The sequence below is a fragment of the Anolis carolinensis genome, chromosome 4 (assembly GCF_035594765.1).
Source record: "Anolis carolinensis isolate JA03-04 chromosome 4, rAnoCar3.1.pri, whole genome shotgun sequence".
Classification (NCBI taxonomy): Eukaryota; Metazoa; Chordata; class Lepidosauria; order Squamata; family Dactyloidae; genus Anolis; species Anolis carolinensis.
In genome coordinates this window covers 36,886,024-36,946,971 of record NC_085844.1, presented here as the reverse complement: position 1 = coordinate 36,946,971, position 60,948 = coordinate 36,886,024, and the positions used below count along the sequence as shown (strand labels likewise).

The following is a 60,948-nucleotide window of genomic DNA, read 5'->3' as shown; positions in this document are numbered from 1 at the left end:
TGAAAATATAAACATGATGGTGACACTGATGACGTCAGAGCATACGCCTGCAGGCACACCCTAATGGTACTTGGGCCAGTCCCATCCTCAAGCTGCGGCCTTTCAGCGCCTTCGGCCTCCAACTCCCAGAATTCCTGGCCATTGAACAAGCTGGCAAGGGCTTCTGGGAGTTGGAGGCCCCAAAACAGACGGAGGGCTGCAGTTTGAGGATGCCTGCCTGGAGGTCAATGGGCGTCGAGGCCCCGCCCACCCGCAGTGCGTGCCTCCCCGCCCCTTTGCGAAGGCAAAACCAATCAGCGCGGGGAATGTTAGCGGCGGGGAGGTGGCCGGGTTGCTGGAGCAGCGGCCACAGTAGCTTTGGAGGAGGCTGAGGGGGCGGCGGCGGCAGCGGCAGCAGGAGCAGCAGCGCGACATGGAGGAGGTGGACGGTAAGCAGGACTGGCAGGCCCATCCCAAGGAGAGAGTGAGAGGAGCCTTCTGTGAGGGACCAAAGAGGCAGGCATCCTTCCCAGACTGGCTTTGTGTGGGTCCTGATTTGGGGAAGGAGGGAGGGGCCCAGTCTGCACCGTAGAAATGACGCCTCTTCCCAGTAATGAGGGGGAGGGGGCTGCCATTTTGCATCTTTAAATCCCACCCACTGCCCTATTAACAAAGTGTGCATCTACACCAGGCATGGGCAAACTTGGGCCCTCCCTCCAGGTGTTTTGGACTTCAACTTCCACAATTCCTAACAGCCTACCGAATGTTAGAAATTGTGGGAGTTGAAGTCCAAAACACCTGGAGGGCCCAAGTTTGCCCATGCCTGGTCTACACTGTCAATTTAATGCAGTTTAATACCACTTTTAATTGTCCATGGCGCTCAGTGCTATGGAATTCTGGTGTGTTGCTCCAGCACTCTCTTGAGTTGTAAAACTACAACTCCCAAGGTTCCATAGTATTGAGTCCCATAGGCAGTTGAAGTGGCATCAAACATTATACCAGGCATGGGCAAACTTCGGCCCTCCAGGTGTTTTGGACTTCAACTCCCACAATTCCTAACAGCTGGTAGTTGAAGTCCAAAAACACCTGGAGGGCCCAAGTTTGCCCATGCCTGTTCTACAGAGTAGATGCGCTCTTCATGCAGTTTGACACAATGGTCCTAGCAGGAAAGGCGGTAATAGCCTGGGGGTGGAGAGATGAAAAGAAATGGAATTTGGGAAATTTGGAATAACTACTTACTTGAGCAAGTCCAATTGGGTGTTATAGCATGTGTAGTTCGGGGAGATGGTAAAGATTTCCCCCTGACATTAAGTCTACTCGTATCTGACTCAGGGGGTTGGTGCTCATCTCCGTTTCTAAGCTGAAGAGCCGGCGTTGTCCATAGACACCTCCAAGGTCCTGTAGCCAACATGACTGCATGGAGTGCCGTTACCTTCCTGCCAGATGCAAAACCTATTGATGTATTCACATGTGCATGTTTTCGAACTGCTAGGTTGGCACAAGCATGTGCTGACAGTGGGAGCTCACCCTGCTCCCCGGATTTGAACCACCAACCTTTCAGTCAGCAAGTTTAGCAACTCAGTGGTTTAATCCGCTGCACCACCAGGGGCTCCTTTGGGGAGGTACATAGGAGGATGAAACAGAAGAAATTAAAGAGAAATGGCTAATGCATATGAAATGGATAGAAGATGGTGAAGCCAGTATACGAGATAATAGTAATAATAATAATAATAATAATAACAACAACAACAACAATAAAACTTTATTTATATCCTGCCGTATCTCCCTGAGGAGACTCAGGGCAGTTTACAACAGATATTGACAAACATTCAATACTGTGAAAAGCTGAACAGAGACAAATAACCAATCTTCCCAAAAACAAATCCACATCTGTATCAAAAATAATAACACATTATACCACAATATTACTAGTAATATTACATGTAATATATAATATACAATTATATTGTTATATATTATTATATTGTGCTATATTATGAAATTGATAGAAAATGGTGAAGCAAGTATAGATATTGCACAAAGATTATGAAAAGTGTGTTCATGGTTAAAGATAAAGATATAGAGGAAAATGTGGTATGAGATGGGGAAGGGTGGGTGGAGGAGTGGGGAAAAATAACTGCCCGGGTTTAGTGTTATGGAATTGGTGAGTGCTCATGTCAGAGAAGGCTAAAGACCTTGTGAAAATGCAGAGGCCTTGGTTCCATGGCACTGAGGCATGGCAGTTAAAGTAGTGTCAAACTGCTTTAATTCAACAGTGTAAAATTAAAGACTCTACGTCAGTCGTCTCTATAATTTAAGAATAGTTTTGTGATAGAGGAAACATCTACATCAGGCATGGGCAAACTTTGGTCCTCCAGGTGTTTTGGACTTCAACTTCCACAATTCCTAACAGCCGGTTAGTCCAAAACATCTGCCAAAGTGTGCTCCTCACCAAAATACAATGCCCAGACTTCCATAGCATTGTGGCAGTTGAAGTGGTGTCACACTGCATTAATTGTACAGTATAGATCCACCCTAAGCTTTTGTTTCTTAAATATAAGTGCATGTGTGCTTCCTGAGCTGCTTCAAGAAACAGCTTGACATGAGTAGAAAGCTGCTTGTACATAGTTTTAAATAACTACAGTGATAGCAGTCTGGTGGAATTTTGTGTTTGTTTTGATCTGGAATGCATTACGTAGGGAGTACTGGCAAAGAACTCCTGAGAAGTCCATTTTTGATGGAACCATATATCGGTCCTGTGAAGGTTTTGTATTTCAATTACCAATGCGGAAAATGTAATGGCGGAAATGATTTCAGTGTTATTTGTGGGAAAAGTTCTGAACTTGGATTGAGTTATTTGCTGGTTTAGGCATTCTCCCCTTTGGTGGAGCAAGGTTTGGCTGACTTCTCTTGGCACTTCAGTGTTATCTCATTCCAGAGCAATGACCTTGTATGGCTAGTTTTGGCTTGTGCTAGTTCAAGTAGCATAGCTTTCTTGTGTCATGTGCAGTTTAAAATATTTCATGTATAGCAGTTCCTTTTGTTCATCTGGTTCAGCAATCTTGTCACATCTAGCCAACAAAATAGTCATTTATTTATTTTTTGCAGTGGACAGCTGACATTCTGAGGATGACAGCATTAGCTAGACTGCCTTGTCATCCCTGTTTTACCCTTTGTTTTGCATTGGTCTGCCTATCCTGTAACAGTCACAGCGAACAAATGATGTTCTCATAGTGGCATCTTACATTCTATAGAAGAGGAAGGATAGTGTTAACTATGATAAATTTTGAAATGTCTAAAGTTGAACAGCTCACCTCAGGAGAAAAATAAAATGTCAGATCTTTGTGGCTTAAGTATTAGACTGGGGGCACATCTGTATGGTGGAACTAATGCAGTTTGATCCCACTTTAACTGCTATGGCTCAATGCTATGGATTCCTGGGAGTTGTAGTTAGTGAATCATCAGCACTCTTTGGCAGAGAAGGCTGAAGATCTTCTCAGATTACAGCTACAATTATTCCATTTCCATGAACCAGGGCAATTAAAATTGTGTTATTCTACAGTGTAGATACACCCTATGACTCTGAAACCAGGGTTCAATTCTACTTGACCATGGAATCAATTCCACCAAACTTGGTCTGATCACATATTCTCAGCTCTAGAAAATCATATGCTAGCTTTGCCTTAGGGTTGTCATAAATAGGAAATAACTATTGGGGCCGGGCTGTGGCGCAGCTGTTGAGCAGCTGCCTTAAATCACTCTGACCATGAGGTCATGAGTTCGAGGCCAGCCCGTGGCGGGGTGAGCACCCGTCAATTAAAAATAAAAAATAGCCCCTGCTCGTTGCTGACCTAGCAACCCGAAAGATAGTTGCATCTATCAAGTAGGAGATAAGGTACCACTTATAAAGTGGGGAGGCAAGATTAACTAATTTACGACCTGGAATGAGGAAGTGCCGTCAGTGTGGATGATGAAGCAGCTGCTCCCCCCTGTGGCCAGAATCGAACATCCCCTTAGAAGAAGGTTAACTTGCCTCTGAGTGTGTCTCTCAGTCTCTGTTTGATGTGTTTATGGGCAGTGAATGTTTGCCTTATGTGTGTTATAATGTGATCCGCCCTGAGTCCCCTTCGGGGTGAGAAGGGCGGAATATAAATACTGTAAATAAATAAATAAATAAATAAATAACTTGAAGGCACACAATAGGAACAGCCATGTTAATACCTGTTGAAATTTACAGCCTGTAGTTCTTGCCTTTAAGAATGCAATCCTATGCATGTCTGTTCAAAAGTAAGTCTTACTGAATTTATTAGTATTGACTCCAGGAAAATGCATAGAGGATTTCTGCCGAAAACATAGAAATGCTCTGCAAGTAGTTTCAGGTCCAGAAATACAGAGGAAAGATTTAATTATAGGTCCAGATATGTAAAAGGAAGGATGTTCTTAAATTCTTGGATTATAATCAGTCTTGGATGTAAACACAGATGATTTTAAAAAATATTTGTAGCAAGTACAGTAGAGTCTCGCTTATCCAACCTTCACTTATCCAACATTCTGTATTATCCAACGCAGTCTGTTTCCTGCCGGGATCCACAACTATTTCTCTAGGCAGCAATGCGCAGCGAGCCAACACATCCAAAAACAACACAAGTGCAGCCACGCACAATGCGCAGCGAGCCAACACATCCAAAAACAAACAAGTGGCAGACTTGTTGTAAAACATTATGTTTTGGTGCTTATTTTGTAAAATCATAATATAATTTGACATTTAATAGGCTTTTCCTTAATCCTTCCTTATTATCCAACATTTTCACTTATCCAACATTCTGCCGGCCCATTTATGTTGGATAAGTGAGTCTCTACTGTAAATGTGACTGGGGATGCAAGAGAAATGCTTCAGTTTTAACACTGGTGCATAGTTGATAGCTCTCTATGGATAGAGTACCTGGGAATCACATGAAGGTTGAGTATGAAACACTTACGGGCTTCTTGTACACCCATCATCAGCAGTAACCTTTGGTAGTGTTTTAGATTATTATATGTTAAAAGGAAGCCATCCCATTTCTAAGTAGACCACAGTTTGGAAGACTTCTGTGAGCTCCACTTTGTTATTATTATTATTTTATTATTATTATTATTAGGCGATCCCTCGTAGTTCGAGGATGATTGTCTTCCATCTTGGGGGTGTGTCTGTAGATGGCTGAAGAGACCTATTCTTGATCTGCATGTTCTCCCGCAGTGAGGACATCGGTTTCCAGATGGAAGGCGGTCCCGGTCAGGGTTGGCTTGACGCTCCTTCCTCTTGGCACGTTTCTCCCTTAAGCCCTCCATTCGTGCCTCTTCGAACTCCGCAGCACTGTTGGTCACAGCTGACCTCCAATTAGAGCGCTCAAGGGCCAGGGTTTCCCAGTTCTCAGTGTCTATGCCACAGTTTTTAAGGTTGGTTTTAAGCCCATCTTTAAATCTCTTTTCCTGCCCACCAACATTACATTTCCCGTTCTTGAGTTCGGAGTAGAGCAACTGCTTTGGGAGACAGTGATCGGGCATTCGGACAACGTGGCCAGTCCAGCGGAGTTGATGGAGCATCGCTTCAATGCTGGTGGTCTTTGCTTCCTCAAGCACACTGACATTTGTCCGCCGGTCTTCCCAAGAGATTTGCAGGAGTTTTCTGAGGCAACGCTGATGGAAACGCTCCAGGAGATGACTGTGACGTCTGTAGACCGTCCACGTTTCACAGGCGTAGAGCAAGGTTGGGAGGACAATGGCTTTATAAACAAGCACCTTGGTATCTCTATGGATGTCCTGATCATCAAACACTCTCAGCTTCATTCTGAAAAATCCTGCACTCGCAGAGCTCAGGCGGTGTTGTATTTCAGTGTCGATGTTGACTTTTGTGGAGAGGTGGCTGCCAAGGTAGCGGAAACGGTCAACGTTTTCTACCGGTAATGTTACACCATTAATCTGTATTCCTGGCATTGCAGAGGGATTAGCTGGTGCCTGTTGGAAGAGCACTTTGGTTTTCTCGATGTTCAATGAGAGGCTGAGCTTCTCGTATGCTTCTGGGAAGGTGTTTAGAGTGGCTTGTAGGTCTTCTGAGTGCGCACAGACTACGTTGTCATTGGCATATTGGAGTTCTATAACAGATGTTGTGGTGACCTTGGTTTTGGCTCTTAGTCTGCTGAGGTTAAATAGCTTGCCATCTGTCCGATACATGATTTCCACACCGGTGGGAAGCTTCCCATCAACAAGGTGAAGTATCATAGCAATGAAGATGAAAAAGAAGGTAGGGGCAATAACACATCTCTGCTTGACACCTGATTCCACCTTAAATGGGTCACTTTGGGAGCCATTGCTGTCCAAGACTGTTGCCATCATGTCATCATGGAGGAGCCACAGGATGTTCACAAATTTGTCAGGGCACCTGATTTTTTGGAGGATGGTCCAGAGCAGGGGTCCCCAAACTTTTTAAACAGGGGGCCAATTCACGATCCTTCGGACTGTTGGAGGGCCGGACTATAGTTGGCCACCAAGCAATAAATAATAATAATAACAACAACAACAACAATAAAAAAGAAGGTTGGAAGAGACCCTTTGGGCCATTGAGTCCAATCCCCTTCTGCCTTTGCGCACCAAAAGCACAAGCAAAGCACCCCTGACAGATGGCCACCCAGCCTCAGTGTTAATAATAATAGTAACAACAACAACAACAATAAAAATAAAAAAGAGGGTTGGAAGAGACCCTTTGGGCCATTTAGTCCAACCCCCTTCTGCCTCTGCGCACCAAAAGCACAAGCAAAGTATCCCTGACAGATGGCCACCCAGCCTCAATGTTAATAATAATAATAATAATAATAATAATAATAATAATAATAATAATAAAAGATCTCAGTCGGCATTTGAAAACAATAGACATTGACAAAATTACGATCTGCCAACTGCAAAAGGCCACCCTACTGGGATCTGCATGCATCATCCGAAAATACATCACACAGTCCTAGACACTTGGGAAGTGTTCGAGTTGTGGTTTTGTGATACGAAATACAGCATATCTATCTTGTTTGCTGTGTCATAATAAAATAATAATAATAATAAAGGGTTGTAAGAGAAGAAAAGACCCCTTGGGTCATTTAGCCCAACCCCCTTCTGCCCTTGTGCCATGGGGGCCGGATAAATGGCTTTGATGGGCCGCATTCGGCCCCCGGGCCTTAGTTTGGGGACCCCTGGTCCAGAGAGTGCTGCGATTCACTCTGTCGAATGCCTTTGCAAGGTCAGTGAAAGCCATGTACAGAGGTTGGTTTTGTTCCCTGCATTTTTCTTGGAGTTGTCAAGCAGTGAAGATCATGTCCACTGTTTCTCTGGAGGGACGGAAGCCATTTTGGGATTCTGGGAGGGTGTCTTCTGAGACGGGGAGAAGGCGGTTTGCAAGGATTCTTGCGAGAATTTTCCCAGCAGAGGTTAGAAGGGAGATACTGCAATAGTTCCCGCAGTCTGTTCTATCCCCTTTCTTGAAAAGGGTGATGATGGTGGCATCCTTGAAATCTGCTGGGATTTTCTCGGTCACCCACACCTTTTCAGTGAGCTGGTGGAGTTGTTGTATCAGCTCAGGTCCACCCTCTTTGAAGATTTCAGCAGGGATCCCATCAGGTCCGCTGGCTTTGTTGTTTTTTTGTTGGCTGGAAGAGAGTTTGTTAAACGGGAAGAGATGTAATTCCTCGTAGCCTGAACTAGAAAACTTGTTATTTTTCTCTCTTCAGATCTATATAATCTATTGATTTTATGCATGGGCAGATGTCTGCAACTTTAATTGATGCAATACTGCAGTGCTGTGTTTCTGTACTCAGATGTTTTGTCAGCTCATATGAGCTTAATGGGGCATGCCCCAAGCTTGATTAAAGTTTGTATGTTAATATTTCTTTAGTGGACAACCTTGAACGTTTTTACTTTCTTCATTTTAGGTCCTACTACTAATGTTTAAGCTGTCATAAAATCTGTACTAAGGCAGGAACAATGACCTCTCTACTGCTTGCTTGCAGTATACAATGCTTGAATAATTCCCCAAATTTGTGAAAAGACATAAAGGTCTCTGGTAACATCTTTTAAACTAATTGGGAAAAAGACATTTCTCACATTATTTGCTAAATGCTAGAAATCTTCTCTTAATTAGCATTTATTGTTATATCCTAACTCTCATGATTCTATTGCATTGAGCCATGGCAGCTAAAGTGGTGTTAATTCAACAGTGTGGATGCACTCCGAGTCTTTGGCTTGCAAATACAGTGCTAAAGAAAAATTACACACAGTTCTTTAAAATTCCTGCTGTAGTAATTGATTGTCTTGTTAATAAGAGAGAAGGGTGAGGAACCCTGACCCTCCAAGTATTTTAAACTTTTGACTCCTAGAAGTTGCAGGCAACATATCCATCACTAAAAGATTGTGACAGTTTAGTTACAGATATCTGGAGGGCAAAAGATTCACCATGGTTGCCACACTGAGACTAGGCTCCATGGTCAAAGCCTATGCAATAGGTTAGAGTAGTACAAACCGTTAGCTTGTCGTCTTGACATTCCTATTTTGTCTGAACACTCTTTTGCCTTCATCTTACATATTTCTTTGCCATGAGTTTTTCATTTTAAGTATACACACACACACACACACACACACACACATACATTGTTTGCCTTATTTTGTTGTTTGTAAGGGTTTCTTGTTTCTGATTTAAATAATGGATTTTAAAAGACATTGATTCATTCAGGGTAGCCATGAAACAGGCTGCTATAGCTGTACAGCTATACAGAAAGAGAACTATCAACAGTTAGGCTTCAAAGCAATAACATTTCACTATGTGAAAGAGTGAACAAAAAGTATCTCCCCTAGGTCTCCTATATCCCCCAAATATTTCTGTTTTGCATACCCAGTGCACCCCAGAATTACCAGTACTGTTTTTCAATGACACAGTAGTGGCCCCTGAACATTTGTAATAAACTTGCCAACTGTGCTATAACTGATGTGGAAAACTATTTGATGCATTCTAGTCAATTTATTCTTGTTATTTGCTATCAAAGCATCTTTGATTTATAGTGATCTTAAGAATGGGAAACCTCCAAGTATCCCCATTATCAACAGTCCTGCTCAGGCCTTGCAAAGCCAAGGTTCAATCACATGTAAATGTAATCATAATTAAGTATGAGTGGAAGTTTTTATTTGGAAGAAATTGGTGTGGAAATATTAATTAATGTCATAATATGTATGAAAGAGTAGAAATTAATTTCTACATGTGTAGTTGGTATTTTTAACTTAGAAAAAAAAAACATAAGCCAAAAAAGTCTACCCCTCAATCATGTATGCCACCTAAAAGCTCTGCTCCTTGACTTATATCCTGTAGTTTCCCTCTGCTCATGAAAGGCTCTTTGATCTTGGAGAAGATTCCATTAGCACTTCCTTCTGTTCTACCTCTCTCTCTCTCACACACACACACACATACACACTTTGTATATGTCTTTGGGGGATCTTTAGAACAGAGTGGTACAGAGCTGGGGAGGGGAAAGTGGTAGACAATGTCTCGCTTTCTACTGGATCAAAGAGCTTTCCATTAGCTGACATAAATATCCAAATTCATTTTAAGTTATTTCATTTACTAAAATACAGTTAAATCAAAAGTCCACGAAACAGTGATACTTTTATTGGACCATGCAAGCTTTCAAAACTTCACTTGCTCCTTCATCAGACAAAGATGTTAAAAATCATAAAGGAGAAGAAAGCTGTTAGAATCACAGACCTACATGTTGTGTCAGGTATTACTTCTGTTGTCAGGACAGTCTGGAGAAATATTGCAGCAAAAAGAGCATATTCCCCTTCCTGGCCAGGTGGGGACAAGGGGCTAATGGTAGTAAAACACAGGCTATAAATTTAAATTCTTTATTAGTACTAAAGTAATTTCCATTGACATACAGGTAAATTCTCTTCATTGTGAGGCTAACTTCCCCTTCCTTCTTAGGCAGAGAACATTGAATTTCTCAAAAGTCTGTACTGTTATGTTTTGGGGGGGGGGGGACTTTTAGTTTTATATGGGTTAAACCTGCCAGTTGTAATAATACTGAAAAAGTATTACCTTTGTTGGAGATAGGAACCTCAAAAAATTAAGTTGCTGTTCATGGGCTCCCTCTTGTCAAAGTTTTCCTTGTTCCAACAACATTTGGTATATTCACTGAAAACAGAATTAACATCCGAGGCAAAATGTAAGTCTGATTTAACATTGTTACATTTCTTCTCCTGTGTGATTTTTAGTGTAGAAGTTTCAAGGTTGGACTGTGGCTCTACCAAGTTTGAATCCACACCTGGCTGTGAACATTCATGGATGACTTTGAACAAGTCACACTTTCTTAGCCTCAGAAGAAGGGAAAAACAAACTCCCCTGCATTGTATATTTCATAGCAGGAACCACCTTCGTAAAAAAAAAAGTGCTATTCAAGAAAGATAAGGAAATCTGTCAATGATTTTATTGTGTCTTTGTTTAAGACAACCTTCTTAACTAATCAGAATATTTTAATAATCAAAAGTTGGCCATGTTTACATAACTTATTTTCATGAACAAGCATGTTGGTATACATTTCCCAATAACTTCTGCTTCACTTTTGTTGTCAGTGACACCAGTGTCAATATGCAGCAAGTACCAACAACAAATGTATAGATGTTTGAACACACCTCTTCGCTTGTTGCCCAGGAATCATAAGTTGATTTCAGACCTTGGCTAGTTTCGAGAGTACTAAATCAGAAACTCAGATATGGGTAACATTAAGTATTCCTTTGATAAGTTCCTAACTGTTAAGGCCATTATCACCAGGTTTGAATAACGTGACCTCCATCTGTTCCCCTGCTCTGTTACCTATGAAGCAGCTTGGAAGACAGATGTTTTATCATTTATTTGAAATTTAGAATGCAGTATGATGCTCTTATCTACATGGATACTTTTCCTGACTCTGTGGATGTGCAAAACTAGGTAATAGTGAAAGTTACTAAACTGTCTCAAGAATACCATAGAGCAGTGGTTCTCAACATGTGGGTCCCCAGATACTTTGACCTTCAACTCCCAGAAATCCTAACAGCTGGTAAACTGTCTGGTGGAGGACCTATGAAATACTTACAAAATATGTTTTGTCAGACATAGATAAATGAAATTGTGGATACCAGTCCTGCTTTACTGGGGTGGTTCAAATACAGAACTACCCCAGTAATGCAGGACTAGTATCCACAGTTTCAAATTCTGGCATCCACAATTTCAATTTCAAAATTCTGTTTTTGTCTCTTTTCATAATGAATCCCAGAGCTGAAACTTAGATTTCCCAGGAAGTCTATACAAACATTTATCATAGCTATACCTTACCTTCAGAATGATGACTGTGTTATGTGAACTCTACAGTCATTGTTGATCAATGTGCTGTGTAATATAGTAAATTGCATTGTCACACCAGTGTGCCTATGGCATTCCTCAGCTGTGTTGTTGTAAGCAACTTTAAACTTTTTTCTTTGATGAAGTATTTAATTAAAACTTGTGATTTCAAAACATGTCCCTGGACTGGGTGGGGCAATGCATATAGAATCCATTTTTAATACAATTAGGAATATGCAACACAAAACCCATATAGCATCTACAAAGCATTGTGCTCCTTCATGCTCAGCTGCAAATTTCTGTAACTATTAAACACCTTACCCATGTAAAGGAAGTAGTAATATTACATGGACGCAGCATAATGCTTTAGGAAGACTCCAAATGACATTACAGTCAGGGCCATTTGGGTAGCCAAATGTCGTTTCCAAACACACTGGATGTGCCAATGCATTCAGCTGGCAGGCACAGAGATAAAAATTGTGCCTTAATCTACTCCCTGAGTAATTTCCCATTTCTTCAACAGTTGTCTCCCATTCCCTTTAAAGCAGTGGTTCTTGACCTGTGGGTCCCCAGGTGTTTTGGCCTACAACTCCCAGAAATCCCAGACAGTTTACCAGCTGCTAGGATTTCAGGGAGTTGAAGGCCAAAACATCTGGGGACCCACAGGTTGAGAACCACTGCTTCAAAGGATGTTAGCAATTGAAAATTGAGAAAACAAGGGCATTATAGAGTGTGCGGAAAAGAATAATGGGGCATCACATGACATGCAGAAATAAAGACCCAAATTCTTGTGTGGGGCTAAACACCCATCAAAAACATTAGTCATTACAAATAGGATAACTGTACATTTTACATTTTCAGATTTTGCTATAGATTCCCATTACTTCCAGACATGCCTGTGAAAGTTGTGGTTTTGAAGATGGATATGTGGTGAAATGTTTCATACAGGGAAATCGGACAGTTTGGTGAGGGCAGCCCTTAGCATTCCCTACTGTTGTCCCTCAGCAGTTGCAACTCATCTGTGGTTTAAAGAAGGAACAGAATTAACAATTATACAGGAAGTGAGTGCAGGCAACAAGAACAGTCCCTACATAATCTTTCGTCCCATAGAGATGAAATGGGACATAAAATAACCAATTTAATGGGCACTTAGCATCGATCTGTAATTGCTCATTACCACTGGGATTATTCTTGCTTTCAGGGGAAATAAACCTTGCTTGATTACACAGAAGCTGAATATGTAATCTTGTCACAAAGAGCGGTTATAAGACAACAAGAAGAAAGAGAAGATTTTATTTTGTATGTTTGCATGTTTTCAAGTTGCCTGTTGACTTATGGCAGCCCCCTGAATTTTCCATAAGGTTTTCTGAGGCAAGGAATACTCAGGTGATTTTGGCAGTTCCTTCTTCTGAAATATAGCCTATAGCAGTTAGTGTTTTCCCATCTGAGTACTAACCAATGCTTATCCTTCTTAGCACTCAAGACCAGAAGGGATTTGGTGCCTTTAGAGCAGGCTGCACAACCTGTGGCCTTCCAGGTGTTTGGGCCGCCAACTGGCAGAAGCCCTAACCAGCTTGTCCAGTTGTCATGAATTCTTGGAGCTGAAATCCAAAACACCTGGGGGCACAAATTGTGCAAGCCTGCTTTTGGGTATATGTTGTCCAGGCCTCGAGCCATGAGGAGAGGCACGTAACACATAGAATGTATTAATAATTAAGACCGTGGAGTTTTGTGACGCCTTCCCAAAGCAAGATACTAGCAAGGAGCCAAAGATTATCAGTGTGAGGAGCAAGCCAGTGTGCACTGACATGGTGGAGAGGAGTAGTTTGGGTTAAAGATTGTGTGGGAAGGCAATAAATGTATATAGGTTGAAGCATTCACACACACATCTAGATATCTTTATGCTGTAACTGTTCTAAATGTACTTGCTGTCTCCACAGGCAGGCAGACATTCATCCTGTACCCCTAGAGGTAAACTAATCCACAGAATAACAGTGAATCAGTAAGACATGGAGCATCAGAATATTTCTGGTTCTGGTGGTATCTCTCACTCCCAGTATACAGTAAAGGCTGTAATTAATACTGTTCGCCTGTCACCTAGATGTATGCATTTATGGACTATGTAGTCATTTCAAGGATGTCTACATAAATACATGAATTACCCTATATACTGATGTAAAAGTCTAGACATTTTAGTCAAGAAATCAACTTGAACAACTTTGGTTGGCTTATCCACACATCAATATGAGTACCGTACTTTAGCCCTTATTTTTTTTTTTAAAAAAAGGAATCACTCCCTTCTCTAAGTAGAATAGTGAAAGGCTAGAGTGTAGTTAATCCTGGAAGAATTTAAAAGAAGCACTGAGCCCATTTCCTCTCTTTTTGAATGCCTGGGCAGAAAAACGGCAGCTGGGGTGGCTACCCCCCTACCCCAAACATTATTAGTGCTTTTCCTTCTCTATGGAATAATCTTCAACTTATCCATTATCATATCAAAAGCCATAATTTTGGACCCAAAACCTGTTCTCGACTTCTACATTAGATCAACATATAGATGAGTATATACCAGTGGTTCTCAACCTGTGGGTATCCAGATGGTTTGGCCTACAACTCCCAGAAATCCCAGCCAATTTACCAGCTGTTAGGATTTCTGGGAGTTGAAGGCCATCTGAGGACCCACAAGTTGAGAACCACTGGTATATTACGGTATGTTACTAGTAACACAATTGCAATTCTCTGCCTTCTCTATCCTCCACATTTTTCAGCCAGTTCTTAATGAAAGAAAATGTAGATGTTTTATTTGTGTGTTATAAACTGGATCTTGTTTTTTAACCATTGAACTACAACTCTGGAACCCAGGGTTCAAATCCATGCTCAGCCTTAGAAAACCAATGGATTATTTTGGGCGGGTCATACACTGTGAAAGGGTTGCCTTTATGGGTGCTGAAATTGGAAATGCCTTGAAGATATATTACATAACACAACAAGATATACTAAAATTATATGAGAGATGCTATTCCATGTATGTTCCTTCATTGGACCGTATATTTTCATTATCTAGAACAGCGTTTCTCAGCCTAAGGGTCGGAACCCCTGAGGGGGGGTTGCGAGGGGGTTTCAGAGGGGTCGCCAAAGATCATCAGAAAACACATATTTCTGATGGTCTTAGGAACCCAGTCCCTCCTGTATTTTCTGTTAGTCATGGCAGTTCTGTATGGGAAGTTTGGCCCAATTCTATCGTTGGTTGGTTTCAAAGGGCTCTTTGATTATAGGTGAACTATAAATCCCAGAAACTGCAACTCCCAAATGTGAAGGTCTATTTTGCCCAAACTCCAGCAGTGTTCACCTTTGGGCATATTGAATATTAGTGCCAAGTTTGGTCCAGATCCATCATTGTTTGAATTCACGGTGCTTTCTGGATGAAGGTGAACTCCAACTCCAACACTCAAGGTCAATGCCCACCAAAACCTTCCAGTATTTTCTGTTGGTCATGGGGGTTCTGTGTGCCAAGTTTGGTTCAATTCCATCATTGGTAGAGTTCACAATGCTCTTTGATTGTAGGTGAACTATAAGTCCCAGCAACTACAACCCGCAAATGACACAATCAAACCCCCCCCCCCATCCCACCAGTATTGAAATTTGGATGTATCAGATATTTGTGCCAAATTTGGTCCAGTGGATGAAAATACATCCTGCATATCAGATATTTACATTGTGATTCATAACAGTAATAAAATTACAGTTATGAAGTAGCAACAAATATAATTTTATGGTTGGGGGTCACTATAACATGAGGAACTGTATTAAGGGGTTGCAGCATTAGGAAGGTTGAGAACCTCTGATCTAGAAGATTGGAAGTGGAAAGCAGTTCTAAATATGTATTTTTTTACTTCAGTCAGGACCTACATTCAATATGACTTTTCAGTTGAAATATTACTATTTTTTAAACTTTGTAAGCTAGAATGGTATTGCCAGCTTGGTAAAACTTAGCTTGCAAATGCAAGCAGATGTGCTTGTGAGTCTCATAAAATATGACAGTCTTTATTGGGTTTAAAATAACTCAAAATAGAAATAATCTTTAAAAGATGATAAAGCAACAGGAGGAATTTTAATCCTGTTGAGGAAACACAAGTAATTGGACTAGTCCTTATGGCAGAAATCCCTTAAGTAGTTTTGCCTCCATTCATTATCGTTTTAATGGATTACCTTATTTTAGTTTTCTCTTTAGATACTTTCTGCTCTGTAATGTACCGGTATTCTTTATTTTAAAAAATGTGTAAAGATTAGTTTAACATGAAATTAATTTAGCTTCTCAGTGTTGGTGCTGGAAAAATTGACAAAATGGAACTTTATTTTGATATATAATGCAACTTTTTAATATGTTTATATAGAATGAATTAATTAAAGGCATAAGAAAAATAGCATTTTCCTTGGATAATGATATCTATGTAAGCTTTTGCAGTGTTATTTATGTTCTCTCTTTAATTATATGGCAGTGAGACTCTAAGTAACAATAACATGCAGATCTGTTACACATAATATTAAGAATACTATTCGACAGTGCCTACCTTAGCTTTACATTTATCTCCTAATTAAAAAAAAGTCTGTTTCAAGTTTAGGTAAGGTAAGGTGGGTCTTTCAATTGAGAGGTTGGAAAACGATAGATACATTCATAAAATTTCTGTTCCTGGTTTAAAGATGTTATATCCTGTTTAATTGTGCAATACTTACTTTGAAGTTGGACTGCAGAAACTGTTTTTGTGGTTGCCACTAGCTATGTTGAATTGGTCTAGACTCGAGATATTCATTGAAAAATATAGCAAAATGTGTTGCAGGATATCCCGCAAAAACAAAGTTTTTGCAGATTAATACATTTTCAATGTTTTTATGATAGACTCAATTAGAAAATAACATTTATAACACAGGAACAAAATTGTGTTACATAGTGTAATTTGGTTGTGTTTGGTTAACATAAATTACTTTCTGGTGTTTCAATAACATAGGGATATATAAACAAAGACTAAATTGAAATTACCAGGTAAATACTTTTTTAACAGTGTACTTCTGTATAGTTTCTGTTCTGAGATAAGGATACAGGATTTTCTTAGAAAGTATGGTAAACTGTTGTGGAATTAATATTGAAAGAAATGAGAGTAAGTAGTGGTTGTTGTTTGAACATTTCCACACACTTTCCTTTAGATTTTTTTCTTATTTAATTTGTTCAAAATAAAAGGGACACAATCCATCTCATAGTTCATGTGGATTAAGGAATGCTAGAGGTGATTCGACTTGGCTATACACACTGCAGCATCCCGAGGATTGCTTGCAGTAGGAGAGTACTATATGCATCTAGAAAGTATACATTGTTCTGGTCATTCTGTAATGACCGTGTACGGTGTTCCTTTGTTTTAGTCTACTTTTCCTATTCTTTCTTCCTCCTACCCCATAGAACGAAAGTCTTGTAGGGCAGCAGTCTATCTTCTTGTATTATATAAACAAACTGCCATGCATACTCATCACACTATAAAAACAATACCTGATGCTGGTTCTCTTTAAAGAGATGAGTTGTCAACTGTGCTGTGGCTTCAAGTGTTGACCTCGATTTAAAACTATTTGTCATGTATTCATACTCTGTTTGACAGCAAAAACCCATGTAAGTTCCCGATTTGATTGGATTAAAGTAGACCTAAGACCAAATTTTCTCATTCAGATTTTAAATAAGGGTTTCTGTTGTGGTAGGCAAGCTGAAGCCTTCCAGTTTTGTAGGAACATGCATTAACCCTACCCAACAGTGGTGAGATTTGATGGGAACTGCAGTCCAGCAATTTAGGAGAGATCACAAGTTGCCTACTTGTTTTATAGGATGCTGCAACTGAGTAAGTCTGACTTACAGTGAATCTAAAATAAACGTATCACAGGATTTTCTTGTGGATTAAGATTTTTCCAGAGGGAATTTGCCTTTGCCTTCCTCAGAGGCTTAGCCTGTTGACCTGCCCAAAATGATCCAGTGGATATCAATGGCTAAGTGGGGATTCAAATTTGTTTTCTGGAATCATAGTCCAATATCCAAACTATTACACCATGATAGCTCTTAACAGATTGCTAGGTCTTGGCAATTACCTGCAAATAGTTGACAAACAATAGTTGAGAGACAGAAAGACAAATTGTTGTTGCAACTATAGAACATTAATTATTGGATGTTCTGTAGAGCAGTGGTTTTCAACCTGTGGGTCCCCAGGTGTTTTGGCCTACAACTCCCAGAAATCCCAGCCAGTTTACCAGCTGTTAAGATTTCTGGGAGTTGAAGCCCAAAACATCTGGGGACCCAAAGATTGAGAAACACAGCTGTAAAGTATTCTATTATCAAGTTGCCATGAACCCATAACAAATGTGACAAGAATGAGAGCCATTAGTGACTGTTTAGGTTAGTGAAAAGATTAAGTTTATTTGCAGTATTACTAGATCATGAGTGATTAATTTGTAACCAACTGTTTAATGTGGGGGAGGAGCACCTTCCATTAATAATGTAATTAGGTAGGCAAAATTAAGCAGTAGCATTGATTTCAGAATACAGGATCATTGAGAACATTGATTTCGGTTAAAACTTCTTTCCTCCCTTGCATGAAGGATAGACTGATTTGAGTTTTGCATGGTTTATCATTTTTGCACTACAGATCTGTCTTTACTTTGAAAATGTTGAATAGGAGCACATGCTCACAACCTTTGAATAATTAAGACATAATTATCTTGTTAAGTAATCTAAATTAAGAACAGTATTGCAGATCTGATTGGCATCCACACAATTTAGCATTTCTTCCAGGAATCCAAACATGTTTTAGGTGTTTCACTGGAAATTAGCCAGTGGCCTGCTGCTGCCTTCTGTGATATTGCCTGCAGGTCTTCCACACAAGGGTTGGTATGGCACTTTGTTTAAACCTTTTGTCAATTAGCAAAAAAGCCCTTCTCTTATCCTTTTATATGCTAGAACTACTACTTCAGTCTCCTGTTTTTAAAGTTTTATAGTATAGTTGGCCTTCCCTATTGGTGGTTTTGCTCTTTGTGGATTTGTTTATTCACAGATTTGACTAAAGTGTTTTCTCTCAGAATCCTCCAAAGTGACGCTATAGTCAGTTTCTGCCAGCGCTGAATAGAATCTTGGAGGATCTAGAAATACCTTAAAAAGTTGTTCTCTTAAGGGGGAAAAATGGCTGTTTTTAATTTACAGCTTTTCACTTTCACAAGGATTCTGTGCCCTTAACCCCTGCAAATATGGAGGGCTGACTATATGTGGTTCTGATGACACAATGTAATATTAGTATGTTAGTCCTAATCACTGATTTTTAATCAGGTTCCTCTGTCATGCATGAATGACTTCAGGGTTTGGAGTGTGGGGTATAAGGAAGAGAAATTGAGTTACTTTCCCCCCAAAAGGACAGTGCTATTATTTTGAGACCTCCTTGATGAAATCTATCAGTCTCTAGAGAGTTTGACCTTTTTTTCTGACTGCCTTCTACTTTTCCTTTTTGTTGTTGTTGTCAATGCAGAAAAATAGAGATAGGGAGAATTGAGCTTCTTCATCTTTTGCTTCCAATTATGAAGTCTTACTTTATTTCTGCATTGGCCAGTAGGCGATGGCTATGTATACAATCATCTCTTTGGTTGCTTGAATAATGTGTTTGCTGTGAACAAACTGTGGCAGTTATTCTGCTGCCACGGTTTGGGCAGTTATTCTGCTCCATTTCTTGGTCCTAGCCCAAAGTTTCCTACAATTTTAGATACTGCAGTATTCCCTCCTTTTTAATTCTAACTACCTATGATTAACAACAAGTATTAATCTGACGTCGTTACAAATAAAATTTATGAGACTGCATGAGTGATTATTAGAATTTTTATTCCATTATCCAATTTTTCGATATGCTGAAAATGAACACATAACTGTCATGTGGACTAGGAAATGATAAATAAAAACTGTATTAGCATAACCTATATGTGTGTGTTTCTTTTAAGATTATGAAAGTGTGGAACGGAGTGAAGATTTATTGCCATGCAAAATTTGTGGAAGGACATTTTTTTCGAATGCATTAGTAAGTACAAAATCAAATGACTTAAAAATAAGACTGAGATACAATTATGCTTTTAAAAGTGAAGCTTTCTATACTACTGTGACTAAATCATCAAATTTTCCAATGTCAGCTATTCCATCATGTATGCTCTTGTTCAGAATTGTATTTAGATGGGATTGTATGCTAGAACAAAAATTCTTATTTTTGTTTTCAGAACAGCAACCTTTCCTTTAGTCTTATTTTTGTATGACATTCTTAGGACTTCCTTCTTCTTTTCCATGTTAGGGATAGAAAATAAATAATATTGCCAAAAAGAGAAGTTAACCTTTCTCCATCCTTCCCTCCCTCCATCCCTCTTTTTTCCCAGAGGAAACATCTTCCCATTTGCCAAAAAACAGCTACTAGAAAAAGAAAAGCTTTTGACTCTAGCAGGCAGAGAGCTGAGGGAACTGATATTTCTGTAGTAAAACCTCTGAAGCCACGGGTACGTACATGAATGTTATCACAATTTTTGACAGCTGTCTGTCAGAGTGTATGTAACTTAATTACTGGTTGCAAGTATGCTATGACTTCAGGAATTTGTTCGTAGCACTCATGGATGATAGTAACCCAACAGGAGTAATTGTTTTAAAGAACATGTCTTGCCAATTTTTTTTTATTTGCCTGGAAATTAAATCATCATTTTCAGGAAGATTCTTGTCCCCCACCATGCACACTTGGAGGGGGAGGAGGAAGAAAGCATGGAACCCCTCAGTATGCTTCCTGGAGCCCACTTTAAGAACCGCTGGTCTAAAGCAATGATAGCTAGCTATGAACTATGAATAAAAGCAAGATATGCTGTTGATTCTCAGTATATTGCCCACTTCTTTAGAATGAAATGCATGTTTCATGAATGTCTTATAAAATATTGAATGTATTTCTTCTGTATTTATTTGATAACTACTCACAAATTTCTTAACAATGAGTTAAATATTCTATAGCATTCCTGCTACTTTCAAGAAGCAATATGATTTCATGAAAGAGGAGTGAATTGTACTTAATGGTTGTATCGTTAATATTGCATGCAGAACTGAAGCAGTTATGTATAATTCATTTTATAAAATTGCAAAGAGATGTGTGCTGTTTCTATTGACTTTTTAGCCAGATCCCCCAAAGAAGCCATCCAACTGGAGAAGAAAACATGAAGAACTCATAGCAGCTATACGATCAGCCAAAGGAGTTGATCGGGTTCTTAAAGAAGGTGGAAAACTTCCACCGCCACCACCACCATCATATGATCCTGGTACGCAATGTTTGAAAGTCTGAAGATATCTTTGAATTGCAACATCTGCTTCTGAATATTTCATCTGCGTCAAAAGCTCAGATGTTTGGTCTTATTATGAAAAGACTAACAAGTTGATCCAAGTTATATGAATAGGCATGTGCAATCATGTGTGCTTAGGGAGCATGTCTCTAGACACCCCTGAAAGCTATTTCTGCATTTGTTAGGGAAAAATGAGGAATGATGAATGCTTTAAATATTTTAGACAGTGCTAGCTAAACCACTTCACTCCAGGTATTTTGTTTGTGTCCTGAATTTTGATGCCTTTCAAACAGGGTCTTCACAGAGTTTTATGATGATAATATGAAGATTATGATGATAATAATCTTTTTAAGCAACCCTCTTTCCCCAAAGAGACTCAGTTATTTTGTTATTTCTCCTCTCAGACCTTTGAGTATTTACTGTTTCCAAAACAGTAACACTGCAACCATCCCCAGTCCCGTGGTACACAATACTTTGACTAAGACACCCTATGGATCCTGTAAGACTAGATATTGTAGAAACATGTTCATACCATGTAAATAAAATATAGAAAGAAGCCTCCAGTTCAACAAAATCTGGATCTACTTATTTTATATTTTGTTATGCAGGGCCAGGAACATTTGGCCCACCAGATGTTGTTACGCTGAAATTTCCATCAGCCTTAACTAGAATAGAGAGTGATATCACTCAGTAATGTTCCTCATCACTGAGTGATTTCTTCCTTTAACATTAGCACTGAGACAATGGACATAAAGACGTTGGAAGAAGACTGGCAGTAACACTAAAAAAACCCAGTTCCTGAACTCATTTCTTGCAGTCACACTCCTCCCATATATGCAAACATGTGTTTTTCACATTACCATTGCATTTTGACAGTGTTGTCTAACAGAAATTTTCTAGGTACAGTAGAGTTCCGGTTATCCGAGATAAACGGGCGGGCCGAATGTCAGATAACTGGAACTGTTGGATAATAGGGAGGCCCTATTATCCCTCCCGGCAAGCCAGGCGCTTGCGAAAGGGAAGAGCCTCCTCCCTTCTGCAAGTGCCCGGTTTAGAGAAGCCCAGGCCGCACTGCTGCCTAGCAACACGGCCCGGACTTCTTCAAAGTGCCGGGCACTTACAGAAGGGAAGAGTCTCGTCCCTCCGCCAAGCACGTCGGATAATACGGTAGGTCGGATAACCAGAAGTCATTTAGCCGGAACTCTATTCTACTTTTCTCTTCTAGTTGTTACCTTAGTATGAACAGGACTAATCCTTGACAGTTTCCCTTTGATTTAGTTACTTCAAACTTTTCAAATGAAGTCATTCGGTTTCACATTGACTGCTGGAGGTATCCCATGCCTACACTGCTTGTGTTTGTTTCAATGAGCTGCAGCTTTGTAACCTGTAGTTCTGGATCATGAACTTAGAAAAAGCTAGCTTATGACCATACTCCATTCACCTTTGATCAAGTTGGAGTTTTAGAGTTCTCAGTGGGCTTGCTTAAATGTAAGCTCACTCCAAACAAAATAGAGGGGTGATTGGCAATAGACAGATACTCTGTCCTGGGGCCACATCACAGCCTTTGAAAGAGTAGATTCACAATGGGGAGAAGGGGTTCCTTCATCTAACGTGATATCTGGCTGGCCAAGCACCATCTGTGAAAACTGCTGCATTTTCCAGTTTTCTAAAGCTTGCTAGGAAAGCCTATCCAGTGAGAGTGCTGTTTTATCTACTCATTCAGCATTATTGTATTTATATCTCTTCAAATAAGTACTCTCCTAAAAAAGGTTCACATAAGTAAAACAGAGGTTTATGCGCTGATACATGTATGTCATGACTGGACTACAATTGGAGCTGCTTCTGAGGATTGATCTTAGAATTGATATGGAGAAAAGTTTTTATGCAGTGGAGCTGTTTTGTTTTGTCTTTTCAATTAATTGCATTTTAACTTTTAAAACTTTTATCATCTGGTTTGCAGTTTTAAATGGTTTTATGTGGTTATGAGCTGCTTTGGCCCTATAGTGTGGCAAAGGCAGGATATTAAATAAATACAGAAATATTTATTGCTATTTGAAAGCTGCTCCTGGTTTTTAATAAAATGACATCCAGATTTTGATAGAACTGCTCACTATAATTGTTGCCCTAGTTGCAAATATAGTATGACCCTTGTATTGGTAGTACTTTTGCGCCCAGTTTTATTTATCCATGTCTGACAAAATGTTTTTTCTATGTTCTCTAGCTCAACTCTATGATAGTCTTGTGCCAGAATGCCAGAATTTCAGTAGTGTTCACTATTATTTGTGGTTCACGTGACATCTGGAAAGGTATCCCCAGTGGATACAGGAGTCGTACTGTAATTGATATGGCTTGGAGAAATTTAAGGTCCTATTTCTTACTTTTAAGACCCTGAAAGATCTGTGACTAAGATGTTTTAAAAGAGCATAATCTCAGACAGCTATTTTCTGTGCTTCTATCGCCTTCTGAATCATTTCCTTTACTGCTCTGGAATTGTTGAGCAGGATTTTTCCATGGAGACTGCTCTTATTTACAAGGTTTCCACGTTTCCATTCACTGCTGACATTTAAGTGCACGATGAAGAAACAGTCATAGAATCATCGAGTTGGAAGAGACCTAATGGGCCATCCAGTCCAACCCCCTGCCAAGAAGCAGGAAAATGACAGTCAAAGCACCCTTGACAGCCGGTCATCCAGCCTCTGCTTAATTTGGAAAGATGTTGGGAAGTGCCAGTATTGCTGGTTCTTAATTGATTATACTATTATAGTACTGACTTCAAACATATGAGTACATTATGCTGCTGTTTTATTAATGTATAGTTAGCTGTAGTGGGTAATAATGTGTTTATTTTGCTGCCAGATCTATGAATAAGATGAGTAAAAATGGTTGAGTAGATTGATCAATAAACCTGAATTTATTATTCTTGTCTTATGGACACTGCTGAATACAGATTACATCCAGTGTCCATACTGCCAGAGAAGATTTAATGAAAGTGCAGCTGATCGACACATCAATTTTTGTAAAGAGCAGGCGGCTCGTATTACTAATAAAGGAAAACCAATTACTGAAGTTAAAGGGAAGCTTCCTACTCGAACACAGGTAAATGGGTTGTTATGTATTGTATCCTTTATTAAAATCGTTCCTAAAATTAAACAAGCTTTACAGCTGTAGAATTTTATTCTTTTAGGCATTTAAGAATTTTAAAAAATTAACCAAATCTGTAAGGGACCAGATTGGCACCAATATGCAGACTGCATGCAAATTACTGTTTAAATGCTTTCGGAGCACTTGAGGGACTGGAAATTTTGAGCAAGTGTTGTTTTCATTCCAGCTTTGAAAATAATAACCCCAATAAGTCTACGATTGATAATACTCATTTCATTGATTTGAAATATTTTCCCTGAAGGGCCTTTTATGTGGGAAGAATTGGGTGAAAATGGCTTTTTGCTCCAAAGTTTTGGTTTTTATTTTTTAATCCCTTTTAATGTGCAAAATACTTCAAAATCTACAATTTTAACAAAATTCAGACCACAAGGGTATTAAACAGTTGGAGAACATAAGAACAGCCCCATTACATCAGGGCAAAACTTCCCATTTTTTGAAAGGGCCAACATGATGTCTATGGAAAGTTCATAAGCAAAAGCTGCAGGCAATAGATTTGTCCTTCTCTCACATTTTTCAGCCAATGGTATTGCAAGATTTGCTGTTTTTTTTGTTCCCTGGTGATCACTGATAATTGTTTTCATTTATATTTCTGATATCCTTTCATAGCCTTTTAAAGTTAGTGGTTATTCGGTGATTCAGTAGTTTCATATGACTAGATTTGTAGATTTTATACTCTTGTTTTACCTATGGACACCTAATAAAGCGTGTCCATGTCTTTTCAATTCTGTGGGAAACTGATGCTTAGAGAATGATATCAGGATATTTCTGACTAAACAAGTCTATTACTCCAGGTCTTTCAGATTCACATCCAATGCAGATTGTAGTTAATTGGGGATGATGTGTATCTCCACAATAGAGTATATGTTCTGACTGAGAAAGACACTTGTGAAATCCAAATGAGTCACAGTCATGCTATAGACAGCAGTGAACTACAAGTGCATGGACATATGATCTGCTCAGTTTTCTATCCAATTTCTATTTAAAATGCTGGTAACATATATTATGTAAAGTGGAATGCAATTCTTTAGCTGTGGAAACCAGTATATATAATTTCATTGGTGAAGATACAGTAAATGTATTATAAATAAACACATAGCAAGTATGCTGTCAGAAGTATCCATATCTATTTTTTTTAAAAGGCAGAAGCAGGATGATGTGCTTTCATATTTTTAAAGGTATATTCTATGAGAAAAAGGCAGTGGAATATTTCAAGAGAAACAGTTGAAAGAGCAAAACACTGTAATATCATTGACTAAACTATTAAATTCTTTCATGTCTGTTTCAGATCAAGCCACCTGTAAAGAAAATGCCTTCGACAGGATCAATACCACCAGCTTCTTCACGTTTACCACAGCCAAGTAATGGTTTTTATAATGTTACAAATTTGGGGAATGGGGATGCCTGAATTAATATTGCATTTGGTAACAGGACATTCTACTCAAAAATGCTTGTAACTTGCAGATCTTCAGTAAAACAAATGTGTTACACCCAGGCAGTCCCAAGTTCGAATAGAAGTTGAAGATCTTTGTCTCAGAAATTCAGAATAGCTGTTTGATTGTAAACATAAACAGCACTGTTCTAAGTAGACCAGTGGCTCAGGTTTGAATACACAGAAAATGAATGGGTCCTTGGCTATCAATTTCTTCAGGTTGCAAAGTACAATAAATCTCCTGGTTCCCTTTCCATCATTAATCTTATCAAGAGCTGTACATTTGCATGGACCTGTTCTGTTTTCTAAGACAAGTATCCATTGACCCTGGATCAGGAACAGAATTCGAGAATATTATCACAACAAAAATAGTGTTAACATTTTCTAAATAATGAGTTTGTTGGTACTATGTCCTCCAAAATGACTTTGTCCAATGCTCTGAAGTAACAAGCAAATTATACTTCCAAGGACCCCCTCTCTAAGCAGTCATTCTGTTATTTGCTAAAGTGGGGCATTGCTATCTTCTTCTTTCTAAGCTATTTTCCCAATGAAGGGGTTAGCATTGTGACTGTTGTTTCCACAGGGCATTGCTACCCGTAGTGCATTAATTCCAAGCTCTGATCAGGAATGGGAAATGAGTGTCCCTCAAAACATTGAACTGTAGTTCCCATCATCCCTCAACACTGGGTGTACTGTTGAAGGCTGATAAGAGTCTACCAACATGTGGTTTTCATTGATGGTCTCCCATCCATGTAGTTATCAGGACCAACCCTTCTAAGTTTCCAAGATCAGACAGGATCTGGTGCTTTTAGTTTATGGAGGAAGCCAGTGCATTTGCTTTACTTTATTTGAGACAATTGGGAAGGGAAGACAGATAAGCAAAATGCCTACTTTGTTTTTTTCATTAGCTTATAGCAACTTTGCACATTGCAAATTTAATCTGGAAAATATAAGGAGGATAGACTGTTAAAGCCCCCTCCCCTTGCACTCCTACTTCATTCTGTTTGTTCTCTGTGTTTGCATTTGTTTATTCCTAGAAGAATGGAGTTTTTTCTAAAAAGACAAAGCTACAAAATCTAGAAATTATGTTATGTTTATTTCAAAAGGCTCACCTGCAAATAAAATTATGCCACAAAGTGGACCTATGGGAACCAAAATCCAGAGTTCCTCTCCAGCTCATAAAGGTCTGGCAAGGACAAGCCCACAAACAGGGTGAGTATGCTAAGTTAAGATTTCTCAAGATGACTTCAGCCTCATGTTGCTAGAAACTAGCTTTCTCGGCTCCTTTCCCCAAGAATGCCCATATCTCTTAAACATTGCATGCAACTGTTTCCAAACTGTGTGCCGCACAGTGCGTAGGTGTGTTGTACGAATGCAGTGAAAAATGGCAAAGATCATTTTCTTAGAAATCATATTTTTAAAATATGAATGAAAAGTTTTCATGAGATAAGTTGTGTCCCCATACACTGTTATTAGAATTTATGTACAGTATATGTCTGTATTTCATAAGTTTGCTAGTAGAACTTAATTATTGTGAAATGATGCATGTCTAAAAAGTATGTCACCAACATGAAATGTTTTAAAAGCTGTGACAGAAGTTGGATCACCCTCCTGAAAGGGGTTGACTGTGTTGTGGGACGGTGAGGGGTAAGAAGACATCCCAGGGCTCAATAAAGGCAGCATCTACAAATGGAAGCGCAACCTCCAGAAAATACCCCCATCTAGTTTTGCAAGACACAACACATCTCTGTCAACTATATAACATGGGATGGGGAGAGATGGAGGTGAAAGAGGAGGGAATTTGCTTCAAGGAATTCCTTTTCCAAGGATTGGGAAATTGTCACATCAGAGTGGATGAAAAGCTGAGAGAGTCATAGGGATAGATTTTTTAAGATTATCAGTAGGGCTTCCAATTTGATTGCTGTGAAAAGTTAACCAAAACACACAATAAATGAATGAATAAATCTGCATATTGGCTAAGTTATAGGCATGGTGCTGCTTTTTTATTATTTTGCATGCTTGCTGCTGCTTGCTTCTGCTCATTCCTGTGTAAAAAGTTGCTTTCATTCAGCTGGTGGCATCCATTCCATTGGGGCAGTGCCTTGGATAACTCCTTGAAATTTAGGGCTAAAACCTGGAGCACCTTATTGACATGAACGCTGCCAGCCGCTGTCTAATTCCCACTCCATTGGATGCCATCCAAACTAAGTAATATGTTTCCCTTTAATTTATCAAAAATGCCTAGAATGTCTTTGCTTCTCAACTCTGAGAACCAATCTGTTTTTGTTTCTCAGATTCCCTATTAGAAAAGGGTAGTTTTTACATCTTCTAAATGAATACAGCTATAAAGATGTCATCCAGCTTCTCTGTGTCTCCTTAGCACAAGTCACTTGCTGTTTCATCCCTTCCTACTGTTACTGTCTTCTGGAATCTTTTAAGATTTTCTTTATTATGATTATTAGTGATCTTGCTATTTTCACCAATATGCTTCCCCTTTTTTTCTTATTTTCTGTTGCTTCCCATTTCGAAAAGGCCTGCTTTTTTCTGAAAAAAAAACCCTTAAGTGTTGGTTAATCATAGTGTTATTCTCTTGGTCTTAGTGGTACATTTACTGGTCTGCATTAGCTTCTCTTCTTGTAGCTCCCAGTCTTCAAAAGAGTTTTCAGCCTTTTGCCTTTTTCTCAACCTCCTTTTACAAATGCCTCATGTCTGAGAATTCCTCTTTTGAAGTCAGATTAACTGTTCTGAACCACTAAATGACATGGAATATACTGCAAAATTCATAATCTACAAAACAGTGATACCGTTATTGGGCCAACTGAAATACACAAAATATAAAATACTTGGCCCAGTGAGGTATCTGTTTTATGGATTTTGAATTTTCTTTTACTTTGTTGCATGGTCAATATGGCTACTCTTGGAATCTACCAATGTACTAAAATTTCATACTTTGTTCTCATCCTCTAGATGGCAATATGTGACCATAGCATATGTAGTTTAGTCTGTTCAGGAATACACAGCTAAAGCATTTATAAGAGATGACCATCCAACCTCCATTTAAGACTTCCAAAAAAGACAAATTGAACAGCTACATAAACATACACACACCAGACCCCTTTTATGGAAGAACAACACTGTTTGCATCTGTGAAAGAGATGCTGTGATCTGAAAGTGTCAATGAATGCATAGAGCTGCCATCTTTGATGCAGAGCTGTGCCAAGCTTGGCAGCTCAGGTGCAAATCCAGCGTTTCAGAAAGAATCAACATCTTTATTTTTGTGCGGATTTGTTCACAATAGTGATAGAAATCTTCATGTGTAAAACTAACAGCAAATTCAAGCCACCAAATGATTAAGAAAGACTATGGATGAACAATTTGAAAATATGTTATAACAATTATATGTAATGGATGAAACTAGAATTAGTAGCAGCATAGAACTGTATTGTATATAACACTATAGGGATGATGCAGTAGAGGTGGGGGAGTATAGATTTGGGAACAGATGGTGTAATAAGAGAATGTATTGTGTGAAATGTTTTGAAATTAGTAAACAAAAGTTTAATAAATAAAAATAAAAGGAAAAGGAAACAAAAAATAGTGATAGAAACAATATCTCAGAGGGAGGGAATGCAAGAGACTTCTAGTGAAAGTGATGGTATGTCATACCAAGCAGGCAGTACCAGACTACTACATTGTGCTATATGATAAGTAGTTGAAAAATTTGTATACATGCCAGAGTTGGACTCACTAACACAAGTACCAAGCAGCGAGAGAACAATAAATATCAAGTAAACAATTAAGGGGAACAATAATATCAAGTAAACAATTAAGGTGAATGTCCCATAGGCTTAGATGCCTTTACACTGATGCCCAGAGCATGGGAATTAAACAAGATGAACTTTTAGCACAAGACAGTTATGATGTAATAGGTGTAACTGAAACCTGAATACTCCACTTAGGCAGAAAAAACGAAATGCAAAGATACAAAATGGGGGACACCTGGCTTGACAGCAGTACTTGTGAAAAAGATCTTGGAGTCCTCGTGGACAACAAGTTAAACATGAGCCTACAATGTGATGCAGCGATGAAAAAAGCCAATGGGATTTTGGCATGCATCAATAGGAGTCTAGTGTCTAGATCCAGGGAAGTCATGCTACTCCTCTATTCTGCCTTGGTCAGGCCACACCTGGAATACTGTTTCCAATTCTGGGCACCACAATTTAAGGGAGATGTTGACAAGCTGGAAAGTGTCCAGAGGAGGACGACTAAAATGATTAAGGGTCTGGAGAACAAGCCCTATGAGGAGCGGCTTAAAGAGCTGGGCATGTTTAGCCTGCAGAAGAGAAGGCTGAGAGGAGACACGATATCCATGTTTATGTAAGGGGACGTCATAGGGAGGAGGGAGCAAGCTTGTTTTCTGCTGCCCTATAGACTAAGATGCAGAACAATGGCTTCAAACTACATGAAAGTAGATTCCACTTGAACAATAGGAAGAACTTCCTCACTGTGAGAGCTGTTCGGCAGTGGAACTCTCTGCTCCGGAGTGTGGTGGAGGCTCCTTCTTTGGAGGCTTTTAAGCAAAGGCTGGATGGCCATCTGTCAGGGTTGCTTGAATGTGATTTTCCTGCTTCTTAGCAGGGGGTTGGGCTGGATGGCCCATGAGATCTCTTCCAATTCTATGATTCTATGGTGGGATGACTGTTGCAATTGGAATGTAGCAATGGAGGGGTATAACTCATTTCAGAGAAATAGACCTAACAGGAGATGGGGTGGAATAGCATTATATGTCAAAAATATTTACACCTGTGAAAAGATGCAAGACTTCATTTCTGGAAACCAGGTATATTACAGACATGGAAGAAAAGATAACTGCTTAGTGATGCTAGTCAAAGAATAATATCATTCTGGGATTCACAGTAATGCCAGCCTGATTTGATAAGGAACTGAAGTGAGGAAGGAGAGACCGAAGCTCTCTTTAGACTTGTCCTGAATAGTTGCTGCTTGATATTCTCAGATCATGTCTTAAAGGATAATAGTAGCAGATAAACAACTTTATTCTGATGTTCTAGAAAGGATGTCTATTCAGCACTGCCTTAAAAGTCATTATGTTGTCAACAATTTCTTTGCCCATTTGACTAGTGTAACATGTAGACATGATTTGCTGTCTTGAAAAAAGCTGAGAACAATTTATTACAGAGTAACACAAAATGACAATCCACTCTAATACCCCATCTAATTCTATTATCTGCTTGATCTTAGTTACTAGCTCTCTAATCCCTTGGAAACCCTCCTCTGTATAGAGAGAGTCATGATAAATGGCATGTTATTTAAGATTTTGTTTGATTCCTTGAATTCATATTACCTTGCAGGGGATCCTTGAAATCAAAAACTGTAGCACCTACTAATATGACCAGAAATGCTGGCATGAGCATGATGGCAAACAAAAGAAAATCATACAGCTCTGAGAGCTACTTAAACAGGTAATTTTCACAGTCTTGTAAAGGTAAATAGCTGTTTTAGGAGGCAGGAATAAGATGGCTCATAAATTCTGAATTCTAAAATGCTGGAGGGATCGCCTGGAAATAATGTAGGAAAAAGGGTATCATTTAGCATAGTGGCTTTGTGTGGGAGGACGAACCAATAAAAAACGAGTCATGGATGTGAAAAGCTGGCCTTGGTGTGGGAGTCTAAAAGGAGTGAATAATAGTTGTTTTGACTATTCATAGTCTTCTTTAAGGACATATGCTCCTTAAAATTGAAAAAAAAAGAACAATAATATTATAAAACTGCCTTCATTTTAGTAATCATTGTGATTGTTTTGCATATTGTTTTTAAACTTTTCTTTTTCTGCTATCTGGAAAGAAGCAGATCTGAACTTGATCCATTCCTTTCTGTCTCTGCCATCATCAAAAAATAATACCAGTTTAGGCCAAGAGATGCATATCAAGGAAAAGTGCACAGGAAAAAAGAGTTTAAATATAGTCTGTCAATAATGCTTCATTCATCTCCAGAGCAGCCTGCTGTGGCTGAAAATTAGCATTTTTTATGTCTCCTTTCATTTAATCTAACTTGAGGGTGGTGCCTACTAATTTGACTTCACCCTTGTTGGGCAAACAGATGAAAATTTATAAGGCTGTGGTCCAGCTTATTCTACCAGACTGAAGTTTTACAATGCACTAATTCTTTAATCAATCAATTGCCATTAGGATTGTGAAGCAACTTGTCCATGATCTTGTAAAAAGACTACAAATTTAAAATTGAAAAATTGACAATGCATAGAATGAATGCCTCCTATTTCATACATATGTTATTATTTATTTATCTGACCTTTGTAATGTTTTTCATTTTTTTTAATGCTCGCTGAAATGGCTGATGTGACAGTGGGGATGGCTCATCTTCTGTCAATGGAGGAAGTTCCAAAAGCAGTGAGGGAAATTCACCTGCTGCACAGTTACCAAAATTCTGCTATGAATGTGGCGCCAAATATCCAATTGAAGCTGCAAAATTCTGCTGTGAATGTGGAGTTCGGAGAATGGTTTTGTGAACCCTTATATACAGTAGAGTAAAAGACAGTCAATCCTTCAGTTTGCTTTAACTGCATGGAAATCTGTGATACCTTAGCATCAGAACTCACACTGCAACACCTTAGTAATATTCTGGAAGCAAAGTAATTTATATAGATATATAAATAGTCTGTATATTAAAACATTGGTACCTAAAACTGTGCCATTACAAAGGTTATTCTTTAGAAACTCTGGAAATCCTTTTAATGGATCAAAATGTAGGAGCAGTCTTGTAATCCTTCTTTGTGTTATATCCATAGATTGTTCCCTTGACTTTCCCCTATAATATTCGCCCTGTAGCCTCTGATTAAAGAAAATGTACTGGTTGAAAGAAATGTTACACTATAAAATTCATTTTACATAGACTGTAGTGGCTGATGCTCTTACAAGTAAACAGACAACTTGTTGAGTCCTTACAATTTTAATAACTACAGAAATAGGTTCAATTTAAATTGGTTTATTGAGTCTGCTGTATTATTCTAACTGATCATTTACTCTTGAGCCTGTTTCCAAATGAGTATATCATAACTTGTGTACAGATATATATACACACACATATATATACCTAACATATTATGTAAGATTTGTTGTTGCCATTTTTTTCACATTTCTTTTTTAAATAAAAGCTCTTAGGATTTCAGGTACTTACCTTGCCCTCAAAAATGAAAGGCATTCTTATAGCAATCTCTATAGTAAAATAATAATAGGAATGTCTTTTCATTTTAAAAAATAATAATAATGAAACATATACGTTTAGACACCTAAAACAACTATTTGTCTTCACCGCATCTTCTACTTAGGTTTTTGTAGTTTCTGAGATCAGCATAAAAAGAACTAGCTGAAAAGGGAGAAAAATGGCCCACCAAAGCTCTTCACCAATATTGAGCAGATTCTGTTAGTAATAATCTATATTTTGACATCAACTGTTTTATCACTTGGTGACGAATCCTGCCACTTTTAATGGTGCCTTCCCCCAAATTAGTTTGTTCATTTAGTTTCAAACTGTTCATTGTTAGTAATTGTCAATACAAGTATAGTGAAATTTAACCTTTCAGCCAAGCACTTACTAGCATTTGACCCAGCATTGCACAATTGTTAAATAAGCTTGAAGTTTGTTTTCATCATTATGAAACTGGTTTCAGTGTGTCTAATGGCAACTGGAAGTATATTTATCTGATCACCTTCCCGTTTCCCGCTTTTTCTTTGTGTACACTTGATGGTGTAAAATGGCAGCTCTAGGCTATTAGAACCAAGAAGATCATTGGTATGAATGTTTATCTGTGGATCTTCAGTTTTACTTTGAATGGTATTATAAGTGCAATGCTCTCAAATTTTATGCGATGACCCAATTTTAATTTTAGAGAAATAGTTGATATTCTGCTGTTGTATAATGTTTAGTGAGTGTTTTTATAGTAACTCTGTGTAATGTAGCTGAACCAATACTGGAAGCAAGATGTATAGAATTGGGTGGGTGGGGGGCTTGTACACATATAAATATTTGTATCCTTTTCTCATGTATTCTGTCCAAATATATATAAAATCTTCATTTTGAAGATTTTATCTGGTACCCAGATGACCTGTTTTGTTTTCTGTGATGTTACACATATATTGTTTGAATTTCAGTGGGGGAGTGGGCATTAAAAGTACAGTACTTTAGCAGTTGCACTTTGAAGATATGGATTTGAGGGGTTAATAGGCCCAACTGTTTATATTGATTTTTAATGAAGATTCTGCAATGGGTATAATCAACCTGAACTAGGAAGGTGATGATGTGATTTGATTTGAAGCCATGGTTTTTAAGATCGTATTTTGGGTTATTTGTTTTATGTGGGCTTGTCTGTGATAGAAATTCAAAGAATATGAATTAATGGATTCTAGCTAGTCATTATGAAAATATAACTGATTTTAGCATCCCCTTGTAATAGTGTTGTTCATTGTCTTTGTTTCAATTGTTATTTTATAAAATAATCAGGATCGATTAGGAATACTACAAAATATTTCCGAATGGCTCTCCGCCCCATTTTCTGTTTAAACTTCCTGCAAACCCCCTATCATTTTGTGGTGAAGATTTCACTGCTGAGAGACATTGAAGGTGTAACTGAAGACTTGGTTCTATGCAATGACTGAAGTCTCAGGGTCCCAGGTTTTGGCCACAGCTCTCAATTCGTTTTCAAAGTATAACATTTTGGGAAAGCCTTTGATGTCAATAATGGACTGCAGCCAAAAGGGGATGGAAAAGTCACCCAGACTTTCCTTGCATATGCAGAGCTCTTACAATTTTAGTCAGATGCTAAACCTCAGAGAGATTCTAGCCCTCTCCTGTCATCCTTATGAGAAAAAAAGTTTCCCAAAACATTCCTTTTTGGCTTTTTATTGCCAAAAAAATAAAATGGGCCAACTGTATTGCTACCTGATAACAAGGTAAAGTGTATCATCCAAATAATCGGTGGGAATTTTACCTTTAGCATTTAGGAGAACTGGGTTGTTCTTTAAATCTGTTTACATAGTTTAAAAGTTAATGAGAGAATGTTGCTATTCTTGTCATAACTAACTGGTTTTTCTGTTTATATATATATATATATATATATATATATATATATATATATATATATATATATGGATGGACACTTCATCAGACATGTTATGTATCATGTACATGCTAACCCTCACAAAGAGATGAACTCATTATGTTTAATAATTCGCTCAGGGTTGCTCCATAATATTTTAAATCACAGGGATTAATCTCCATGTTTGAATATATTGCTCTAATGGCAGAGTGGAATAGTTGTACCTGAAAAAAGCAAATGTGTATTCAGACTTTATGGTGGAAATCTAACGAGAGATGCTCTGTTTTGGCCATCAGCTATTTCGTGAGATTTCACAGCATCTTCATTCACCAAAGATCCAGTATATTAGTATTGGTTTTTCCTTCAGTTGTTTTATTACTTATACAATAAAGATTTCTTGTTGAACCTTCAGTATATTGTATCCTTCGTTTTGCTTCCTGGTAGTTAGCAGGAGTAATATCTATTACTTTACTCTTTACTTAAGTTGTCCCCCACCTCCAAAGGATTCATTTAATTACAGTCTGTAAATGCTTGATATATTATAATAATAATAATAATAATTTTATTCTTATATCCCGCCCCATCTCCCCGGAGGGACTCGGGGCGGCTTACATGGGGCCATGCCCAGACACGACAGCACAAGTCAGATAAAACATTAAACCGAGCAGTAAAACTTCATCATGATTAAAAACAGTCATAAAAGTCAATATACACAATAATATTAAAATCCCGATTTGGGTCAAAAGATCCAGGCCAAGGTGCAAAGCAATATCAAGTTATCAGGGAGGGATAATTATACAGCAGGTGTAATACTTAAGGTGCTGCATGAATCCTAAAAACAATCCAGAGGGTCTACTGCTTAATAGGTAAATAACATGATCCCACAAGGATCAGTCAACGAAGGCCTTCTGGAATAGCCAAGTTTTCAGGCTCTTCCTGAAAGAAAGTAGGGTAGGGGCCTGCCTAATCTCCCTGGGGAGCGAGTTCCACAGCCGGGGGGGCCACGGCGGAGAAGGCCCTCTCCCTCGTCCCCACCAACCGCAACTGCGAAGTTGGTGGAAGCGAGAGGAGGGCCTCCCCCGACGAGCGAAGAGGTCGTGCGGGTTCACAGGGGGGAACTTAGAGGTAACTAAGGCGGTCTCGAAGGTAGGTGGGTCCCAAACCGTTTAGGGCTTTGTAGATGATAACCTGCACCTTGAATTGGGCTCGGAAAATAAATGGCAGCCAGTGGAGCTCTTTAAACAGCAGCGTTGAGCGCGCCCTGTAATCTGCCCCAGTTAGAAACCTGGCTGCCGATCGTTGTACTAGTTGTAGTTTCCGAGCCGTCTTCAAAGGCAGTCCCACGTAGAGTGCATTGCAGTAATCCAGTCTAGAGGTAACTAAGGCATGGACCACCATGGTCAGATCTGACTTCTTGAGGTATGGTTGCAGCTGGCGCACAAGTTTTAGTTGTGCAAAGGCCCTCCCAGCCACGGCCGACACCTGGGCCTCAAGTGTCAGCGCAGAGTCCAGGAGGACCCCCAAGCTGCGGACCTGCGCCTTCAGGGGGAGTGCGACCCCGTCAAGCACAGGTTGCCACCCAATACCCCGATCAGACGTACGACTGACCTGGAGGACCTCTGTCTTGTCAGGATTGAGTTTCAGCTTGTTCGCCCTCATCCAGGCCAATACAGCGGCCAGACACTGGTCCAGTATCCGAGGGGCTTCCTTGGAATTAGGTGGAAAGGAGTAGTAGAGTTGGGTGTCATCCGCGTAGAGATGGCACCGCACTCCAAAACTCCGGATGACCTCACCCAGCGGTTTCATGTATATTATCTAGTTATTTGTTTAAAATAAAGTAACTTGTTGCATACAGAAACTTTGTTTCTTCTTCATGTTATATAGTGATTAATTATGCTTGATGTCATATTACAATATGACATTGGCTTTCAAGCCCTGCAGTCTTATTTGCTCTTTGTGGAAGTTAATATAGATAGCCTGAATGCCTCCACAATTACCATAAGCCTAGATAAGAAAAATGTCAACTAACCTTCAAAATGTTGCATATATTTATTCAAAATATGCATTTTATATTAAATAACCAAAATGGGCTAAGCACAAAATCATCAACACAAAATAGCACTGTTAAGAGAAGCAGTCTAAAGAAAGTTATAAGAATAATAAATGAAGTAACTGATTGCCTTTTAAAAACTTATAGAATACTGGCAGTGCCCGGTAACATGTTGCAGTGGCGTAGTCTGGTTTTGAAAAAAGTGGTGGTATTTAATATATGTTATATGCTTATATATATGTATATATGTAAAGTATGCATAAGGTTGTGTGTGAACTGCAACTCACATCATGCCTGGTTAACGTCTACAAACTCCATCAGTACTTAAAGTCTGTTACGTTGAGCAAGTTTGGTCTAGATGCAGCACTGCTGGGGTTCAGTGTGGTCTTTGGTGGTAGGGTAAACTTCAACTCCCACTATGGTGAGTCAGTCGTCTCAAACCTCTCCAGTAGCGTATTCCAGTTTTCAGAGTGGTGTTCTTTATTTACTGTCCTGGTTTTAGAGCTTTTTAATGTTGGGAGCCAGGTTTTGTTCATTTTCAATGGATTTCCCTAGGTAGGACGCAGCCAGGCAAATGTGGTTTATATACCTGTGGAATATTGTCCAGTATAGGAGAAAGAACTCTAGTCTGTTGGAGGCAAGACTGAATGCTGCAAATAGTCACCTTGATTAGAATTTAATGGCCTTGTGGCTTCATAGCCTGGCAGATTCCTCCCTGGGGGAATCCTTTGTTGGGAGGTGTTAACTGGCTCTGAATTTTTCCTGTCTGGAATTCCCGTTTTCAGAGTGTTGTTCTTTAGTCACTGTCCTGATTTTAGAGATTACATTGTTCTGTATTACCCTGTTTCCCCGAAAATAAGACATCCCCCGAAAATAAGACAAAGCAAAGTTTGTGTTTGGAAGCATGCCCGCTGAACAGAACACCAGAGGATGAAGGATGGGTAAATGTATGTACCATAGATTGTTGTACATGGAAATAATGGTAGTAACAAGAAATTCCGGATAGGGTTCATAGTTTGCCTGGTTTTGCTGGTTTGTGATGACAACTACTGCACAGTATATAATGAATGTTCATTTTTTGTTCAACAATAAATGTAAATTCTTCTTCATGGAAAAATAAGTCATCTCCTGAAAATAAGACCTAGCACATCTTTGGGAGCAAAAAATGAATATAAGACACTGTCTTATTTTCAGGGAAACAGGGTATTATACCACAGTAATTATTATATATTTATAATCTTATATTATCTTCTTAGAACTGGATTATATGAGGCCCCTTCTACACAGCCTAAAGGGGACAGGCCTACCCTTCTGACTGGCAGCCAGGGGAAGAATGTCTCATCCTCCTCCCCCCCCCTCCCCCGCTTTTTAATTGGAAGTCCTGTGTGTGCGAGGAGTGAGGGAAGCCCCTCCAAGAACAGCCCTGGAAGCTGGCTCTCTCTCTACCTGCTCTCCTCCATGCGCCGGGCTCCCCTGTCAGCTGTAAATACAGTAACCCCCCCTCAGGGTAAATGCGGAGAGTAAAAGAAGAAAGTGTAACATTACGACTGAAAAGGGAGGGGGGGGGGAAACGTGAAAAATAGATATAGGCCAATCCATTTTGGGGAGTGAGTGAAGGACATACATTGGATGTGTTGGTGTATTGTGGCCAAATTTGGGGGCATTCAGTCTAGTGGTTTTGTTATTAACTCAGTCCTACAAGTGGGCAGAATACACACACACACACACACACACACACACACACACACACACAGTAGAGGCTCACTTATCCAACACTCACTTATCCAACGGTCTGGATTATCCAACGCATTTTTGTAGTCAATATTTTCAATGCATTGTGATATTTTGGTACTCAGTTCGTAAATACAGTAATTACTACATAGCATTAATGTGGAATGAACTACTTTTTCTGTCAAATTTGTTTATAACGTGATGTTTTGGTGCTTAATTTGTAAAATCATAACCTATTTTGATGTTTAATAGGCTTTTTTCTTAATCTCTCCTTATCCAACATATTCGCTTATCCAACGTTCTGCCGGCCCGTTTATGTTGGATAAGTGAGACTCTACTGTATACGAATTCCTTTTTTCTATCACCTAACAATAAGTGATAGTACAGCCTTTCCAAATCTCATGCCATTTTTTTTTGAACTAAACTTTAAAAGACACTGACAGTGATAGCTCAACATCTTTGGAGGTACTGGGGACAATGATATTAACGTTTTCCAAATCTGCCAGAAATTAAAAAGAGTTTTCAGTAAATGGACTGCCATCACTATACATTTTCTTTTCTTGGCCACTACTAAGTCACAGGATCCAAAATCTAAAGCAGATCTTAGATTTTGGGTCGGGTCATACAAGGAAAGGAAATAATTTTAACTCTTCAGTTTTCCAGCCAGTTAGAAATTAAAAGTACAACAATAACCAACCAAGCATTCCAGTTGTGACAGGAGCCAGTGAAATGAGAGCAGATAAGCCTTATCCTTTCCTAAATTTGTTAGGTCCACCCTAAAGGCTCAAGATCCCTTCTGACCTTGGAAGCAATGCCAGGTCAGCCTTGGAAAGTACTTGGATGGGAGACCACCAATAAATACCAGGTGCTGTATGTAGCCTATATTTTGAAAAGAAGGAATTGACAAAACTACCTCTGAGTATTCTTTGACTTAAAAAAAACCCTATGAAATTAATGAGCTCACCATAAGTTGGTAGCTGACTTGAAGGCACATATACACACAACAGAAAACTCTTGCTAACACTTCCCAATTGAGTGTGTTATTTAATTTCCAAATATAAGTCACAATAAAAACCTCTGTATTTTGTTGATTTTTTTTCAAAGTCCATACATAGGACTATTTCTATATTTCAATGTTGGCATGCAAAACTGGACCATTATCTTGAATTAAGGGGTAAACAATAATCATTTGAAGTTTGAAAAACAATATTTTGGGGAACAGAAGGGAAAATCTACGTGTTAATAGAGATACTGAATATATCAGAAATAAGTCCTGCTATGAAACAGGACTAGGATATTCTTACAGTAATGGTTTGTTAGCATTGTATACGTGAATCCCTAAATGTATTTTGCTTGATCTTTGAGGATGAGACATTGGTTATATTTGCCATTGTGTTTTCGAAGATCAATTGGCAATCTTCTCCCTTGACACAGACACTTCTGCTCAGTCACTGTTTTGGCACATAGCTAGGAGTAGAACCCACCAAGACGAATATTTATTTTTAAAAAACTAATCTGTAGAACACAATGTAATGGATGCTTAAGAATAATTAGAACTGTATATCATTGAAGAGTTATGGGAAACTATAAAGCATTTCTTAAATAAACATTTTAGTTGTACAATGGCAATACTATTATATAAAAATAATGCTTTGTTATATTAAGTTACATGGCTTTGTTGCATTAAATGGCATTCACTCAAGAAGACATCTCCACACATGAGAAATTCCTCGGTACTCCAGCAATAATTTTTCTGATTTCCAGCATAAAAAGGAATAGTACTTTCAGATTCATTGTCCTAATTCTAGACGCTATCTGTACTGCCTTTTCACTATTTTTCCTTAAATTGCCATTTTCCCCTTAAATCATTGTTTGCTTCCTAGCCTGCCTACTGTCCTAAATGAGTATTTAGGTAAGTGGCTGTCATCCTGTTCAGACATTAAAATGCACAGACTAAACCTCTTCCCACTATTGCCATAATCCCAAATGCCTCTCAAAATCTGCCCCCAAAGATAGTTGTTAGGCCATACAAAGCAATACTGGTATGTTTTCTGGCAACAGGTGTGCTGAAGAATGACATTTCTAGCCCCCTCCCACCAGTGATCTGTGGTGTGACAATCAGAAAGAGAAGCCCTGCCACAACTTCTCATCCCACCACAGATTACAGGTTGGAGGGGAATGGAAACATTTTGTTGCATCCAAGCAACCAGAAGAACTGACCACCATTGAGTATGGCTGCTGGCTATTAGCATAAGGTTTATACAGTTGGATCTGGTGACAATACACATCCATAGTTTCATCTGTGATGTACGTTCTTGGCCATTACAAGCAAAATTGAATTCAAAGAAAAACATTAATAAAGGGTTGCTTTTTAAGAAGAACAATTATATAGACATTTAATCTTTTTAAGGTAAGTCATTTTCTTTTGAGGTGTTGCTTCCCTCCTCCCCCCTCAAAAAAAAAACCCTACAATGACAGACTTTTGTCTAATGCTGCCACCACTCTTTCTCCTTCCTCTCACCAACCCTCCTGCACCTTTTCAGTCTAGTGGCACTCAGACTAAAGCATTTGGAAGGCACTATTTGAGACAGTGGGAAATGGTATCTGCAGAGTGCCCTTCCAGCTGCAGGGCACATTGAGAAGAGGCAGCTGGAGAGATCTCTTGTAGTCCTGCTACTATTACTGTGAATGTGCCCCATGACCAGAAGAACACGGGTCATTCCCTACACCTTAATCCATACCGCCTCTGAAACCAGTTGGGGCAATGGCCTGCTGAAAAGGTAGACTGGGATGGGTCACATTCAGTCATTAATGACCATAAACATGAATTGAAAATGTTATGCAATCCTGAGTCCAGCTCATGATTTCATAACCACAGAACAAGATCTCAAGACAAATTTTGAAAGACTCACACACATCCTAAAAAAATGAAATGCAGATTATAGCTCAGTGCTTTCATCTGTCCATCAGTGTTTCCATTCCTGTTGAGATAATGGGGGATTCAACATACATTCTTCCAACATTTTCTTTTACTGCCTTCTCAAGAACAGAAATGTATCAGAGCTTTTGTACCAAAGTTTACATAAGCAATGCATACATTTTAAGTAGAAAAATGATCTGCTCTGAAAAATAAGAGCTTTGTAGTCCTTTTGTAGCAATCTTCAATTTGTTCGAATAAAGTGTATCCAGCACTTGTTAAAGTCTGAAAAAAGTTTTTTTGTGTAGATTATCATGTCAGATGTTTGGTAGAAGTCTCTGCAACGACAACACTTGCCTTTTTGTGTTTTTTTAACAACCGTGGTATTACATTCCTATATTTAAAAAAATGGTTAAGATGTATATAATTTAGATATATAATATATATAGTATATATATAGTATATAATAAGACGGTTTCAAGCTTGTAAATAAGCATTTTCTAATAAATCATGTTTTTATCATATAAAATAAAGCTTTTACAAGAAGACCAAAAAAGAAAAAATATACATGATACCTCATATTGCTTTTACTAAAATAGTGCTTGCATTCACTTGAAAAATGTACACGTACAATGTTCACAATTTTAAAAGTATTGGCAAACCCACATTTTCCACTTTTTGAAAATAAAAAGGATTTAGGTTAGTGTCACCATTCTTGGCTATGTTTCTGAGAATTTGATTGACATCTCTCTCTCCTCTGCCCCCTCCCTTTCTCTTCAAAGTATTTGTATGCACCCAACTTACAAAAGTCCAGATACATAGCAGAGGCATTATGCCCCTAAATAGTTTAGGCCTCAATGTATTTGTAGTGCTTTCAATGCAAGGGCCCACTAATATTTTTCCTAATACAGTAATATCTATTTCATTCTGCTCAGAATTAATCGGGGATTGTCTATAAATGAAGTTCCCACTTATCTGATAGGTTAGTGACCACAGAACTGTCAGAAAGTAAAATTGATTAAAAAGTGTAACCCAGGTTATTTCAGCATGCCAAATGCATTTTGGACACAAAAATGGCACACTAAATCACTTTTGAATGTGATGACGCTAAAAGAACTCTTGCATGCATTCAAAATTCAAGGAGGAATCTGCTTTTTCCATAGGCAAGCCTTGGAACTGCACAATTGCTTGCAGTCACAGATGAACCTCATAAGCAAAAGCATATGAGAGTCAACTCCTCATCAAACTAGGGAACTTGTCTGTAATTCGCACAAATTAAAAGGGTGAGACATTAGAAACTGAATCATGGCAAAACAAAGGAAACCTGTACTAACATTTTAATGTTTATAGTATGACTATTGTGGACATCTTATGCATACATGTAATAATAATTATAGCAAAGTATAACTACTCTGATGGATTAGAAGGTGGATTATGAAAACTAATACATTTTAAGAAAGGAATTTTTATCTTAATTTTATATTGATTCAGTAATGAATAAATACATTTATAGAAATGCAAAGTCATTTATTATATCAGTATGCAAAAAATTGCTATACCTCTCAGAGAGCTGAACAATGAGGAAAAAATACACATATATCCCAGTACAGCGTACATTTATTTCAATAATACCCCTATGGGGGTATTCAGTTTGAATTATGATCCTCCAATCCAAAAATATCAGAAGAACATGAGGATTTGGAAGGGGAGCTATGAGACCAGTTCCTGAGTTATGAAGATAAATCACTGAATACTGAAGTTATTTGAACCTTTTTGGAATTAAATCAACTCATTCAAAATGTGGTGCAAGATACTATGGACTGCCAAAAAGACAAATAAATGATCCCAAAGCAAATTATGTTTGAATTCTCCCTAGAAGTTCTCAACCTGTGGGTCCCCAGGTGTTTTGGCCTACAACTCCCAGAAATCCCAGACAGTTTACCAGCTGTTAGGATTTCTGGGAGTTGAAGGCCAAAACATCTGGGGACCCATAGGTTGAGAACCACTAACCTAAGGTGACTAAACTGAGCTTGTCACACTTAGGACATATGAGAAGACACATCTTACTAAGAAAGACAACAATGCTTGGAAAGGTAGAGCACAGTAAAAAAGACTGACTCAATCAAGAAAGCCACAGGTCTGAGTTTGCAAGACATTAGCAGGGCTGCTGCTGATAAGTTGACTTGGAGAATCATCATTCATAGGATCATCATAAATCAAAGTGAACTTGACAACAGTGAACAAACTAATAAATCCCTACTTCACTGTTTCTCAGTGCCCTCTGTTTTAAAGGTTATTGTAAAGACAGAAGAAATCTTTATAGCACTTTCTACACTAAAGGTTGTTATGGAAATTATCGCAATAATTTTAACAGAAAAACAGTTCACAGGATGTTTAGGCAAATGTTCATAATTTTTTATGTTTTTCACATCTTTGCTGTTTTCTTTACTTTTTATTTTATCTAGATAAGAATATGAGGTACAAGTAACAGTAAATGGAAGCAAACAAATAACAATTACGTTCTTGTGCAGACATACCTGATGTAATAATAACTTCAGTGTCCAGTTTGAAACCAAGCTCATCCTATGTTGTAGCTGAGATCTACTGGTGATACATGTCTCAGAAATCTTTTTTAGACACCGTGCCATACAACTTAGTGCTTTTGTCTGTAATGAAATATATCATAATGACTTGTAGTAATGCTGAACATTATACAACAATCTAACATGCTCAATAGATTGTTGAATGATAGTCTCACCATCATGTCTTTCTCAAACAAGATCATTCATAATGATCATAGAAACCAGAGACCTTGGAAACTACATTTTTAAAAACTTGAACAAGAGTGAATTACAGGTAACAACTGTAGTTCACGAGAAACTGGGAGACTGCTGTTTGTGACCTTACATTTCGATGCCATTGAGTCAATAGGTTTAATTGGGATTAACACCTGGATTCAATAATGATAATGATATGATGATGATGATGATGATGATTATTATTATTATTATTATTATTATTATTATTACTATTACTACTACTATTATTTATTTGTACCCCGCTCTATTTCCCTGAGGGGACTCAGGGTAGTTAAGTTATTAATAAACAAGGCTCATAGAGGACTCTCATTCATAACATTATCATACATGGATGCTAACTTGATAGCAAATGACAACAAACTTATCTAAACTATGCCTGATCTTATCTGTTACAAGGGGGAAAAAATAAAGTACACAGATATTACATACTTTCCTGGTTATGCTAATTTCACTACAAGTATGGATGCATATTAACTCCCAAAAAATGAACATTACCGTATTTGACTTGCAGCAGCACGTACACACAGCAGCATTTTGTCCAGTTGTATTCTCCTATAATAAATAAATGTACACGTAGCGACATTTAAACGTAAATGTTTCTGTATGTCCATTTGCAGCATAATAAAGGGCTCTTTTAGAAGAGAAAATGGACATCTAATTGTGCCATATTTCCTTGCATAATAGTTTCACTTCCCCCCTCCCCCGCTTTGGGAGGGGAAGAGGATGCAACTATTTTGCTGGGAATTTCTTTCTGCAGTTATGGGGCTTTGTTTGGCTGCCAGATGAGGAAAATTCCCTAGCTGCAAAGCAGCCAACGTTGACTGCCAACAAGAGCCACAAGTCTCCTTTGACTGCCGCCAGCCGAGGGAGGCCCCAGATCTCTCTGGAGAGAAGGCGTGCAGAGGGTGAAGGCTCACCCACCCATGTGCTCACTGGAGAAAGCTGTGAGGCCTCCCTCAGATGCTTGCAGCTCCGGCTGAGACCTTGCAGCTCCGGCTGAGAGACGCACAGGCAGGTGAAGGTCCATCTGTACACCCATCTCTCCCCTCAGAGCAAGGGAGGGCTGCCTTGCCAAGGCAAGCTTCCGAACTTAGAGGATACAGGTGATCAGGCCAGCAAACTCATTTGACTAATTACCTTCCCCCTTCAAAGTACAGAGGGTTGCCCCCTTGCATATTAGTCACACCCATCAATTGTGGGTGTGATTATTAAGTGAGGAAAACAAAAATAAAATTTGTGGCACCCAAAATAGGGGATGGGACTATTATGCAATGGTGACTAATATGTGATGAAAGATGGTATTAAGGAGTTCCAGTGCATTTTATTTTTATTCTACCTCCATATTCTCAAGTTTGTGTTCAGATTCTTTTAAGAAATACCCTAGGTTTCCCTCCCTCTCACCTCCTTTGTTTCCTTCATCCTTCAATATCACATCTAAACCCATGAAGCACTTTAGAAACTTATTTTCACTGAGCCTTATTTATGAATATTTGTAAGTTATAGTGAAAGTGATAAATTGCTTTAGCTAGATTACACTAGTTAGACATTTATATAATTTTGCTTTGGTGCAACCGTGCATATTTCCAAAACTTTATCTCTGTTGAATCACTGTCCTGGGGATAATAGCTGTGTTTACTGGCAGCAGCTATCTAAGCTAACTTTGGGACAATAAAAACTGACAGCCAAGGATGGATACATCTCATTTTGGTAAATACTGAGTTAAATTAAACTGATTGGGGAATCAAGAACTAAAAAAACTCCTTGATAATGCCAGGTGTTTACAGGAAATACTTTGGGATGAAGAGAACACCTTAAGAATTTCCAAAATGTAACTGATTTGTACAGGACAGGGTCTATAAACTCTGCTCTAGGCACTTAAAATTGTCATGTCTCTGGTAAGCAGCCATGGGTTAAACAGAGAGACCAAAGCTACCAGCTTGCCCCACTGTGAGCCACTTTTGCCTCTTTTATTTATTTTGCCTATGAACATTTTATATAGGACAATAAGACAAGAGAATAAATGGATTTAAAATCAAAATACATGTATTTAAATCAGTCTATATTTGGCAAATATAGAAATGTTACTTGAAACATTACAATTATTTAAAGGGTTTAATTTAGAATCAATACACAAATGACTGATGATATTCCAAAAAAAATAAATAGCTACCACTATGATAAATGTGAAGTTTGTGTTATTGAAGAATAATTATGTTAACAAATAGGATGATATAAAGAAAGATATTCTAAGACATGAGAAACTCAAGCTCAAGTTGACTGGTATTATCAGATTTGAAATTGTAATTCTTGTTTCGTTTGGTTGAAAAACTGGATTATGTTGACTAATAAAAGATTGTTAGATTTGGAATGACATGGCCATGGGTAGCATGGGTATTTGTGGCTGTTTCCAAGATCACAAAATATTCTCCACGTTAGACCTTCCTCGCCAAATCTTTGGGCATAGAATGTTTGCTCCATGGATAGCACCAAATCCTTGAACATAGAAGGTAGATGTTCCAGATGATTGACTGGAAAGATTTGAAGGAACAAATACATGCATCTTGCTAACATTCTGGACATATTGCAGTTAAGGATGTATAGACACACTGACATTACCTTAGTTGAATTGCAGGAACGTCCTCTGAAGTCTGAGGTGTTTTGAAGAATATCCTCCTATAATAAATTAGAGCAAGCAACCAAGTATTTAATATCTGGTCACAGATCATTAAAACACAAGGTACCAATCATATAAAACAGAACACACAAGCAAAAATAAACAATAGAAAAAGTAAGGTTTGTATATCTTTATGATTAGGTTGACTGTGTTCAATCTGAGGGCAGGTTTTGAGGCCAAAATTATGGATTTTGACATGAACCATGGATAAATCAAGGGTCATTCCTCAGAGGAGGAAAAGCATCTTGGAGAGCAAGCCATCCCTGGCTGCCACACCATTTTCCGAACTAGGCATTCAAAAAGGCTAGAAACAGTGCCATGGCACAGAGGGTAAACAGGATTGCTTCATTTCGATTCTCAGAGGAAGGGCTAAGCACTCAGAAATAAGAGTTAAGGTTCAGTACTCACACTGACCTAGGGGTTGATTTTTTTGACTTAAAATTCTAGACATGCATAAGTATATAGGGTATTTGAGTAACATTTCAGTTGTTATTTAACATACAAGCATAGCCTGGCACCCCGCTGATCTGTTAAAAATGCATAAGCTAGACTTCACAATTGTTTTGCATTTATGTTTATAAACATGGAACTATGTTCATGAACATGGAACAATAGTAACTGCCCCCTCAACCTGCCTAAACAGGCAGCAACCAAAACAAGCATTGAAGGCCTGTTCTGTTGGCAAACAGAGTGTTGCAGGCTGCAGTAGGATAATAAGAAGCTGTCACAGCTCCTCATCACATCAATTCCCTGGCAAGATGAGCCAGGAAAGCTCCTCCTACAGCACTGTGGCTAGCAGTAGAAAAGATCTCCATCATTTGGTTCGGATTATGGTTATTAAGACAAGTTTGGGGAGTCAAACCAGAAGACAATACAGTTATACATTTATAACTGTAATTTTGATGTACGCCCTCACTCATTGTATAGGGGGCAGGAGGAATTATTATATTTGCTTGTCAACAAATTTTACAAATCTTAGTAGTAATTGAACAGAAAATATGCAAGAGTTTTTATTATCATGGTACTTAGTAAATCAGGTACCAATAATATCTTCAAGGAAATTTATTTAAGAGGAGTGTGATATATCTCATTCACACACCAAAATATAATACAAAACATAAATACACTTGAATGAGATACTAATAATCCAGAAGACATGGACAAATATAATTTCTGTACAGAATTCTCTGCCAGTACAACAGAAATGATATATATTTTAAAACAGACTAAGTAGAAACATTTTAATTAATCCTTTATGGAACCCCCGGTGGCACAATGGGTTAAACCTTGTGCTGGCAGGACTGCAGACTGAAAGGTTGGCAGTTCGAATCCTGGGAGAGCGGGTGAGCACCCTCTGTTAGCTCCAGCTCCCCATGCGGGGACATGACAGAAGTCTCCCAAAGGATGGTAAAACATCAAACATCTGGGCATTCCCTAGGCAATGTCCTTGCAGACAGCCAATTCCCTCACACCTGAAGCGACTTGCAGTTTCTCAAGTCACTGCTGACACGAAAAAAAAAATCCTGTCAGTGTAATATCACACTGTATTATATTAGGAACTAATAAATTAACCACATTGTTATCAACAGGGTTTTTTTGTGTGTCAGGAGGAACTTGAGAAACTGCAAGTTGCTTCTGGTGTGAGAGAATTGCCATTCTACAAGGACGTAACCCAGGGGATGCCCAGATGTTTTTTTTGATGTTTTTACTATCCTTGTGATACCACTGTTATCAACAGTGGTAGTCTAAGAAATGCTGCTAATGAATTATCATTTACAGTAATCAGTTTATAGATTTGTTGATTGTTGTTAATTCTTCAAGTCTTCTTTACACTAAATATATAAACATTCCTTTAAAATGTGAAACGTGCTGGGCATACAAATAGATACCTTAGAAAATTGAAACAGGCAGGACACATCCAATTCTTCTGAAATTTCACGACTAGCATACAGTTGAAAGCAAAACACTTTTAGTCCAAATATGAGATGTGTGCCCTAAGCACAAAATGTAATTGCAAAATAGTTTCGTAGCATGTGTAAAATGTCTTTTGTCGACACATACTTAAGAAAAATCCTGTCATATCTCAACATCAATAACTGGATTGTTTACTTGTTGAATACAAATAGCTGTTCATTCCTTCCTTGGCAGTTATTTCTTGGCAAGATAATTTCAGTATTTGGGCAATGGACTCAAAAGAGTTCTGGGAAAGAGTCTTAAACATAATCAAGGGGAAACCCCTCTCCATAGAAAAAGTACGGTTCTAGAAGAAAAACTATGACTCCTCCCTAACTTGAAATATTTGTGGCAATGTATTCCTTAACAATTTACTCACACATTTTGAATAGCAATCTGTACTTTGTGAACCTTGTATTTTTGTGACATATCTTTCTTTAACAAAATACATTAATAATGACCGCAGTAAATTAAGATTCACAGAGTGGGAGCAGATTTGCTAAACTCAATAAAAGATGGGCTCGTGTTGCTTTAATAGTTGTCAGATCAATAATCTGGAAGACTTTCCACAAGACATCATCAAATGGAACTGAAGCACTTCTTCATTCCAACAAAGCCTACCCTTGAGCTGATATATGCTTTCCAAAACAAGGCTATTACTGACCAATGAAGAGCCAAAAACAGCATCAGTGAAGTGTCCAGTTGCTCCTATAGTTGGGTCCATAGTAATGAAATCAGCCTGCAGGACCTTCTGAGGATCCTAGATACATCACAGAGATTCCTTGGCTTCCTTAGCAGCCAGCAGACTGTGACTTGACCAAAGTCCAGTGGGTTTCTATGACTGAATAGGATGCAAACTTGTTCTCCTAAGTCACAATTCAAGACTCAAACCCCTACACTAGTTCTCCGGTTCAATATTTTATAGTCCTGTACATTTCTGAGTAAAGGGTGGGATATAATATATTTCAGATAAACAAATAAATCATTTCAGATTAATACTGAAAAAGTGCATACAAAGTGACTGAAATATGATTAGTAATTCATTTAGGAGATTCAGAGGGGTCCCGTTTCGTTTCAAAACTGAATCTCTGAAACTTCGTAATTGTTTCATTAGCGGCAATGGGGAAAATTTTGAAGCTCACTTCTCTGTCATTGTTATGGCTATCAGGATGAAACTTGGCACACTTGTAGGTGATATTTCTGACTTTAAGCTTGCTAAGTTTCCTTTCATCATGGTGTTTTAATCTAATGATTTAATCTTATATTGCTGCTATAGTCCCCCCCCCCCACCTTTGAAGTTGACTGAATGGCATTGGTGGTTGTTTGATATCATTACTGTTGTATAAACCTTTGTTTTAACTTGTTAATGTATTTGCGCTGTTACTTTTGTAACATTGTGAGCCACCCCAAGTCCTCACGGGGAGATGGTGGCGGGGTATAAATAAAGTTTTATTATTATTATTAAGTTTCAGAACGTTTTAGCCATCCACTGATTTTTAGGTTTTTTATTACAAATATTTTTTAAAAGAAATGATAAGAAACCCTTGAATGTCTGCCCAATGAGATAACATAAGAAGGGCGTCAATCCTGCCCTTCTTATCGTCAATCCTACAATTTCAGAAAGATTCATTCATTTGTGATTTTTAGGAGTTTTAAAATGCTTTTTCAATTAAAAATATTTAAAATGCCCCAAAACAACAAATCTTTACTAATCTCTCTGAAACGTTTCAGAGGCTTCCATTTTGTTTCATATTGCTTCAGAGGGGGTCCCATTCCAATTGGTAGAGATTTGTATTAGCAAATCATACTCATCTTCGAATTACAAAATGAACCTCCAAAGCTTTGACCTATAAATACATTCCATAATAGTTTTTACTCATGCGTCACATAGATTGTATCTTAGATTGGTTAGGAAAGGCACAAATATTTCCAACATTAAATTAGGAATGAAACAACTCAGCTCAGTATGTGTGTATAACCACATACACATATACGTTAATTGTAATTTAAAAGGGTGGGATTCATAAAATGCTACCTACCAGATTTGTAATATCGATGCTTAACATATTATCGTACTGTGATCGGATATCGTCCATGCAAGGAGATGAAGCATCTGACACCAGAACTAGGAACAGTGGCACAATCCAAAAGACATTCCTTAAAAAAGCTAGATTGCAAAAATTACATTGCATTAGTATCAAGATGGTATGTATTCAGTTTCCTAGAGTAATATGACATACAGTAGAGTCTCGCTTATCCAACGTAAACGGGCCGGCAGAACGTTGGATAAGCGAATATGTTGGATAATAAGGAGAGATTAAGGAAAAGCCTATTAAACATTAAATTAGGTTATGATTTTACAAATTAAGCACCAAAACATCATGTTATACAACAAATTTGACAGAAAAAGTAGTTCAATACATAGTAATGCTATGTAGTAATTACTGTATTTACGAATTTAGCACCAAAATATCATGATGTATTGAAAACATTGACTACAAAAATGTGTTGGATAATCCAGAACGTTGGATAAGCAAGTGTTGGATAAGTGAGGCTCTACTGTAATATTAGCTATTTAGGGGATATATGAATTAGATGTGCTCAGGAAGAAGATTTGGCATTTTTAACAGAAAATTCTTTTCAAAACCAATTATAACTCTTGTCAAAAGTACAACTCATAAAATGAAAATGGTTATGTATGGACATTGGACTTCACACACCAAGTAAAATGAAAGTTTCTACACATTTAAGAAACGGCAACCCACAATGACCTTCAGACAACATAAGCTTCAACTGTGGGGTGAGGTATTTTGCCATTTTTAAACGATTGGTTTTTCAAACTATTCCTAAACTGTTTGGTAATCGACTTATTTTTAAATTACTCACATAGAAAAATGGCCATCCCCATGTGATGTGAATCCACATTGCCTGCTTTTGTTGCCTGCTTGTAAATAAAATGATGATGCTGTGTATAGGAGGAACTGAAATGCCCATTTCCTCAGATGGCCAATGCAGTGGGGCTTGGGGAAAGATGAGGGTCAATTTAAAACCCTACGATTGCCAATGCAAAGGCTCTGGGAAAATTTAAATCACTTTCTAAGCTCCTGGGTAATGTTTTGTTAAAAAAGATAAATAATCAAAATTCTGGAGGGACAATGGGGGGAAATCTCAGTGCAAATGACCCCATGGGAAGTGCCACCTTAAGAAAGATGCCTTAAATCTGCTTCAGTGAAAGAGTCATGAAGGCAGTGCTGCCTTAAAAGATGTCTGTTTTTAAAAGTAGGCTGGTATCCTTCAAATAAGAGCTCCAGTTGTGCAGCAGGTTAAATTGCTGAGCTACTGTACTTGCTGACCGAAAGGTCAAAAGGTTGGCAGTTCGAATCCGGGGAGAGGATGAGCTCCTGCTGTTAGCCCCAGCTTCTGCCAACCCAGCAGTTCGAAAACATGCAAATGTAAGTAGATCAATAGTACCGCTCCAGCGGGAAGGTAATAGCATCCCATGCAGTCATGTCGGCCAAATGACCAGCGGAAAACGCTGGCTCTTCGACTTAGAAATGGAGATGAGCGCCAACCCCCAGAGTCGGACACAACTAGACTTAATGTCAAGGGAAAACCTTTACCTTTATCCTTGAAATGGGAGGAGTTGTTGCCTGCCCATGTGATAGGAATTAAGCGGTTGGTTGAGTTAGAAGCTGGAGGATGTGATCTTAGTGTGATAGGAGTGGGTAAATAATTTGTCTTCTTTCAAGACAGAAGCTCCTGAAACTCCACCCTTTCCCCCGCGTTCCCTTGTTTTCTCCAGCTCTTTGTGATGAAGCTCATTATGATGTATGGACATCACAAATAAAAATGTTAAATTTTCTTATTAAGTTGATAACATTTTGCAAATTTCTGGAGTCAGAGAGGTATGCACATATATATTAAGCATCTCTTAACTGAAATGCCTGGGAACAGAAGTATTTCAGATTTTAGATGTGGGCGAGGACTGAACACCTGTATTTGCATTTATGTGCATAACAAAATATCTTTGGAGACTGGACCCACATCTAAGCATTTATGTATTTTGTAGAATATTTTAAATAATTTTATGCATGAAACAAAGTTGGTGTACACGGAACTATCAGAAAGTACGGGTGTTACTAGTTCTGAGACTCATGTGGACAATGTGGGAGTATTTTGGAATTCCATATAAGGAATATTCAGACCACATTTGCAAAAATCAATTATTAACTAATGGAACTACTGTGAGAAAAGTGATAGTAAAGTCCACAGTACAATTCTGGACACTTTCTGCTTACTGTGTCCTCTGCAATAAATCTGATTCAATGGGACATATTTCCTTGAAAGTGCACTTGCATTACAATTTCAATCTAAGTCCAAGCACATGCTCAGCTATCTGAGAATAAGGGCCAGTGAAATCAGTAGAATTGACTTCTCAACAGACACCAGACTCTACAACAACCTATCCACTTCCAAACAGATGATAAAATTCTCAGTATAAATGGAAACAGAGCCAACCCAATTAATAGGAAGACTGGGGTAGATACCTATTCTGTGTAGAACTGAAGGATATCTAATTGTCTGTTATTCAATATATGGTTCCATTTTACTGAGTAAAGAGGTCATTACATTCTTATAATTTTGTCCTGATCTGCTTCAAGCACAAACATGCTCAATGTTATAATAAGAAGTAGAGTCTCGCTTATCCAACGTTCTGGATTATCCAACTCATTTTTGTAGTCAATGTTTTCAATACATCGTGATATTTTGGTGCTAAATTCGTAAATACTGTAATTACTATGTAGCATTACTGCATATTGAACTACTTTTTCTGTCAAATCTGTTGTATAACATGATGTTTTGGTGCTTAATTTGTAAAATCATAACCTAATTTAATGTTTAATAGGCTTCTCCTTCATCTCTCCTTATTATCCAACATATTTGCTTATCCAACGTTCTGCTGGCCCATTTATGTTGGATAAGTGAGACTCTACTGTATTTTAATTTTTTTCCATTAAAAAATCAAGCAGGAAAAAAGTAACAGGAAAGAGGGAATGTCATATCCCTTTCATTTTCCATTTGCTATTAAGGATAATTTCCAGATTATGATTTTTCCCCTCACATGTGACAGTGCTAGTGAAGTTTAAAGAAATGGGATGGCAAAATGCAAAGATCTGCATAATCTTGTTATTAACAGGAAATATGAGGTGAAAAATGTCTAACATTCTGTGAAGGGTCCTCCCCCCTCTTTTATGATGCCTGAATTTTAGCCGTATGCAATTTTAGCTGAGGCAAATACTTTCCATAACCTAACATGTTCACCCTTACCACTGGAACAATCTATACATTTCACAACAAAACAGATATTGTTCCATAACACAACAACAAAAAATTCATTTGTAACTCAGGAATAATTTCAAGGAATGTCTCTGGAGACAAAGGCAAGATAATGCCAATTCACATTTTCAAAGGTTGTGTACAGACATTGCATTTGATGTAATGGAAACTCTTTTACTGCATATATACAGACCTTACCTCTGCGGTGGAGAACCAGGGGTCAAACCACAAACTATTGTAAATATGATTAACTCCAAACAATAATTTTAAAGAAATAAAAAGTATGATAAGGTTTTGTACCATGCAAGATTCCTCACAGCAGAAAGTGCTTTCTGCATATATTTCAGATTTCAATATTAATGTCAAAAATACATAGTGTGATTTTACATAGGTTTTGTGCTACATTAGAACAGTAAAGGCAAATATCACTTAAGTAAAATAAGCATTAAATATTAAACATAAAAAATAAACATTAAACTAATCTGGGAATCTGCTATTGCAACACATCCAATGAAGTTGTTTAAAACCAGTATAAAAAAAAGATTAGGACTAAGTACATCTGCTTGGAATACACATGAACAAAAATGGAAACTTCAGTAGCATGAGCCATAGTTCCTTCCCACTGCTCCTAACTATGATCAACTGTACACAACCTAAGAAAAGGGGAGTGGAAGAGTACAGAAATAGAGGAAGCATACAATACTGCTTTCCTAGCCAGAAGGGAGAAACAGTAGTGGAATAAATAAGCAGGGAAGCAAGGCAACAAGTAGGAGTTTCCCACGTTGGATTCCTTCACAGAAGGATAAGCCAGAACACAGGGCACCGACTTCTGCAAAACTGCTCGCCAATCCTCAGTTGGCAGCTGCACTTGCGGGCAGAGTCCACACAGGGCTGCTGGGAACTACTAGCGGCAAAGTCTACTGTTGAGCAAGCTTTTCTCACTCATTCAGTCCTTACCCCAAGAAAATGCAACAGATATACACACATGTGCCAGAAAGGCAAACAACAGAAGTACAACTTTGTAAACAGTGCCGGAATTGGGTTGTGGATCTCTTCCCCCCCCCCCCCTTCTTGTAATAATAATAATAACAACTTTGTGTTGTCAAAGGCTTTCATGGCTGGAATCACTGGGTTGCTGTGAGTTTTCTGGGCTGAACGACCATGTTCTCTTGATGTTTTGCCCACGTCTGTAGCAGGCATCCTCAGAGGTCGTGAGGTATAGTAGAGTTTCACTTATCCAACATAAACGGGCTAGCACAACATTGGGTAAGCGAAAATGTTGGATAATAAGGAGGGATTAAGGAAAAGCCTATTACTTTATGTTTTTACAAATTAAGCACCAAAACATCATGCTTAACAATAAACTGACAGAAAAAGCAGTTCAATACATGGTAATGTTATGTAGAAATTACTATATTTACAAATTTAGCACCAAAACATCCCAATGTATTGAGAACATTGACTACAAAAACATTGACTACTAAAGGGCAGACTGTGTTGGATAATGCAGGACATTGGATAAGCAAAGGTTGGATAAATGAGACCCTGCTGTATATTGGAAATTAGACAAGGGAGGTTTATATATCGATTGAAAGTCCTGATTGAGTTAGTCAACCAGGGAAGCCTGCCATAGCAGAGCACTTGATGAACCAACCTGGACACAGCATATTATTTGAGAACACAGAAATGCTGGACCTCTCTAACAACCACCATGTCAGAGAAGCCATTGAAATCCACAAGCATGTGGACAATTTCAATAGAAGGGAGGAAACCATGAGAATTAGCAAAATCTAGCTACCAGTACTTTTAAAAAGTCTAAAATCAGGACAGTGAATAAAAAATAATACTCCAAAAACAGAGGAATTCCAGACATGAAAAAATCAGGGCCAGTTAACACCTCCCAACAACGAATTCCCTCAGACAGGAAGCAGCCAAGGCTTTGAATCTGCAAGACCATTAAATGCTAATCAAGGTGATCAATTGCAACATTCACACTTGCCTCCAACAGACAAGAGTTCTTTCTTCCACCCTGGACCTTTCACAGAAATATAAACTTCCCTTGCCTAGTTTCCAATATACCTCACAACCTCTGAATATGCCTGCCATAGATGTGGGCCAAACATCATGAGAGAATGCTTCTGGAACATGGCCAGACAGCCCGGAAAACTCACTGCTAACCTTTGACAACACAATAACTATTTCTATCCTGCCCATCTCCCTGGAGGAACTCGGGAGGGCTTTTATGGACTGGAAGGCAGCCATGAAGCCTACCACCCAACACTACTGGAATAGCCCTAACTCAAAAGTACCAAGCATTAAAAGGAACAGTTTATACGAGGCATTTTCAGCATCTGGATTGGGATTACTGACAAGCTAAAGGCCACCTGGTCTCACTCCAACATGGAACGCCCTTGTTTGTCACATGAAAAGTATGACACACTGTAAATATCTGTCTCCTGATAAATCAATGGAAGTGTCCTGAGGTGGAACAAAACCCATGCGGTGTATGTGAGAATCGAGGAGCCTTGGACGCCAACACTTTGCGGCGAAAAGCAGCGTCTTGTTGGAGGCAGCATGGGAGCTGCAGCGTCCTCGACAGAAAATCGGATCCTTAGGGCCAGGATGTGCTTGAAGGCGAGAACCTCGCCTAGGCTGGCAGCCTTTCCTTTTGTGAAATCTTCCAACTTTTTGGGCTTTCTCCAGAAACCTTGACGGGAAAAGGCAGAGCTGGGCAGGAATTAAGACACCCGTTTCCTCCCCAAAGAGCCGCGGAGAAGGAGGCGAAGGCGAGGACGGGCAGACCCGACGTGCCCCCGACCCTTGCGCTCGCCTCCGCCGCATTCCGGACATTGGCCTCCCCCGAGCCCTGCCCGCTTCTGGGAAGAAGGCGCTTCTACTTTCGTTCCGGGAGAAAAGGGAACGCCGGGGAAATTCCCGCCGCCGGCCGAGGGGATAAAAGCCAAGGAGCGGGGCATAGGGCGCAGAGGCAGCGGCGGAGGAGGAGAAGCAAGGAGGCCCCCAAAGGCAGCCAGCTCGGGGGCTGCCTCTCCTCGCCTTACCATGGATCATGGTCCGCCCAGAGGAGACGGGGCCCGCTCGCTCCTCATGCTGGACTCGCCGCAGCCAAGGTCAGCTCCATCGCGCCGCGCTTGGGCAGCAGGCGAGGCGAACTTAGGAGGGAAACACGCCCGCGGAGCCTGCGCCAGACTTTGGCGTGAGGCGCTCTCGTCCTGGCAGCTGTGCCTGGCGGGGCGGGACGGGGACGCCAAGGTCTAGCGCTGCCTTGGCCCGGCTTCGCGCCTGGACGTCGCTCCCCCGCTGGTTTCGCTTTGCAGCCGCCCTTCGCCGTCCGTCCCTGGGCGCCTCGGTCCCGCTGGGCTCCCACCTGTTCAAGCAGGGCCTCTCCGCGAAGGGGCCACGACGGGCTTCCCCGCCAGGCGGACAGGCGCACAGACAGACCGCTCCTGGCCGCTCCTTGGAGAGACGGGGAGGGAGCCAGTGGCCGGCGTGGGGTGTCTTTTGGTGCCGCTGCAAAGGCAGGGGAGGTGGGACCAACTCAGTCTCCCCTCCCCACGCCTTGGCGGAGTCAGGCCTCGCCAGCCCACTCCTCCCGGGAGGCAACCCCACTCCACCCCAACCCACAACACGGACCTCGACGACACTTCCTTTGGTGGATTGGGAGCGGGTCAGTGGGGACGCGGGCGTGGACTCCGAAGCGTGCGACTCGGCAGGCTTTCATGCGCAAGGCGCTGCTTCTGCTCCCCCTGAGGCGCGCTTCCTCGGCTCCTTCCTCCGCCTCCTCCCCGAGGACCCCGTTGGCGCCCGTCCCTGCTCAGACCCCGGGCGTCTTTCCTGATCTGAGCCAGCTGACAAGGCTGGGAGATAACTCTGCTTAGGAAAGTTGATGCCAAAGGGCAAATAGGTTAGCGTTTTGCTTTTGTTTTCTAGTATTCTGGTGCCTTCTTTCCATCTGAAATATACAGTATTATGTGTTGTGGTAATCTCCGAGCGATTTCCCAACATTATGAAGTATGTGGAAGGGATGAATGGGGACTGTAAGTAATAATAGCCATTATTTATACCCCGCCACCATCCCAGAGGGACGCGGGCGGCTCACAAAGCACTCAAGGTGCATCGTGCAGAATACAAAAAGTGCAAAAACAATAACATAAAACAATAAGCAGCCATCATAAACATCACAATTTCACAGTGCCCCCGGATTAAAAACAGTAAAATATACCAATTACGGCAGGTAAAAACAAAAGTAACTGGTCTCAGTCTTGTGAAGGGTTTGATAAAGAATCTGAAGGTCCTCATATATATTCGTAAAGAATCTAAATATGATCAAAGGTTTGTCACAAAAGCCACATCTTCAATTGTGTGGAAGGCTTGGAGGGTGGCGTATTGCCTGATCTCCCTGAGGGTATTCTAAAGCCACCACCTGGAAGGCCCTCTCTCTCATCCCCACCAACTGCACTTGAGACAGAGGTGGGATTGAGAGGAGGGGCTCCCAAGAAATAATAATAACTCTAGATCCCGCTGCCATTTCCCCGGAAGGTCTTGGGGCGGCTTACATGGGAAACACACACAATCCAACAACAAATTAAAACCAACCATAGATTAAAACATAACTCAATAAAATCAATAACATCACAAAAGACAATAACATGAAACAGCATCATCAACCAACAATCTATTCTGTAATGAGCACTGAAATACCAGGGGGGGGGGGGGACTAGTGCAAGATACTTCTAAAATAGGACTGGAGGACAAAATGAATAAGAATAATAAATTAGAACTGAAGGAGCAATGTCATTTAACACGAAACCTATCGGACTAAGGACATGGATTAGGTACAGGGACCGATGGCAGTAGATCTTAAAGCCTGTGCCAATTCATTGAAACAATGTGGTCTCAAAGATAGGTTGGACCCGAAGCATATGGGGCTTTATAGGTAATAACCTGCACTTTGAATTGGATCTGGAAACTCATCGGCAGCCAGTGGAGCTGCTTTAGTAAGAGCATGGTATGCTCCCTATAACCAGCTCCGGTTAGTAATCTGGCCACCGATCTTTTGCATTAACTGCAATTTCCAAGCCGTCTTCAATGGCAGCCTCACATAGAGTGCATTGCAGTAGTTTATTCTAGATGGAACTAAGGGGTTTCACTGACTGACTTCCACTCCAGAAAATGCTTTTCCTATGCAATTGTCCTGTTGTCCTTCTTTTCCCTTAAAGTTTGAAGACACCCCAATGCCATCCAGACCAACCCTCTGGCACACATGACATATAGTCCAAGCCCTCCTGACAGGTGGCTTTCCAGCCTGTGCTTAAACACCTCCAGAGAAGGAGACCCATCCACCCTCTAGGGCAAGCCTGGGCAAACTTGGGCCCTCCAGGTGTATTGGACTTCAAAAGCTGTCTGTTAGGAATTGTGGGAGTTGAATTCCAAAACACATGGAGGGAGGACCAAAGTTTGCCCATTCCTGCTTTAAGGCAAAGATCCTCAAACCTTTTAAGCTGAGGGCCAGTTCACGGTCCCTCAGAACTGTTGGGGAGCCAGACTATAGTTGGAAAAAAATGAACAAATTCCTATGGCCACTACACATATCTTATCTGCATTGCAAAAAAAAAAGGAAGAACAATACAATATTTAAAGGGAATACTATTTTAACTAACATAAGCTTACCAGTATTTCAATGGGAAGTGTGGGCCTGCTTGTGGCTGATGAGGTAGTTAAGTAGGATTGTTATTGTGCGCCTTCAAGTCATTTCAGATTTAGGGCGATCCTAAGTCTAAAGTTTAGGGTGAGGGCTGGGTAAATGACCTTGGAGGGCCGCATCCATCCCACAGGGCTCCAAGGCAGCATCTTTCTAAAGCAGCATATTTCACTGTGGAACAGCTCTTACCCATCAGGAAGTTCTTTCTAGTGTTTAGTGGAATCTCCTCAGGTTGTGGTTAATTTTTCCTATTTGCAGGTACTTGCAGATGAAGGGCAAATTATTTTTCATTCTTAAATATGAAGACTTACAAGTATAGGTTGAAATGCCATTTAGTCATGTGTTTAATAGAGCCAACTCCCAAGACACAGACTGTAGCCTGGAAATTAGAAGACGTTTACTTGTTGGGAGGAGAGCAATGATCAACCTCGATAAAATAGTGAAAAGTAGAGACATCACACTGGCAATGAAGGTCCACATAGCTAAAGCAATGGTTTTCCCCATAGTAACCTATGGATGCGAGAGCTGGACCGTAAGGAAGGCTGAGCGAAGGAAGATAGACGCTTTTGAACTGTGGTGTTGGAGGAAAATTCTGAGAGTGCCTTGGACCACAAGAAGATCCAATCAGTCCATACTCTAGGAAATAATGCCCGTCTGCTCACTGGATGGAAGGATATTAGAGGCAAAGATGAAGTACTTTGGTCACATAATGAGAAGACAGGATAGCTTAGAGAAGAAAATGATGCTGGGGGAAATGGAAGGAAAAAAGAAGAGGGGCCGACCAATGGCAAGATGGATGGATGGCCGACAGGGAGCTCTGGGAAGAGCTAGTCCATGAGGTCACGAAGAGTCAGAAGCAACTGAATGAATAAACAAAAACAACAACAAACTCCCAAGTGAGCATGGATAGGAAAGATTGCAGGGAACTTCCTTGTGTGTATCTTAATGGCTGTCTTAATAGTTCTCAGTCTTCAAACATTTAGTATACCTCTGACTGATTAGGAGGTTCAGTGACATAATCCACTTTGACAGATTATTTCAGTAGGTGATAACACTCCAGTCTAGTCTATGAGGCCCTCAAGACCAACTCCCCTCCTTTTCATTGTCCATGATTGATTATTAAGATTATGAATGTTGGAGGTAGTAATCCAGCAGCTAGGGATATAGGATTTCTTCCTCTGTTCTAGATTCTAGAAGAAGGTTATTTGCTTCACTCCCTTAGAGTTAAAATTCAACAATATACTACAATCAGGTGCTAGTGATGGCATTGCTGCTATGGATGGCACTCTGCAAGTAGCT

At 39.3% G+C, this 60,948-nt stretch overlaps 2 protein-coding genes across 3 annotated transcripts; one reads left to right on the top strand and one right to left on the bottom strand.

Moving 5' to 3' along the window:
* Positions 1 to 264: 264 nt before the first annotated feature.
* zc2hc1a (zinc finger C2HC-type containing 1A) lies at positions 265 to 34,860 on the top strand. The gene is made up of 9 exons (XM_008108469.3): positions 265 to 428; positions 19,370 to 19,446; positions 19,793 to 19,909; positions 20,566 to 20,707; positions 23,676 to 23,824; positions 25,176 to 25,248; positions 26,426 to 26,531; positions 30,689 to 30,799; positions 31,701 to 34,860. Exons 1-9 carry the CDS (start codon positions 413 to 415, stop codon positions 31,861 to 31,863), a joined length of 954 nt encoding a protein of 317 aa, XP_008106676.1. The 5' UTR covers positions 265 to 412; the 3' UTR covers positions 31,864 to 34,860.
* Positions 34,460 to 57,777, bottom strand: LOC103278502 (uncharacterized). 2 transcript variants are annotated; one of them, XR_010005940.1, is made up of 6 exons: positions 56,990 to 57,777; positions 50,633 to 50,760; positions 46,583 to 46,639; positions 44,462 to 44,518; positions 43,685 to 43,813; positions 34,460 to 41,541 (listed from the first exon to the last, which is right to left on the bottom strand). XR_010005940.1 is itself a non-coding variant. In XM_008108467.3 (5 exons), exons 1-5 carry the CDS (start codon positions 56,997 to 56,999, stop codon positions 43,409 to 43,411), a joined length of 657 nt encoding a protein of 218 aa, XP_008106674.1. In that variant the 5' UTR covers positions 57,000 to 57,777; the 3' UTR covers positions 41,568 to 43,408. The 2 variants fall into 2 exon arrangements, 1 of the variants encoding a protein (XP_008106674.1); XM_008108467.3 differs by lacking the exon at positions 34,460 to 41,541 and having other exon boundaries at positions 41,568 to 43,813.
* Positions 57,778 to 60,948: the final 3,171 nt, after the last annotated feature.

Bases quoted from the DNA above. Each gene is read 5' to 3' on its own strand.
- LOC103278502 (XM_008108467.3), bottom strand. The intron at 46,640-50,632 runs GTAGGTAGCATT...AATTTATTATAG, and splicing joins GCATCGATATTACAAATCTG to GAGGATATTCTTCAAAACAC. The intron at 44,519-46,582 runs GTAATGTCAGTG...TATTTATTATAG, and splicing joins GTTCCTGCAATTCAACTAAG to GAGAATACAACTGGACAAAA.
- zc2hc1a (XM_008108469.3), top strand. The intron at 19,447-19,792 runs GTAAGTACAAAA...CTTTTTTCCCAG, and splicing joins CATTTTTTTCGAATGCATTA to AGGAAACATCTTCCCATTTG. The intron at 20,708-23,675 runs GTACGCAATGTT...TGCTGAATACAG, and splicing joins ACCACCATCATATGATCCTG to ATTACATCCAGTGTCCATAC.